This window comes from Loxodonta africana, chromosome 4 (genome assembly GCF_030014295.1).
Source record: "Loxodonta africana isolate mLoxAfr1 chromosome 4, mLoxAfr1.hap2, whole genome shotgun sequence".
NCBI lineage: Eukaryota > Metazoa > Chordata > Mammalia > Proboscidea > Elephantidae > Loxodonta > Loxodonta africana.
In genome coordinates this window covers 181962792-182034880 of record NC_087345.1, presented here as the reverse complement: position 1 = coordinate 182034880, position 72089 = coordinate 181962792, and the positions used below count along the sequence as shown (strand labels likewise).

At 38.4% G+C, this 72089-nt stretch overlaps 1 pseudogene; it reads left to right on the top strand.

Annotated features, from left to right (window-relative positions):
• Positions 1 to 12794: 12794 nt before the first annotated feature.
• Positions 12795 to 62211, top strand: LOC100661431 (acylglycerol kinase, mitochondrial-like; annotated as a pseudogene).
• Positions 62212 to 72089: the final 9878 nt, after the last annotated feature.

Here is a 72089-nt window from a genome sequence, read left to right as displayed (position 1 = left end):
GACAATTTCAATAACTGTTATACAATTTTGGAACAAAAGTAATAACAACCAAAAAATATCTGCGTGGTTACAAAAGTAGACATGTATGCATACACGTGTATAGGAAGGCATTTGTGAGTATATTAATATGCACGTACAGGTGTATCCATAGCTGTAAGTGTATACATGTTTATGTGCACCATGTATATTCATATATGTAATAAACCACATAGTGGGCACAGATGCAGATACTGTCTAGACACAGCCAAACGCCTCACAGGACAGGTTTACTGGGTTGGAAGGCTTGGGACCATAGTCCCATGTGATAACTTGGTCAGTTGGCATAACATAGTTCATAAAGATAATGTTCTCCATCCTAGTTTGGTGAGTAGTGTCTGGTGATTTAAAAGCTTTTGAGCAGCCATCTAAGATACAACTATTGGTCCCTACTCGTCTAGAACAAAAGAGAGTGAAGGAAACCAAAGACTCAAGGAAGAAACTAGTCCACAGGAAACAGCCTCATTTAGCTTAGGACCAGAAGTACTGGATGGTACCTCGCTATCGCCACTGACTGTTCTGACGAGGGACACAATAGAGGGGCCCGAACAGAAAATGAGAAAAATTTAGAACAAAACTCAAATTCCTAATCAGACATATTTGACCAATAGAGAATAGAGGAACCCCTGAGACTACCACCCTAATATACCCTTTGAACTTGGTACTAAAGCTACTCCCGGTGGTCACCTTTCATCCAGTAATAGATTGGATTATAAGATAAATAATACCACCCACCTGTGAATACTTTTTCCTTAAATAATCGACTACATCAGACCAAATGGCCAACATTTACCCTAAAACAAAGATGAGAAGCTAAAAAGGGGCAGGCAAGTTAGATTAATGGCAACAGCAAAAGGAATGAAAATAATGAGAATGTTGACATATTAAGAAAAATGTAACCAATGTCACGGAACAAGTTGTATAGAAATTGTAAAATGGGACCTTAATCTGCTTTGTAAATTTTCACCTAAAACACAGTAAAATATTTCAAAAAAACAGTACCAGTTGTGCACTATTGTGTGCTCTGACTCTTAGATTTATTGTGTTTTCCCCAAACCTGCAAAGGAGGGCAGATGACTACTCTTATTTCACAGATGAGTCAACAGTTCAGAGGCTGATTAACTTGCTTGAAGCTAGAAAGTTGCAGGAATAGAATTCAAATCCAGACCAGTGTGACTCTAAATCTGAGCTTTTTCCTACTGTTTCCTTTCTTGCTCTTTTTTTTTTTTTCTGTTTAATATCAGAAGCAAAATTTCCGATATGACTCACTCAAAACAATATAAAGGAGGAGTTCTCCGCTCCATAGTAGTAAATGCAATGATTAACATAATAAAATTATTCATCTTTGTCATCATTGTCCAGGTTAAATAGCCATATGAACACTGAAACAGCACTTTTATGATTAGGTTGATTGGTATTTATGATCCTTAATGAGACACAATACAGTCATTTGTGCAAACAGTAAGCATATCCTCTACCCTCTTTGTCAAGGAGCCAAGTGAAAACGACATGGTCTAGAGATGGAATTACAGCAGCCCTCATCTCATCTTGTAGTGGCAGAATTTAAATAGCTTCAGATACCTAATGGATTCATTCATAATTTTCATTGATTCCTATTTGAGATCTTTAAGTCTATATAAAATATTTTTCAAAATGTCCACTTAATTAAACTTTTTACTGTGAGGTAATCATAGATTCGCATGTGCATGAAATAAATAACACAAAGAGATCCTGTGTGTCCTTTAGATTCCTTCAGGGATATTATTGGGCAAAACTGTACTACAACATCACAGCCGGTATATTGACATTAATGCAATCCACCAATCTTGTTCAGATTTCCTAATTTACTGTACTCCTTATGTGTATATTCAGTTCTATGCAATTTTCTCACACGTATAGGTTTGTATATTCACCACCTCAGGACGCAGGACAGTTCCATCACCACAAGGACCCCTCGTGTTGCCATTTTAGAAACACACCCACTTTTCTCCTTCCCTTTCTCCTCTATTTTCCCCTCCATGCACCCCCCAAGGACTCTTTAACACTGACAACTACTGAAGTGCTTTCCATTTCTATATTTTGTCATTTCAAGAGTGTTATGTCAATGGAACTAGGCAACATGCCACTTTTTGAGATTGGCTTTTTTCACGCAGTATAATCTCTGGGTATTTATCCAAGCCATTGCACATATCAACAGTTCATTCCTTTTTATTGCTGAGTAGTATTCTATGGCATGAATGTACCAGATTTTGTTTAACTATTTACCCACCAAAGGACATTTGAGTTGTTTCCAGTTTTTGTCTATTATGAATAAAGCTGATATAAACATTCATGTACAGGTGTTTTGTGAATGTAAATTTCAATTTTCTTCTTGGCATAAATGCTTAACAGTATAATTGCTGAGTCATATGGTAGTCCAATCCTTGACTTTATAAAAAACTGCTGGATTTTTTTTCCAGAGTGGATGTACCATTATACATTCCACCATCAATGTTAAGACTGACCGAGTTTCTTCTCCCTTTTACAGCACTTGGTGTTGTCACTATTACTTTTTTAGGCATTCTGATAGGTGTGTGGTGTAGTAATAGCTCGTTGTGGTTTTAGTATGCATTTTCCTAATGACTAATAAACTTGAACAGCTTTTCCTGTGCTCATTTGTCATCTGTTTATCTTCTCCTGTGAGACATCTCTTCATATCTTTTGCCATTTCCTAATTGGATCATTTGTTTTTTAATGCTGAGTTTTCAGTTATTTATCTAGTTTAGATATTAGCCCTTTTTCTATATTTGGTTTGATAATATTTTCTCCCAGTCTGCAGCTTGTCTTTTTGTCATCTTAACAGAGTCTTTGGCAGGACAAAAGGTTTTAATTTTGATTCAGTCCAATTTATCAGCTTTTTCCTCTTACCGATTGTGATTTTTGGTGTTAAGTCTCAGCCCTAGATCTAAAATTTCTTCCCTAAAATACTATATTTTGCATTTAAGTTGTGATCCAACTTACATTAACTTTTCTTTAAGGCATAAGATAGGTTGGGGCTCATTTTTTTTCTTACCTATAGTTGTCCAATTGTTCCAACACGATTTATTGAAAAGACTAGCTCTTCTCTATTGAATTGCTTTTGCATTGTTGTTGAAAATCAATCTGATATATTTTTGTGGGTCTGTTTCTGGGTTCTCTATGCTATTTTATTGATTTCTGCATCTATTCCTCCACCAGTACCACACAGTCTTGATTATTATACCAACATAATGATCCTTAATATTGGGTAGAGTGGTTCTTAAAGATCGTTTCAGTTATTCAAAAGATTGTGTTTTTCCATGCAAATTTTAGAATAACCTTGTCTATGTCTACAAAAAACCTTGAAGGAACTTTATAGATTAATTTGGGGAATTGTCATCTTTGCTATGTCAAGCCTACCAATCCATGAACTCATTTATACCTCTCATTTATGTAGATTTTCTTTGCTTTCTCTAATCAGCATTTTATAATTTTCAGCATACATATCCTGTACATTTTTTTTTTTTTAGTTTACACTGAAGTGTTTTATTCTCTTTGCAGTGACTGAAAATGATACTTTGTGTCTCACATAGATTTTTATATGCTCATTGTTTGTGTATAGAAAAGGGATTGCTTTTTGCATTGACCTGGAAAGCTGCAAACTTTCTAACCTGATTTATTGGTTTTAGGAGTGTTTTTTTTGTTTATTTCCTTGCTTTATTTTGTTTTGGTAGATTCCTTGGGCTATTTTATGTAGACAACATGCCATATGTACATAGGGATGGTTTTATTTTGCCCTTTCTTATCTGTACGCATTTTAGTTCTCTTTCTTACCTTGTGACGTGGCTAGAACTTCCGGTATTATGTTGAATAACAGTGGTGAGAGTGGGTATACTTAACTCATCCCTAGATATACCAAAAAAAAAAAAAGAAAGAAAAAACCAAACCCCTTGCTGTTGAGTCAGTTCCAACTCTTAGCAACCCTATTTGTCCTAATAATAAAAAAAAATAATAATAGGAATAGAGAATTCAGTCTTTCATTAAGTATGATGTTAGTCATAGGTATTTTGTACATACTCCTTATTGGGTTGAAGTAGTTCTCTATTTCTAACTTTCTAAGAGTTTTTTTTTTTTTTTTACTATGAATGGGTGCTAGATTTTGTCAAAAATCTTTTTTGCATCAGTTCATATAATCATGGAGCTCTAGTGGCACAATGGTTAACAGCTCGGATGCTAACCAAAACGTTAGCAATGCAAATCCACCAGCTACCCCTTGGAAACTTTATGAGGCAGTTCCACTCTGTCCTATAGAGTCATTATGGGTTGGAATCAACTCTTGGGCAAAAGGTTTGATTTTTGGTTTTTGATATAATCATGTAATTTTTCTTCTTCAGCCTGTTGAAATGGTGGGTTATATTGATGGATTTTTAAATGTTAAACTAGCCTTACATTCCTGGAATAAGTCTCGTTTGGTCATGGTGTATAACTGTTTTTATACATTGCTGGATTCTATTTGCTAATATTTTGTTGAGGGCTTTTGTGTTTAAGTTTATGAAAAATGTTGGCTTTATTATTTTTTATACTGTCTTTTTTTTGGTTTTGGTAACCAGGTAATATTAGTCTTATAAAATAAGCTATTAAGTGTTTCGTCCTTTCTACTGCCAGAAGAATGAACAAATCTGTCTTAGAGAAGTACAGTGAGAATGATCCTTAGAAGTGAGAATGATGAGGTTTTGTCTCACCTACTCTGGACTCTGGACAGGTTATCAAGCAGGACTAATCCCTTGAAAATGACATCATGCTTTGTAAAGCAGAGGGTCAGAAAAAAAGAGGAAAGCCCATAATGAGATGAATTGACACAGCAGCTGGAACAATGGGCTCAAACATAGCAATGATTGCGAGAATGGTGGAGGACTGGACTGTGTTTTGTTCTGTTGTACATGACTTGCAACCAGCTCAATGGCATTTAACAACAACAGTATCTAGAAAAATTCTATGTAATGGGTGGTAATCCTTCCTTAAATGTTTGGTAAATTTCTCCAGTGAACCCATCTGGGCCTGGGAATTTATTTTCTGGGTGTCTTATAATTTCAATTTTTTTAAATGATTATAGGACTACTCACATTGGTATTTCTTCTTGGTTGAGTTTTGATAATCTGTGGTTTTCAAGAATTGGTTCCTTCTTTTATTTTTTATTTCATTGTGTTTTAGGTAAAAGTTTATAGCACAAATTAGTTTCTCAATAAAAAATTTATACACAGATTGTTTTGTGACATTGGTTGCAATCCCCACAATGTGTCAGCACTCTCCCACTTTTCCTTTACACCCCAGTTTCCCTGTGTCTGTTTGTCCAAGTTTCTTGTCTCTTCCTGCCTTCTTGTTTTCCCTTTTGTAAAGGTGTTGTCCGATTGGTCTTATATACTTGATTGAACTAGGAAGCACATTCTTCAGGTGTGTTATTGTTTGTATTAAAGGCCTGTGTAATCTTTGGCTGAAAGGCAGACTTTGTGAGTGGCTAAGGCCTGAGTTAGCAGGGTGTCCAGGGTCCACAGTTTCAGGGGTTCCTCCAGTTTCTGTCAGACGAGTAAGTCTGGTCTTTTTTTGGTGAATTTGAATTTTGTTCTCCATTTTTTTCCCACTCTGTCTGGAATCCTGTATTGTGATCCCTGTCAGAGAGGTCAGTGGTGGTAACCAGGTGCCATCTAGTTCTTCTGGGCTTAGTCTGGTGAAGACTGTGGTTCATGTGGTCCATTAGGCCTTTGGACTAGTATTTTTCCTGTATCATTGAATTTCTTCATTCTCCTTTTTTCTGAATTTGATAGGACCAGTAGATGTATTTTAAATGGCCACTTGCAAGCTTTTAGGACCCCAGATGCTACTCTTCAACATAGGATGTACAATATTTTTTAATGAACTGTGTTATGCCAATTGACCCAGATGTCCCCTGAGACCATGGTCTCCAGCCCTCGGCCCCAGAAACTCAGTGCCTTAAGATGTTTGGATGTGTCTAGGAAGCTCCTATAACTCTGCCTTTGTCACGTAGTGCTGAATTCCCCTATATTGTGTGTTGTCTTTCCCTTCACCAAAGTTAACACTTGTCTACTATCTAGCTAACTATTTCCTTGTAACCTACCTTCCTTGTAACCATCAAAGATTGTCTTTTCTGTGTGTAAACCTTTTCTTGGGTTTTTATGGTAATGATCTCATACAATATTTGTCCTTTCATGATTGACTTATTTCACTCAGTATAATGCACTCCAGATTCATCCAGTTTGGGAGATGTTTAGCAGATTCATCATTGTTCTTTATTGTTCTGTAGTATTCCATTGTGTATATGTATTATAATTTGTTTATCCATTCATCCGTTGATGGGCACTTACGTTGTTTCCATCTTTTGTGCTATTGTAAATAATGCTACAATGAATGTGGGTATGCTTATGTCTATTAGTGTGACAGCTCTTATTTCTCTAGGGTATATTCCTAGGAGTGGGATTGCTTGGTCATATGATATTTTATTTCTAGTTTTTCAAGGAGGCACCATACTATTTTCCATAGTGATCGTACTATTTTACACTCCCACCAGCAGTGCATAAGAATTCCAATCTCCCCGCAACCTCTCCAAAGTTTGTTATTTTCTTTTTTCTTGATTAGTGCCTGCATTGTTGGGGTGAAATGGTATCAGTGTAGTTTTGATTTGCGTTTCTCTAATGGCTAACGAAAATATGGCCTTGGTGATAGAAACAATGCCAGAGATCAAATGATAGGATTTTGCAAGACCAATGACTTCTTCATTGCAAATACCATCTTTCACCAACATAAATGGCAACTATACACATGGACCTCACCAGATGGAACACACAGAAATCAAATAGACTACATCTGTGGGAAGAGATGATGGAAAAGCTCGATATCATCAGTCAGAACAAGGTCAGGGGCCGAATGTGGAACAGACCATCAATTGCTCATATGCAAGTTCAAGCTGAAACTGAAGAAAATCAGAGAAATTCCACAAGAGCCAAAATATGACCTTGAGTATATCCCACCTGAATTTAGAGACCATCTGAAGAATAGATCTGACGCATTGAACACTAGTGACAGAAGACTAGACGAGTTGTGGAATGACATCAAGGACATCATCCATGAAGAAAGCAAGAGGTCATTGAAAAGACAGGAAAGAAAGAAAAGACCACGATGGATGTCAGAGGAGACTCTGAAACTTGCTCTCGAATGTAGAACAGCTAAAGCAAAAGGAAGAATTAATGAAGTAAAAGAACTGAACACAAGATTTCAAAGGGCGGCTCGAGAAGACAAAGTAAAGTATTACAATGATATGTGCAAAGAACTGGAGATGGAAAACCAAAAGGGAAGAACATGCTTGGAAGAACAAGCTGAAAGAACTGAAAAAAAAAATTCAAGCCTTGAGTTGCAATAGTGAAGGATTCTATGGGGAAAAAGTTAAACGATGCAGGAAGCAGCAAAAGAAGATGGAAGGAATACACGGAGTCATTATACCAAAAAGAATTAGTCGATGTTCAACCATTTCAAGAGGTGGCATATGATCAGGAACTGTTGTTACTGAAGGAAGAATCCAAGCTGCTCTGAAGGCATTGGCAAAAACAAGGCTCCAGGAATTGATGGAATATCAGTTGAGATGGTTCAACAAACAGATGTAGCGGTGGAGGTGCTCACTCATCTATGCCAAGAAATATGGATGATAGCTTCCTGGTCAACTGACTGGCAGAGATCCATATTTATGCCTATTCCCAAGAAAAGTGATCCAACCAAATGTGGAAATTACAGAACAATGTCATTAATATCCCACGCAAGCAAAATTTTGCTGAAGATCATTCAAAAATTCAGGCCAGTTTCAGAAGAGGATGTGGAACCAGGGATATCATTGCTGATGTCAGATGGATTCTGGCTGAAAGCAGAGAATACCAGAAGGATGTTTACCTGTGTTTTATTGACTATGCAAAGGCATTCAACTGTGTGGATCATAACAAATTACGGATAACATTGGGAAGAATGGGCATTCCAGAATACTTAATTATGCTGATAAGGAACCTTTACATAGATCAAGAGGGAGTTGTTCAGACAGAACAAGTGAATACTGATTGGTTTAAAGTCAGGAAAGGTGTGCGTCAGGGTTGTATTCTTCCACCATACCTATTCAATCTGTATGCTGAGCAAATAATGTGAGAAGCTGGACTATATGAAGGAAAAAGGGGCATCAGGATTAGAGGAAGACTCATTAACAACCTGCATTATGCAGATGACACAACCTTGCTTGCTGAAAATGAAGAGGACTTGAAGCACTTACTGATGAAGATCAAAGACCACAGCCTTCAGATTGCACCTCAACATAAAGAAAACAGAAATCCTCACAACTGGACCAGTGAGCAACATCACGACAAATGGAGAAAAGATTGAAGTTGTCAAGGATTTCATTTTCCTTGAATCCACAATCAAAAGCCATGGAAGCAGCAGTCAGGAAATCAAAAGACGCATCGTATTGGGTAAATCTGCTGCAAAGGACCTCTTTAAAGTGTTGAAGAGCAAAGATGTCACCTTGAAGACTAAGGTGCGCCTGACCCAAGCCACGGTATTTTCAATCGCATTATATGCATGTGAAAGCTGGACAATGAATAAGGAAGACCAGAGAATTGACACCTTTGAATCGTGGTGTTGGCGAAGAATATTGAATATGCCATGGACTGCCAAAAGAACGAACAAATCTGTCTTGGGAGAAGTGCGGCCAGAATGCTCCTTAGAAACAAGGATGGCAAGACTGTGTCTTGCATACTTTGGACATGCTGTCAGGAGGGATCAGTCCCCGGAGAAGGACATCATGCTTGGCAGAGTACAGGGTCAGCGGAAAAAAGGAAGACCCTCAAAGAGATGTATTGGCACAGTGGCTGCAACAATGAGCTCAAGCATAACAACGATTGTAAGGATGGCTCAGGACTGGGCAGTGTTTCATTCTGTTCTGCATAGGGTTGCTACGAGTCAGAACCGACTCGACAGCACCTAACAACAACAACAACAATGGCTAAAGATCATGAGCATTTCTTCTTGTGTCTATTAGGTGCCTGAACATATTCTCTGGTGACAGTTCTGTTCATAACCTTTGCCTATGTTTTACTTTCCTTCGTTCTAAGTTGTCAGACTTATGAGTGTGAAGTCGTTCATAGTATTCTCTTGTTACCTTTTTAATGGCTGCATGGACCATAGTGATATCCCTCATTTTATTCCTGATATTGATGATTTGTGTCTCCTCTCTTGTATGTTCATCAGTTTTGCTAGAGTTTTATCAATTTTATTTATTTAAGGAAAACCTTGCTTTTGCTTTCATTGAATTTCTCTATTATTTTCCTGATTTCTATTTCAGTGATTTCTGCTTGTATTTTTATTATCTCCTTCCTTCTGCTAGCTTTGGGTTTTTTTGCTCTCCTGTTTTTTCGAACTCTTTAAATTTGAATCCGGCAACAGTAACCAATCTCTTTATATATGAGATAAAACAAATTGTCAAGTTCCCAATTAAGTATGTGACAATCCCTATTTACATTAGAAATTTGATCAGTTAGCTATCATGCATTCATTGAGCAACGACTAGTTGTTCAGCACAGTTCTTATTACAGATTTTTGTCAACTAGATTCACATTTATAGAATAAACAATGTTTATGGTAGCACTAGTTAAAACTCTCATTAGTGATTTGAACGTACATTTATAATAGGTTAAATTGACTTTACGGCTTTCTGGTTATTTTTTAACAATTTAATTCAATTTAATGTTCATACTCAAAATAATGTGACATTAGAGAATTTCTGGATTTTACCATTTATAAGTTATTTCCTCCAGTATAGAACTAACCTCAATTTAAAAACCATATAAATGTATGACTTGAACTTTTCAGCATCTTCTTTGATTCTTTCCATATCACCAAACTATTCTGATGGAATTAATCTACAAGTAAAATAGATATGTTAATTTGAAAGGACATATGCGATTATCTTTTAGTAACTGGGATGCTTTCTCTAGTTTGAGTTCCCTCTCACAAATATTATAATAAAACAAAAATATAGGTGCAAACAGATTTCAAACCATATGGGATTATTTTTTTAATGAAGAATTTTCCTTATGATTTATCTAAATACCTGACTCCACTCAAATTTGCTGAAAAATCTAATATTTAAAAGGCCATGATCACTTACCCTATTTTGAAGCAGCATTAGAGCATAGATGGGTTTTATCAATTATACTTTAATTTCTCCAATACAGAAATAATCTGAATCAGAAAACCATATAAAGATATGACGGGCCTACCCTTTGAAAATATTATTCCTTATTCAACATATTCATTTATTTACCCTTATTTAACAAATAAATGAGATAAGAAATAGGAAAATGCAATTTACAAACAGACACATCACAGCTTTCATGAAATTTACAGTCTAGTGTGGAAAGTAATGTCTGGGTAGTGTGGAAAGTAATGAATGAGCAATTATTAGGTTTTTATTGTGTTCCAGGCACTGTTATAATTTCCCAGTACATATTAACTCATTTTTAATTTTACAGCAACCATATGAAGTTTATATTGTTATTATTTGAAATATTGGAAAACGGAGTCACTTTGTGACCAGAACTATCTGCTTAATGGGCTGTGTTATCCTTCTCATTGGTCCTGCACAAAAATGCAAATATATGCATATGTGCGTATATACAGACACACCTCATTTCATTGCACCTCACTTTACTGCCCTTCATAGATCCTGCATTTCTTACATAGTGAAGGTCTGTGGCAATCTGCATTGAGCGAGTCCGTATGCATCATTTTTCCAACAGTATGTGCTCATTTCGTGTCTCTGTGTCACATTTTGATAACTCTCACAATAGTTCAGCTTTTTCTTTATTATTATATCTGTTATGGTGACCTGTTGATCAGGGATCTTTGATGTTACTATTGTAATTGTTTTGGGGCGCCATGAACTGCACCCATATAAGATGACAAATTTGATCTATAAATGTTGTGTGTGTTCTGACTACTTCACTGACTGACTGTTCCCCCATCTGTCTCCCTCTCCTCTGAGACCCAACAGTATTAGAATTAGGCCAATTAATAACCCTGTGATGGCCTCTAAATGTCTAAGTAAAAGGAAGGGTTGCACGTCTCTCACTTCAAATTAAAAGCTACAAAAGATTATGTTTAGTGAGGAAGGCATGTTGAAAGCCAGGATAGGCCGAAAGCTAGGCCTTTTTGACCAAACAGCCGAGTTGTGAATGCAAAGGAAAAGTTTTTGAAGGAAATTAAAAGTGATACTCAGTGAACACATGAATGGTAGGAAAGCGAAACAGCCTTATTTTCAATATGAAGAAAGATTTAATGGTCTGGACAGAAGATCAAGCCAGCCACAACATTTCCTTAAGCCAAAGCCTAATCCGGAGTGAGGCTCTATCTCTCTTCAATTCTGTGAAGGCCGAGAGAGGTGAGAAAGCTGCAGAAGGAAAGTTATAAGCTAGCAGAGATTGGTTCATGAGGTTTAGGGAAAGAAGCCACCTTCATCGCATAAAAGGGCAAGGTGAAGCAGCAAATGTTGATGCAGAAAGTGCAGCCAGTTATCCAAAAGATGTTGCTAAAATAATCGATAGAGGCGGCCACACTAAACAGGTTTTCAGTGTGGACGGAACAGACTTGTGTTGGAAGAAGATGCCGTCTAGGACTTCCATCGCTAGAGAGGAGAAGTCAACGCCTGGCTTCAAAGGACAGGCCGACTCTCTAGTTAGGGGCTAATGCAGTTGGTGACTTTAAGTTGAAGCCAACGTTCAGTTACTATTCCAAATATCCTAGGGCCCATAAGACATGCTAAATTTATTCTGCCTGTGCTTTGTGAATGGAACGACAAAGGCTGGATGATAGCACATCTGTGAACAACATGGTTCACTGAATATTTTAGGCCCACAGTTGAGATATACAGCTCAGAAAAAAAAGATTCCTTTCAAAATAATTACTGCTCATTGACAATTCACCTGGTCACCCAAGAGCTCTGATAGAGATGTACAAGGGGATTAATGCTGTTTACATGCCTGCTAACACAATATCCAACTGGACAATGAATAAGGAAGACCAAAGAAGAATTAACGCCTATGAATTGTGATGTTGGTGAAGAATATTGAATATACCATGGGCTGCCAAAAGAACAGCCAAATCTGTCCAGGAAGAAGTACAACCAGAATGCTCCTTGGAAGCAAGGATGGCTAGAATGCATCTCACATACTTTGGACATGTCAGGAGGGATCAGTCGCTGGAGAAGGACATCATGCTTGGTAAAGTGAAGGGTCAGTGAAAAACAAGAAGACTCTCAATGAGATGGATTGACACAGCGGCTCCAACAATGGGCATAGCAACAACAGTGAGGGTGGCGCAGGACTGGACGGTGTTTCATTCTGTCGTGCATGGGGTTACTATGAGTTGGAACTGACTCAACAGCACCTAACAACAAAAACACCAACAGATTATCCATTCTGCAGCCCATGGATCAAGGAGCAATTTCACCTTTCAAGTCTTGTTACTGGAGAAATACATTTTGTAAAGTCATAGCTGCCATGGATAGTTGTTTCTCTGACAGATCTGGGCAAATTAAATTGAAAACTTGCTAGAAAGGAGTCACCATTCTAGATGCTATTAAGAACATTCATGATTTATGAGAGGAGGTCAAAATATCAACATTAACAGGAGTTTGGAAGAAGCTGATTCCAACCCTCATGGATGACTTTGAAGGATTCAAGGCTTCAGTGGAGGAAGTAACTGCAGATGTGGTGCAAATAGCAAGAGAACTAGAATTAGAAGTGGAGCCTGAAGATGTGACTGAATTGCTGCAGTCTCATGATAAAACATTAACGGATGAGGAGTTGCTTTTTATGGATTAGTAAAGAAAGTTGTCTCTTGAGACGGAATCTACTCCTGGCAAAGATGCTGTGAACGTTGTTGAAATTACAACAAAAGATTGAGAATATTATGTAAACTTAGTTGATAAAGGGTTTGGGAGAATTGATTCCAACTTTGAAAGAACTTCTAGTGTGGGTAAAATGCTGTCAAACAGCAACATACGCTACAGAGAAATCTATCATGAAAGGAAGAGTCAATTAATGTGACAAACTTCACTGTTGCCTTATTTTAAGGAGTTGCCACAGCCACCCCAACCTTCAGCAACCACCACCCTGATCAGTCAGCAGCCATCAACATCAAGGCAAAACCTTCTGCTAGCAAAAAGATTATGACTCGATGAAGGCTCAGATTATGGTTAGCATTTTTTAGCAGTGATGTATTTTTAAATTAAGGTACGTACATTGGTTTTTTAGACATAATGCTATTTCACACTTAATATACTGCAGTATAATCATAACTTTTATATGCACTGGGAAACCAAAAAATTTGTGTGACCTGATTTATTGTGGTGGTCTGACCAAACCTGCAATATCTCTGAGGTATGCCTGTATGCACACAGGTCAACTTCAAAGCATCTTAAATTTAATGCTATTTAGACAAAAGCACAAACGTATACTTTCTAAAAAAAAAAATTAATTACTTGCATAACTTAAAGGAAATGAGAAAATGATGAAAGGACCGTGCATATTTATCAGTGTCATTTTTTAGAAAAGTCCCATAATTTTTGTGCAAGATATGAAAGAGCGGAGGAAGAGTTTGCCATTTCATTAAGAAATAATACTACAGTAATTTCTTGTTTACTCAAGTTATCTGCAAAAATAAATAAACAAATGCAATTCATTTTGAAGAATGATGATTCAAAGGAGCCAGGAAAGCTCTTGATTTCATGGTAGGTTTGAGAAAAGGTGAAACTATTTTCTTTCTAACCCACATGAAAGGCTTTTATGAATAAGCAAACAGAACATCATTAGAAGAATTATGTTAAAATTACCAGTATGGCTTAAAGGACTTAATGACAGAATTGGAAACTGACTGCATTTAATTTGCTTCAATTTAGTAGTAATTTACTAAATGTCTTTTAAGTTCAGGACACTACCAGATGTATTTTATATATATATATATATGTTTATATATATATATGTTTATATATATATACATATATATAAAACATAAGGCAAAATACGAACACCAAATTAGGCTATACTTTCATTGGAAAGAATTAAGCAGTTGCCAAATATTTTTGATCTGAAAATCATCGGATAGATTTCTCCATTTTTGTCAGTTTCTCTGGGCCACAGACCCAGAATAACTGTCTACTTTTTACCACTATTCTGGCGGGTTGGGATTTAACACTGGCCCCCTGCTCCATGACATTGTTATTGTAATAGGAAATCTGCCATCACATGCTTTCCTATCCAGTCTACAGTCTGCTCTTTCCTCTGTATCTGTTCCCTTCTTTGTTTTATCCAAGTACATGCATAGTTCACCCACAAGAAAATGATTTGAAACCCTTTGAAGATGGCATTGTGTTATTTATTTTTTATTTCATTAGAGTTTTGTACCTCTTCACTTGCCACAGCCTCCGTTCATAGCCAAGTGCTGGGCACTCAATAAGCGTTCGTTGGTATCAAGTTCTAATTTTATAGATGGGAAATGTTTGGATTTTCAATAAAGGAGAAATCTAATTAAGCTTAACCTTTGTATAGATGCAAATCAAATCATGAAACAACTTGAGAATTAGTGATAGAAAGTCAAGGAGTTTTACATATTTTATATATGTATACTTACACACACATCTTAAGGAAACCCTGGTGGCATAGTGGTTAAGTGCTATGGCTGCTAACCAAAAGGTCAGCAGTTTGAATCCGCCAGGCTCTCCTTGGAAACTCTATGGGGCAGTTCTACCCTGTCCTATAGGTTCACTATGAGTCAGAATTGACTCGATGGGCACTGGGTTTGGTTTGGTTTTGGTTTATACACCCTAAAAGAAGTTGTGAGTTCAGGTATCTTAAACTCATAGTTTTATAAGTAGGGAATATGACAGGGTGACAAGGAAAGGGGGAGCCCCGGCATAAACTTCATCTTCACAGAACTTTTGAGAATCTAATAAAATAAAATCAATATGAGCACCTTATATAATAGAACATAACACTTTAAAAATTCTAAAGCTGGTAAAATGAGATTTCATATAGATTTAATGTTTATGAAAGATTCTTCAGGATTTCCCCTTAGATACCTGGTACCATTGATGGCAATTTCTTTGATGATGAGGTTGAATGCCTTAAAACCCAAACCAAACCCAGTGCCGTCGAGTCGACTCTGACTCATAGCGACCCTATAGGACGAGTAGAACTGCCCCATAGAGTTTTCAAGGAGCTCCTGGTGGATTTGAACTGCTGACCCTTTGGTTAGCAGCTGTAGCACTTAACCACTACACCACCAGAGTTTCAGTTGAATGCCTTAGGGGGCCAATAAATAAACAGTCAAGTAGAATGACCCACAGTTACCCTACAGTGCCCTCTGGTATCCCATAGAAATCAAGGACCTAAGGTTAATTTGGAGTAAAAACGCAAGGCAGCATGTGATTAACCCATACAGGCAATTGCTCTCGACTTTCAAATTTTAATTTATTACACGTCAATATTGTTAAGTAGTAAACAGTGACAGAAACCCTGTGCAGTGGAAACCCTGGTGGTGTAGTGGTTAAATGTTATGGGTGCTAACCAAAAGGTCAGCTGTTGGAATTCACCAGGCGCTCCCTGGAAACGTTATAAGTCAGTTCTGCTCTGTCCTACAGGGTCACTATGCGTCAGAATCTACTTGACAGCAGCTGGTTTGGTGGTGCAGTGGTTAAACAACCAGCTGCTAACCAGAAGATCACCAGTTTAAACCCTTTGGGTGATCTTTGAGAGAAATATGTGGCAGTCTGCTTCCGTAAAGATTACAGCTTTGGAAACCCTATGAGGCAGTTCTACTCTGTCCTATTAGGGCTGTTATGAGTTTAATTTTTCAAAAGTAGATTGCCAAGCTTTTCTTTCAAGGCATTTCTGGGAACACTTCAACCCCCAACATTTTGATTAGCAGCTGAGTATCTTGAGTGTTGCACAACCCAGACATAAGGATAAATAAAAAAAAAGTCATAAAAAGAATAAGTATACAGCTTACTAAATTCTCACAAAATAACCTTACTTGTGTAACTATGACCCAAATAAAAAAGCAGGACATTACTGGCCCACATCCCAGGGCTCCTCCCTGTCACTAGCCCCTCGGAGGAAGCCACTACCTGACTTCCATGAACGGCAGTTAGTTGTGCCTATGATTTTTATATCAACGGAATGATAAAATGTGTACATTATAGTTGTGAGGTTCATGGATGTGACTTGTCAGATTTATTTAATAAAAGATTTTGCTTCCAAAATAAGTAAATTGAATGTCTTTTTAAAGAGGGAGGTATCTATTTGTATAACCTTCTTCATTCAGCAGCATGTTTTCTAACAACGATGTGGGAGGAAAAGAACAAACCAAACCAAAACAAAACCCTCCCTTCCTTCTCTGATTTCAGCAGATTGTTGAAGCAATGAAACAAGTTGTTCCTTGTCAGAAACAATTTTAAGTTCATCACAGCATTCTTACCAGATAATATGTTACCATGGAACCCATGAGGTGAAAGCCATTTTCTATTCTTTTATAAAATGTAGAGGAACTCAACTTTGAAGTTTCTATTGTAATGTGTTGTCCCATTCAACAAAGGTAAGAAATAGATTGATTTTGATATTTCATTTTTACAAAAATAAGCTGTTTATTTCCCTATTAATGCTAAAGATTAGTTTTGTTGCCCAATTAGGGTTTATGCCCCGGAGAAGTGAAGCCAATGAAACACACTCCAAGTCAGAAAAACAGAAAGTTTATTAGGAGGTGACAGCAACGGGTAGTCTGACAGCAACACTGGCTGTCTTCATGGAGTCCCAAAAGGCAATTTCTACATCACAGCTTATATGTCATTTTTGCAAGGGTTACACAGTGTCTTCAGGCATGTAGCCCACAGATGGTCAGATGAGCATACATAACAAGACAATTACAAGAAACTATTAGACTAAAGATATGCATCCCAGACAAATGGGCTCTAATCTTTATGTTTATAACAGGCAAAAAACTTATATAAAAATCTGTTGCTAGTGGAACCGGCCTGCCAAGTTTACTCTGACCAAGATAAGGAGCAAGAAAGAAAGAAAGTTGAAGCCCGAAAGAGTCAGGCATCCTTCCTAGTTGCCGCCTTGCAGGCTGAAGGCTTCCTCCAAGAGAACAAAGAAAAAGAGGGAGACCGAGGCTGCAAGGGTTGAGAAGGCCCTGTACCCCTTTGGAAATAGACCAGTGGAGCTGGTGTAATAATAAAAAAAAAAGACATTGAAAGTGAGAGTGTACAAAATACCAAGCAAAAAACTTACAGCTTACTTAGAATATCATTATGATATTAGTTATGTCAAGCTCTCAACTGCTCAGTTTGAAAAGGAGAAAACATGCTGAGAGGTATTAGGGTCACAGTTTTGCAGTTTAAATTTACTCTTCTTAGTGGTTTCTAATACTCATCTTAGTGATTCTTCTTTAGTAAATTTGTCCATAGATAAAATGTGCTAAAAAACAAAACAAAAATAAAAACCATTGCTGTCGACTTATAGAGACCCTATAGGACAGAATAGACTATAGTGGTTAAGAACTCGGCTGCTAACCAAAAGGTCTGCTGTTCAATCCATCAGCCACTCCTTGGAAACCCTATGGGGCAGTTCTACTCTGTCCTATGAGTAGGAATCCATTCTAAGGCAACCAATGGGTACAGGGTTTCCAAGGAGTGTCTGGTGGATTTGAACTGTCTACATTTCAGTTTATGGTTGAGCTCCTAACCACTGTGCCACTAAACCCGTTGCCATCCAGTCGATTCCGATTCACAGCAACCCTATAGGTCAGAGTAGAACTTTCTGAGAAGCGGCTGGTGGATTTGAACTGCTGACCTTTTGGTTAGCAGCTGTAGCTCTTAACCACTATGGCACCAGGGTTTCCAGGGGTCCCTGGATCTCCCAAAATAAGCCCAAACAGTGTAAACTTAACCCCTTGATCACTTTTTATCAGTTTTATTAAGTTGTTCAACTTTATAAGTAAGGTTCTTTCAGTACTTTTATTTAAGAAATTATAAATATAGACTTTTTCTCTATGTGATTCATTGTATTATGATCTAGTGAGAGCTTTACTTTTTTTGATCATATTAATTGGGGTCACCAAAGTAAAGTTGAGCTGTGAAAGTGCCTGCTGTTTTTAGAGTCCAAGAAGGTAATTATCTGTGTAGTCAGATTATTTAGTTATATATTTTATTAAGCAAACACTTACTGTATGCCAGGCACAGTTATAAGCTCTTTAATAATGTATATGTCTTCATAAACAACCCTATGCAATAGGGGCTTTTATTGTCATTACTTTCCATAAGATGAGCTGGGCCATAGAATGGTTAAGTAATTGTCCAAGATTACACAGCTACTATGTGGTGAAGGCAGGATTTGAAACCAGGTTGTCTGGCTCCTGTAGCTATGATCTTAGCTGTTATGCTATGTTCCTGACATGCCTATCCTAAAATGGAAACTGATGATCTAAATTAGTTTTCCCATTCCCATTCCCATTGCCGTCTAGTGGACTCCATAATAGGTAAAACTACATCTTTTCCCCCAATCGTTCCCTGAAAAATCCTAGATGTTTTAGGAGAAAATGTTATCTAGTTGGGCAGAGTATATTTACAAGGCAAGGGGAGGCATTATACATGAATAACCTGTTCTGGTTTTCTTTCTCTTTTCTTTTTTTGTAACTAGAAAAGATTTTCAAAGAAGTTCTCAATATTTCAAAATACTTTCCAAGCTTTTCAGCAGTTATTGAAAGTAAGAAAAAATGAAATTGATGAAATTATGTTGATTGCATTAAAGTCAGCTCCTCAATGCTAGTCTTCAATAGTACGGAAAAGCTGTAACACATATTGCCTAACAAGTGAAAAAGACATGAGTAGTCCAGAATTCGTTACGTGATAGACTTCATTGATAGCCAGTAGTCTTTTTCTGTAAAGAAAATAATATCTTTACTCTTCCTTTGTCATGGAATCTGTAGGAAAATATATTGAAATAGTGACATATGTCATTTCACTTTTTTTCTTGAAAAATGATCTAAGTAAAGTTCAGAGGAACTTTGCTTAGGGATGACTGACTTGCTGGTAAAAAAGTATGAATGAAATATTTCAGATGATTAAATGTAACTTCTGAAATCGTTATACATTTGAAACTGTACAGTTGCACTTATTTAATTTCCTGGGCAAAGAATTGGCATTTGTTTGAGAGTCAAGTTTTCCAATGGGTTGTATAAAGTATAAGCAGAAAACAGGGATGCAGGAAGGCAGAGTACCTTCCCACTGGCAAGTTATTTCCTTCGTCAAGCAATACTGTGACTTTTTCTCAGATTACTGCTAATCTTATTATTCTTAAATTCTGTTTGAAGTATATATAAAACTTTTGGATTTTTTAAAAATAATCTGTGGTTCTAGTGAGTCTGCATGTCCTTAGTAACCTTGGTCAAGATGTGAAGTCAGATATTTGATTCATTGTTTTATATTTAAATTGTTTTCTAATGTTAAGGAACATTTCAGATATGTCAGATTTCCGTATCATGAGAATTCCTATCTCCCAGGAAGAGAAGGAGCTTCCTGTAGATGTGCATTCGTAGGTATGAGGAAAGGTTTTAGGGAGAAAAACACTGAATTCTCGGTCGGAGATCTTTGTTGAAATTTGAAGTTAGCAATTTGGCAGCTCATATACTAGTCACATTATTTATTCCTGGTTGGATTAATTTTACATGATTGACTTTTAAAGGAGCCCTGGTGGTGCAGTAGTTACGTGTTTGGCTGCTAACCCAAAAGTTGGCAGTTCAAATCCACCAGCCGCTGCTTGGAAACCCTATGGGGCAGTTCTACTCTGTCCTATAAGGTCCCTATGAGTCGGAATTGACTCGATCGCATGAGGTTTGGTTTGGTTTTTTGTTTGACTTTTAAAAGTATATCATACTACACACCCAATCTATCTTGTGGGGTTATTGTGTAAAATAAATGAAACTGCGTATGTGAGGGTGCCATATAACCAGATGACAAAAAAATATATGAGTAGTCATTTATGTATAGCACATGAGTACACTCATTGGCTTCCTGGGTCTACTGTAACAAAGTACCACAAAATAGGAGATTTTAAAAAGCAGAAATTGATTGTCTCACATTTCTGGGAGCCAGCAGTCCAAATTCAGAGTGTCAGCGGGCTATGTTCTCTCTGAAGGCTGTAGGGGAAGACCCTTTCTTGCCTCTCCAAGCTCCTGGTGGTCCCAAGTTTCCCTTGGCTTGAAGTTGCAGCAAAACTCTGTCTCTGACTCTGTTATCACATAGTCATGAGCACGCCCTACTCATGTTAACTGAGAACTTCTTCAAAGACTCTATCTCCAAACCAGGGTGTGTTCACAGGCACTGGGGGCTAAGACTTCAACATATCTTTTTAAGGACGTAATTCATTCCTTAGCAGTAGTTATATATATATTTTAATGACCCAGAAAGGATTCAAAGAGGCCTACAAGAATGCATAAAATGTGATGAGAACATTAATCAGACAAGTATGATAGAAACAGGAAGTGGGACCAGGGTAAGCGAAGAATGAGGTTAGGAAGCATATCTTCATGATCTGCATTCCCGCTTGGTTCTGTCGATGGAACAGGTGTGCTAATTTCCTCTCAAACTTCAATTTCTACTTTTTTCCATCTTATGGAGCCTGAATTTTGTTTGAGTGTCTCTTGCTTGTAACTCAGGGTGAACAAACCTTGCCTATTTCTAGGGATAAGTCCTGACTGGCCTAAGCCAAGAATAGTGACACTATTTACCTTGACAGTGACTGGCCAATGGGACCAGAGCAGAGGAAGGCCTCCTAGAAGCTTCTGGGAAAATGTTCCTTGGTCCTAAGATGGAAGTACTGAAAGACACGTAAGCCACGTTCTCTGGATTTTGTGTTGCCTGGATGTGATCCCTGGAACTACCACATCCATTTTGTTACCAACTTGAGGATGCAACCTACCAACACAGGAGGAGGAGCAAGTGCCTGGTTTTAGAGTCACCCTACTCCAGACTCTTGTAAAAATAACCTTATTATTTAAGATGATTTGAACTGGGGTTTTCGTTTACTGTAGCCAAAGGAATACGTCTGATTCAGTAGTAATCATCATCCTTTTGGCTAAAAGTCCATGACATAAAAATTACAAACTCATTAACGCATAACTCCAAAGAGATGCAGCTATTGACTGGACAGAAATTTCTCCTGTGGGCTGTCATGAAGAACTGCTTATGGCATGTCATGAAAATATTTGTGACTAAAAAAAAATCCTTGCTATCCAGTCGATTCCTACTCACAGGACAGAGTAGAACTGCATCATGAGGTTTCCAAGGAGCAGCTGGTAGATTCAAACTGCTGACCTTTTGATTAGCAGCCAAGCTTTTGACCACGGTGCCCCTCCTTCCTAACAATGGATGCAATGATGAGGGTCCTTTCTTAAAATGAACTTCCCTGTAGACTGATGGTGCCATACCAAAGGGAAAAGCACTGAAATCAACTGCCCAGAGCCCAATCTAAGCTCTCTAGACCAGACCCAGACAAGTCTTTTAAGTGTTAGTAAATGTAAAGCAACAGTATGCTCAAGATCGTTTTCTCCATCAAAAACTCAGTGTAACTATTCTATGTTGCTAGTTTTGTAGATATCCACATACCCTGGTGGGTAGTGGTTAAATGCTGTGGCCACTAACCAAAAGGTCGGCATTTCAAATCCACCAGACACTGGTTGGAAGCTCTATGGGGCAATTCTACTTTGTCCTATACGGTTGCTATGAGACCGACTCGACTGTAGTGTTTTTTTATGTATATATATACCTTAATATTTAGTCATTTTTACATAGTGTCAATATCTATTTCGGGAAGCTGAGGAAATTGATCATGATATGGGCTAGAATACAAGACTGAATCTTAGGAAAATAGCAATAGAAGGTGATCCTAAGTCTGTTTTGAGGTAAACACAGGCTTTTCTGATGGTTTCAGTTTTCTTCTTGGTACTTTTTTGGTATTGTTTGAATTTTTGTAATGAATACATGCCACTTTTGTAAAATAAAAATCCTTTTAAAAATTGTATAACCTGTTAAGACCAAATTTTCTGGGTTTAGGCTTTTTGTCTAGAGCCTTCTTTCTGATAATAAATTTGATAAAATAATCAGTGGGCTGTGCAGGATATTCATAATATTCATAGTTTGAAATAATAAAACCACACAATTTAGTTACATAAGAACTTTTGTCTTTTTTTTAATATCACAGGGGGAGGTGCATGGATCTAATTAAGTCCAAAGCAATATCGTATTATGAGGACAAGTCAGAATTTATTAATGATCCGAACACAATACAAAAATCCATCTCATTGACCTTAAATATCTAGACGACTGAAATGAAATTCAATTTATTTGCTAAATCAAGAGATTGGTTGTCTTACAGCAACATTTTGTCTATGTACCCTGAGCCTAGCATCTATGATAATTTTATTTTTAAAAGATAGCACATAAATATGTCAAGTTTTTTTGTCGATAGCCCAGTTATCCTGATACACTTTCGCTTGAGTCCTGAACACAGGTGTGCTGTAAATTCAGACAGCATCTTTGAAAAATTCTAATTATGATGGGAAATAACATACACAGAAGTCTCTCATCCTCTGATCTGTTTAGTCCAAGATTATTGACGAAAACTGCAATCTCTAAGTTATGACATTTTCTATTTCAGTGCTCTGCTCATCTGCATTTTGTAGAAAAATAATTATTTTGGAGAAAGGCAGATCTGGTTTATACACCAACTCCATTATTTACCATCCCAGTAACCTTGGGCAACCCATTTAATCTCTTTGAGCCTTCCTGTAAAATGTTGATAACGGCACCATTATAAGACTGATAATAATGTATATATTTTGTCTGCAACAGTGTATGTGATCGATAAATGAGAGCTATTATTCCTCCAAAAAAAATTTATCCTATGATGGGATATTGGATTAAAAATCAAGGAACAATACTTAAATAAATAGTTCATTTTTAGACAATGAAGAAATGTCATGTAGGTCACAAACACCCATCTTCGTAGAAGCAGGAGTGATATCTCTGCTAACCACCTAAACACAAGTGGAGCGTGTGGAAAAAATGAGATAGATGGTGGTGGGAGCTGCATATTCTGGTGTGAGAAAGATGATCTTTTCACGGGGTTTGTTGATAACAATGCTTTTTAAAAATTCCTCTATTGATAAAATTTCTGGGTTTTATATCATTTCTAGAACAAACGGAACTTTGATGTGTCCCACAATTTATGTGGCAGATTTCATGGTCTATTGTATTTTGGACAATTGTATCCTTTTTTTTTTTTAAATCTGTTGGGGTATCGGTATCGGATGTAACCCTATGACTTTGGAAGGTATTTTGTGTGGGAAGATATTTTATGATGAGCCTGGGTAGGTTTTAATCTTGGGGTGTGTACCCCGCTTGGTGGTGCTCCTTTGATACTACACCAGTGCCTTTGAGGCAGGTGTCTCCACCTTTGTATTCCTCTTTTTGATACTGGCTCTTATTTTCCTTCAATTCATCCAGAATCAACCAGGGCTCCCATTGAACAATACAGTGTAGGCATAATTTGTAGCTTTGTCTATCAAGGGATGGAAATGAGCTAAACAATTATCTAATTGGTATTAGTGTCAAGAAGCTGAAGAACTATACAGTTTCCTCCAAGGTTACAAAATCAATTGATAGCTATCTGCTACTTACATGGGGCCATGCCGTACTAACTCTTTCCCATCTCAGGAGCTCCCTCCTCCAAGAGACCTCCTCAATGTTCCTTATTCCATTCTTCTTTTGCTTTTCTTTATTTGCACATCACTCCATGACTATCTTCATAGCACTCTAATGCTCTGCTGTAGCCTGTCTATAACATGATCATGAGTTCCTTGAGGGTAAAGACTGTGTTTGCCTTACTAATCTTTGTGTTTCCAATGTCTAGTGGGTTGCCTGGCACATTGAATAAGCAACTAAATCTATCAAAATTTAAGTATATATCTTATTGTAAGAAATCATAAAATATGTGAGTTAGAAGGTAACTCAAGACTACTTTGTTAATCCTCCTACTTATAGAGGATGAAACGGTTGCCCAGGAGGTTGTCATGTTACCGGAACCAGAACATGACCCATCTGTCGTGCCTCTGAGACTAGTGTGCTGTTTATTACACCATGCTGAGTCTATAAAAGAATTTTTAAAAAAACAGAATTTAAATGTTGTATATTCTTTTGTTTTCTGTAAGAGAAAATTGTATGCAATCCAGAATAGTAGGGATGTAAATTGGAACATATTTAAATCAATGGAAATCGAATAACTAATATTTAAAAGCTTCTAAAGGATCAGAAAATTATCATACAAGAGATAAAATATCTTTTACAAATATGTAACAGTTCAACCTAAAAAAATAGATATTTAGAGAGATAACAATGTATGGGTTATGTATGACTAAGATGACTATATGATATAAAGCTTCTGGATACAACCTTCTTTACATTCATGTAAAGAAGCCCAAATGGATTGCTCTTAAGAAGCCTAATTTTAGCAAAACCAGGACATTATTGAAGTATTAAAATCAACTACATATATTTTTTATTTCAAAAATGATTTTTTTTGTTTGTGTGTGTGTATATCATCAGTGGATTTTATTTCAGAAAAAATATGTTAAGTTTAACTGTACAAATGGCAAGTAAAAATTATGTACATTTCCTTTGTTTTTCTTGTGCTTTTTGTTTTTAAAGAGGAAAATAATCTTCATGGAAATATATGAATTGACATTATAGTCTCAACATAGTTTATCATGTAAATGCACACTGGTAAAATTTTAAAAGGATGGATTATGTAAATCTTTTTAAGGACATGCAAAAAAATGTAGATTATTTACCAGCCAGAAATTAGGCACTTAGAAACATGTTGAAAATCTTATTTTTCAAGTGAAAGACAGTAAGTGCTCATTCTAAGGAAGCCTGGTGGTGCAATGTTTAAAGAGCTAGGCTACAGGAGGAAGATGTGGCAGTCTGCTTCCGTAAAGATTGGTCTTGAAAACCCTAATGGGCAGTTCTACTCTGTCCTGCAGGATCACAATGAGTTGGAATCGACTCGACTGCAATGGATTTTTTGGGGGAAGTGCTCATCCTAGTTAGAGTGCTTTGTTTAGACAAAATATGCAGTGGAAATTTTGATGCAATGAGAATCTAAATGTGCATAACAGCAGCCAATATCTACTGTTAAATGTGATCATTATTTTAAATACCCTTAATTATTTTCTTTAAAATAATCCGCTCTATTCTTAGTGACTTTTCTAGGATTTTTTCCCCTCAAAATTTGGAAAAAATATACAGGGATAAACTACATCCACTGAACTCTGCCCCAGTGTTTCCGCTCATAAAAGCATTCAGCTTTCCTTTACTCCTTACACCTTCTTTCCTCATACCCAAGTACCCACTGGGAGGGCTGGGAAGGCAGAGATGTGGCTAACTGTGGGGATCTATTCCTCAATCATGCTCTCCAATGTGCTGACATTTCCCTATTAGGATTGGTTGTGCTGCCTTTAAAATTAATGGCATTAGCTGAAACAGGAGTCCCTGGGTGGTACAAACGGTTAATGAACTCAGCTGCTAAGTGAAATATTGTAGGTTTGAGTCTACCTGGAGACACTTTGTAAGAAAGACCTGGTGATCTACTTCTGAAAAATTAGCCACTGAAAACCCTGTGGATCACAGTTCTACTCTGGCACTCATGGCGCAGGAATTGACTCAACAACAACTGGTTTTGGTACCTGAAAGGTACCATGGGAGGAGAGGTGGGAGAGATTGGATATTGGGCAGAGGCAGTTAGCCTGATGGAATTCCTTTCAAGAATGAGGAGAAACGTCATGGCTGAAGAACCCCCCCTTCCAGGCCTATGAAGAAACTTCCTACCTTGAACTTTCAGAAAACTGACCGAGCCTTTTCCAAGAGTTTCTGTTCTTATTGTCCCAAGCAGTCAAAGATTATCTTCATTCCTCCCCTCCTTGCTGGAAGGGAGGCAAAAACAAACAAGCAAACAAAACCCTATTGCCATGGTGTTGATCTTAACTCATGGCAACTCCATGTGCTACAGAGTAAAATTGCTCCATAGGGTATTCTTTGCCGTAATCTTTATAAATGCAGATTGTCAGGCCTTTCTTCCACAGAGCCACTGAGTGGGTTGGAACCACCAACCTTTGGGTTAGTGGTACAAATAGTTTGCACCACCCAGGGAAGTGAAGCAAGTGTTTCAATGCTCTAGGGGGCTGTGCTCTGTGTGGCTGAGGAAAGACTGCTGTCTTCAGCAGCCTGGGCACCCCGATGGATCTAAGACTGTGGTGTGGTTATGGAAAGATAGCAATGGCAAGAAGAGCTGACCTGGGTTACAGTGCAGCCAAAGGAGTCAGGCAGATTTAGAACAAAGGATCGTTGTTATACTCTTAAAGCTATGGAAGAACAGGACTTGTTAACCAAGTGGGCACTTCATCTTTCCCCTCCAACTTAGGAAGACTTCTCATAAAATCACAATAAACTGGCTATATTAAACAAGTTTCCTTTGGGTTCTGCTCCTAAAAATCGTGTTATAAAGGAGCAAAGCCAAATATGTGTTTCCAGAGTTAGAGAAGAAGGGGCAGTGTTGATTTTGCAAAACTTCTTGGTGCAGATTCATCAGTCAGATAACCTAGTAAATAAGAAGTGCAGGGGGTCTCTTATGGGGTATTCTTATGGAGGTTCTTCCTCTTGGAAAAAAGGCGCAAAAGAAAGGAAGTTCATTCCACAAAGACTTATCTTTGACAATGGAAAAACGCATGACCGTAGTCATGTGTTTGTGTGGGGAGATTAATCTCTGTTCACAGACGTGTGATAAAAGCTAAGGGCAATGAAGTTACAAAAGAAATGCAAGTCTCTGATTTCCAGGAGGTTACAATCTAGCTGGAGTGATACGGTGTACTTAAACAGTTTAAATAACAATCTGAAACAATGTATTATTAATTGCCCCAATGAAAGAAATTAATTTCTCAGAGGTTTATGAACTCACAAAATGAGATAATAGTACACTAAAGCAGAAACCCTGGTGGCACACTGGTTAAGTGCTGCATTTGTTACCAAAAGTCAGCAGTTAGGATCCATCAGCTGCTCCTTGGAAACCCTACGGGGCAGTTCTACTCTGTCCTGTAGGGTCACTATGAGTCAGAATCAACTTGACAGCAGTGAGTTTTTTTTTTTTTTTTTAAGGCAGTAAAACAGAGCATCATGGAACAGGAGCTTTTCAAAATAGACCTGAGGGAGGAAGTAGACCGGAAAGGATGGGTAGTGTTTGAAAAAAGGAAGTAGGGGATGAAGGTATTCTTTGTGTGTGTGTGTCTGTGTGTGTGTAGAGGTTGCAACAGTGTGATGAAGATATGGAACAGGAATGAGCACAGTGTATCTAGAGGATTGTGAAGAACTGGACGACTGTACTGGAGAATCCTAGTTGCAGAGGACTTGTGTTGCTTAGTGTACTTCCTGCCATGCATTATGTGTTCAATGCCATGGACTGATTGATTGGTTGGACTTGTCCTTTCTCTACCTTGTCTCCTTGGCTGAAACATTTCCATAACCTTAATTAATTTATTTGTCTTCTAAATACTTCTTGTTTTTTCATGTTTTTACTGAAGTATCAGACTGTAAAACATACTACACCCTGACGCATCATGATTTCAACAAGAGAATAAGCAAACCAGGTGGGATATCCAGCTACTGTGAGCAGGGCTGGCTAAATTCTGTGTCTTTGTGATTGTTAGTGTAATTGTGCTGAAAGACAAGCTAATGGGGCACAGTGATTGGGGTAGTCCTGGCAAGAAATGGAAGTGAGTCTGCCTGGAATGGAGGTAATATTGGAAAATTCCATGTGTCTAGACTTTCAAGGGATATTTGATGTAGCCTGGGATTGTGTGAGAGTCTCTTATGCACACTTCATGTGTAAAGTTTATCTCTTTCATATTACTTAAACTTTTTGCAAACTTCTGTTGAGTGCTTGTCACATGAACACATCTACATAGATGTAGATATAGAACTAGATATTTAAAAAACCATTGCTGGGGAGTTGATTCTGACTCATAGCACACTTATGGGACAGAAGAGAACTGGCCTGTAGAGTTTCCAAGAAGCACCTCGTGGATTTGAACTGCAGGCCCTTTGGTTAGCAGACATAGCTCTTAACCACTGTACACAAGGGTTTCCAGAACTAGATACAGTCATAGATATATAGCGATTCATTTGTATTTTTATCATTCTCTTTGATTCAGTGATTCCATTTGGGAAATAAATTTTAGAGAAAGTAAATGTTAATGCAGAAAAAAAGAAAAAAAAAAACAATTTTTTGAACCATCTGGAATATCAGGGAATATTATAGTAAATCACCTATAGTTATTTGAAGACATTAAGGAGCCCTGGTAGTAAATGCTTGGCTGCTAACCGAAAGGTCAGCAGTTTGAACCCACCAGCAGCTCTGCAGGAAAAAGATGTGGCAGCCTGCTTTTGTGAAGATTGTTGTTGTTGTGTGCCATGGGGTCAATTCCAACGCACAGAGACCCTAAGAGACAAAGTAGAACTTGCCCATAGGGTTTCCAAGGCTGTAACCTTTACGGAAGAAGCCCTGGTGGCACAGTAGTTAAAAGAAAGACGTGGCAGTCTGCTTCTGTAAAAATTTACAGCCTTGAAACCCCTATGGGGCAATTCTACTCTGTCCTACAGGGTCACTGAGAGTAGAAATCAACTCAACAAAATGAGTTTTGAGTAAACTTTATGGAAGCCGACTGCCACATCCTTCTTCCATGGAGCAGCTGGTAGGTTAGAACTACCAAACTTTCAGTTAATGGCCAATCTTTTAACCACTGCACCACCTCGGGAACCCTATGGGGCAGTTCTACTCTGTCCTATAGGGTCACTATAAGTTGGAATTGACTCAGTGGCTATGGGTTTTGATGATATTAATGAAACTAAGAAATTAATTTATACCTCTATATATTAAAAAAAAAATTATATATTAAGTGCCTGTTAATGTCAAGCATGACTTGTATGAAATAACATGAAAAATGCTTATGCATAATATGAAAAATAAGACAGAATTATATGTGAAGTATGCTTCTGACAACGTAATATTCTTGCCTTGAGGCTAAGTAAAACTTGAAAGGAATACATTAAGAACACGTTTCAGTTGTGGGTTTACATGCAATATTATTTACTTCCCCTTCATATTTTTTAACATTTTTCAAATTTCTTTAATGAAGAAAACATATTAAACTAAATTAGCTTCTTATCTAGAGCTCAGGGCTACCAGCATTCAAAGGGAATTTAAGCTGTTCTAAATCAACTTATCAACTGGACCTATTATTTAAGGATTAAGCCAAGATGAGGGTTTCAGATCTGTTTTCCATTTTGTTTTACTTTATTCCAGATGATGTCAAGGAGTGTGTGCATATGTGTGTATGTGTGTATAGGTTCAACTTACTTGTCCTACATACAGGCTGACTGAAACACAACTTCGTGGCATCTAACATCACTTGTATGCATGCAGACTGACTCCCAGGATCCTGTACTTGGCAACTGTCCTTAGCATTTGATGTGAACTATATCATGCGGATGATGTTGTTTTTATTGTTTTAGGAGCTGAAAGTGTTCTCTGTAAAACGTATGATGCTTATGATGAAAATATATATATATATATGTAGCATTAAGATATAGAGCATTTTTTTACATTTTTAAGAACTTTTTGTCTTGCTTCACTCTAAGCCTCTTGGCCCTAAAAACAATTACTGCACACCAGCTTTATTCTAAATCCTGCTAAGGAAAATATACAACTCCTTGAAAACATCTGATTAGAGTTGAGTTGTGCTGATCTAGATTTGGGCATTCAAAGTACACATTTTGACGAGGTCTGAGTGGAGCTATAGATGATGAGTGACACAGTGTATACAAAAGGAAGTTTCTGTCACTTATGATTCGATAGTTTAGGAATTTTGAAGGTTGAAGGACTATCAAAGTAGATGTGCCTTGAGTTTTTATAATCTACAATGTTAGGAAATATAAAAGTAATAAGATCACAAAAGAGAGCTCAATATGGTCGATATTTGTTTATCAAGGAGGAGAATCATGGGACCTGAGGTTAGAGAGGTGGATAGCAATAAGGTAGTGTAGTGTGGGCCAGGGTAAGAATTTGGGGTTATTCTGAGTGCTTAGTCTAGACACTCCGCTGAAACCTGTTCAGTATCACAGCAACACTCAAGCTTCCACTGACAGATGGGTGGTGGCTCTGCCTGCAATGTATTGGCCTGAATTGAACCCTGTTCAATCTCAGCATGAAAGTTGAGAATTCTACCAATGAACCAACCACCAGTGTCCCCGGGCTGACACGGAGTAGGAAGAAAGGCTTGGTAATCTTCTGAAAATCAGCCAGTGAAAACCCTATGGATTACAACAGTCCAATACACAACCCATCATGGGGATGGCACAGGACTGGGTGGTGTTTTGTTCCATTGTGTATGAGGTCACCATAAGTTGGGGTTGACTCAATGGCAGCTAACAAAAACAACATTCTGGGTGCAGTGGTGTGCCATTGGAAGATATTAAGTGGGAGAGTAGCCTGATATAATTTTCATTTTAAACAACATGATGAACATAATTAATGTCACCCAGATGTACATGTGAAGATTGTTGAAATGGTAAATGTTTTTTGCATATATATTTACCACAATAAAAATAAATACTATTATGGTTCCTCTGGGGAAAATAAGTTGTAAGGAGGATAAGAGTGGAGCAACAGATTCAGTTTGGAGGCTTTTGCAAAGAGTATGGAGAGAAGGGGTCAAACAGTGTATTGTTTTTAAGGTAGAGGCAGCAGAGTACACTGATAAACTGGATGGTATAGGCGAAAGAAGAATCAATGATGACTCCAAGGGTTTGATCTGAGCACCTGGACAGACGGTGTCTTAGTCACCTAGTGCTGCTATAACAGAAATACCACAGATGGATGGCTTTAACAGAGAGAAATTTATTCTCTCTCTGTCTAGTAGGCCACAAGTCTAAGTTCAGGGCATCAGCTCCAGGCGAGGGCTTTCTCTCTCTGTCAGCTCTGGAAGAAGGTCCTTGTCATCAGTCTTCCCTTGTTTTGGGAGCATCTCAGCACAGGAATCTCAGGTCCAAAGGATGTGTTCTGCTCCCAGGGCTGCTTTCTTGGTGGTATGAAGTCCCCATGTCTCCCTGCTCACTTCTTTTTTATATCTCAAAAGAGATTGTCTTAAGACACTATCTAATCTTGTAGATCTCATCGATATAATTGCTGATAATCCATTTTATTACCTCATACTGATAGGATTTACAACACATAGGGAAATCACACCCAAGATGACAAAATGGTAGACAATCATACAAGCATACAAGGGAATCATGGCCTAGCCAAGTTGACAGATATTTTGGGGGGACACATATCAATCCATGACAGATGGAGTTGCCATTTATTGAGTTGGAAGAAACCTGAGCGGAGCCAGTTGATGGTGGGAAAGGGAATCAGAAGTTTGTTTGGTCTTGTTAAGTTTGAAATACCTATTAAACGTACAAGTGGAAATGTCAAGTAGGTAGTTGCTTGTATGAGTCCGAAGTTTAGGGGAAAGGTCAGGATGAGAGATACAAATTTGTCACTGGTGTATACATGGCTTTAGCACTGACTATATCACTCATGCGGCACAGTGCAAAATTAAAATTTGTTAACTTTGCTCAAAAGTTATTAAGAATTTACAGAAGGCAATAGTAGAGCATCAAACCAAGCATGTGGCCCTCCTGAAGGTCAGACCTTGTGTAAATGCACAGGCCACATGCCCATGGAGCTGGCCCCAAGTGGTAGTTAAACCATGGGACTGATAATGAAAGGAAGTGTGTTTTGAAGAAAGAAAGAGAATATGTTCCAAACAATGGTGTCGATCAACATTTTAAAGTCCAGCAGAGGGGGGAGAAGAACCAGGAACAATATTGAGTAAATTGGCTATCATCATAGAAAGAAAAGCAGGATAATTTTGGATCCTGGAAGCTAAAGGAAGAATTTCAAGAAGGAAGGAGTGGCTGTTTGTATCAAATAGTATTGATGGGTATTGAATTTGGCAACATGATGTGATTACTTACCTTGACAATGCATTTTTGGTGGCCAAATGGGGACAAATGCTTGATTGATACAGTTTGGGTAGAAACAGAAAGGCAAGAAGTAGGTAGAGTAACCATAGAGAACACTTTCCATAACTTGTGCTATACAGAGGATTTAGGCTATCAGTGGGTAGCTGGAGAAGAGTGTGCAGCCACCAAAAGCCTCTTGTTGTTGCTGTTTTTAAGAAGGAAAAGGTTAGCCATATTGTTATGCTGGTGAGAATAATCCAAATAGAGAGAAAAACTGATAATGCAGGTGAGAAAAGACTAGACCCAGAGAACATTTGGAGGTACAGAAAGTGGTTAATGTATTTCATTGATTTCTAACAGGGAATTCAGTATATGTATATACACATCATATATGTGTGTATATGCATCACATACATGTATATAAACATATACACACACATATGTATATACACATCACATATATATGTATATACACACCACACATATATGTATATACGCATCACACATATAGATGTATATACACATCACATATATGTATATAAACATCACATATATGTATATACACATCTTATCTATATGTATATACACTTCGCATACATATGTATATAACCCCAGTGCCGTTGAGTACACATCATATATATGTATATACACAACATGTATATATATGTATATGCACATATACATATATAAAACCCACTGCTCTTGAGTCAATTCTGACTCATAGCGACCCTATAGGACAGAGTAGAATTGTCACGTAGAGTTTCCAGGGAGCGACTGGTGGATTTGAACTGCCGACCTTTTGGTTAGCAGCTGTAGCACTTAATCACTACACCAAGGTTATACATATATATGACCTCTATTATAACCCTACGGGAGCATGGATGTATATGTGGCTGGAGGGTGCCCGAACGGATGTTATGTGGTGCATGATTTTATACTTCTTTCATGTAACGGAACTTCAAGAATTGCCAGAGACAGAATGCCCATGAGGAGAGGAGGCTGGCTTGTCTTAACCAGTTGGAAGTTGTTATCTATTCTCTACGTCTATTTTGGTAGAAGGAAAGAATTAGAGTTGCCAGCCCAGAGAGAGAGCTCACCAGTAAAACATTTCGAATTCCTTCCAAATGGTGAATTTCTAGAAGGTCAAGTAGACATTTAGGTAGATAGTGAGCATGTTGGAACTCACCTGGGGTGACTGGATTTTGTGCTAGGGGACCTAATAAGCCAGAAGCTGTGAGGTCGATTACTATGGGCAGGGGCTGAGGGGCATTATGAAAAGGTCAAAGTGGAGTGGATCATCATGTTAGGTAAAGGACATATACAACAGTCAGCACAGGATGCCTGACACGGTGAGGACATTAGAGAAGCAGCATAACTGGAAGAGGGCTATTTGTAATGGTGTTGCTGTTGTTAGGTGCCATGGAGTCGGTTTTGACACATAGCGACCCGAACTACAACACAACTCAGCACTGGTAAGGCGCGTGGAGTGAAAGTAGATGATGCGTCCTCCCTGTGGTCACCATGGCCAAAACCAAGCTTGGGTGAAAGTATGAGCTGATTGAAAATTTAAATTGGAACTTACTGCACTGGGATTGGCCTTTTTACACCTGAAAATGACCAGAGAACTCTTGGATCTGCCCAAAATGTTAAAAGGAATTTCACCCAACCAGGTTGAAAGCAGTAATTTATGAAAAATAAAACCATTACACATTTTCTTAGTATTCGATCAAGTTCAGCCTAGAAGCAAAAAGCTTAGGGGTACAAATGAAAGTAGGTGGTTAGGATTAGTGACAGGAAGATGAGGGAGCTTCCATGAGAATGCTTCTTGGGAATACCTTAAAAACTCTGATTTTCAGTAATCATTTAATAACTCTTGGCTTCGGATCTGGTACTGCGCCTAATGCTAGGATTAAATCATGGGCCAATTTTCACAAGAAAGGTGGATAAACTGGTTTCCGAAGCATTTGACACTTTTACATAATGCATGCTGACACTGTATCCCCATCAGTTTGGCACAACAGTGTTTAGTTCTCAGTTCCTCATGTCAACGGGAAATAAAATCACTTTACAATTAGCTTGCAATTTATGCTATCTTGCATAAGGGAGGCCACGTACTAGTACCTCATGGGTGTAGCTTATTGACAATAGCTGAATACAGCTGTCACACAAATTGATTAAAAAAAAAAAAAGCATAATTTGAAAATGAATCTCCCATTAACTATTTTTCTCCCGCAAGCTTACCTGGAATACCAAATAAAAGCTCTAGAGATAAGTGCATAAATTAATACAGACACCAGGAAATTCAGGCTTTGAGCCTCTACTGCATTTCTGAAGTTGTAAAGAGTTCAAAAAAAACTTCAAACTTCCTGGCATCAGTGCCAGAGAGCTCGTATGTTAAAGACAAGAAGGCTCTCATGAGCACTTCAGGTATGTCTTGTCGCTCTTGTAGCTTCTGGGACTAACCTTGTTTAATTGTTGGCAGCATTGGGAATGCTTTTGTGGGATCCTATTTCCATTTCATTGGGTATTTCCTCCCAATATCTTCCCTTGATATTTAGGAATCTGAGAATTAGATACAATAACTGTTGCATTTCAATTAGCTTCTTAATTTATCATAGGCTTTAGCGTCTTATAAGACTATTAGAGGCCAAATGTGACAACTCCTTACTTTTTACAAGTGATGAGGAGTTCAAGAGAAAAAACCAAATTGTCTAAAAATCACTGAATTCACCATTAGCAGAGCCAAGACTACAGCCTAGCACTCCTGATCCCCAGTCCAGTTGTCAACTTGTATACAAATTATCCCTGAATTTGTGACATTTTACATGAGTTCTACCTGTTCTTTTAATCAGTGGAGATGCAGTCCAGTGTCTTCTTATCAATTTAGGCAAGTGGTAGCATGGACCATACTGATATCGTGAAAGTTACGCTGTTTATCCTACACTTCAGTTCCAAGAATAATATCAGCTAGGTAAACAGTACCCACAGCCCCTTACCTGAAACTCATGGGGCCAAGTCTATTCCAGAATTTGAAAATTAAAAAAAAAAAATTTTTTTTTTTTTTTAGAAAGGCTTATGTTGTAAAGTAAGCTGCCCCCAGCAGAGTTTGCTGCAGCATTCAGGAATCGAATACATTAGTATTTACTCCAAGAAAATATGAATATTCACACTGAATTGTAGCCTCACATCATCCGTTCAGGTCAGGTTTTGCCATTAATTTAGTTCAGCTTAAGCCAAGAGTGCCATCAAAATGAGTTAAAAAGAAAAAAAAAAAAAATTGGTTTTCAGAGCTTCCTGGATTTTGGAATTTCACATAAGGGACTATGATACTTTGTTAACAGGTATGAGTCACTGCGTGCTCTACTTAATAAAATAGCGTGGTTAATTAGCTTAGTATGCTTTAGGCATCTCATTATTATTTATATTACTTCTTTCTTGAGGTTTTAAATTGCTTAAAAATCTTAAAATTGTCTACAGTCTTATTTAAAATTTTTTTAAACCATATAAAACTAAATTTCAATTGAACACTTGTTGAATTATCATAAATGCTGAGATAGTAAAGCACAAATCATAGAAGAGTTATTAAAACCAGTTCTCGTTTTCCCACATTAATGTGAAGGCGACAAAGCATGGGCAACTGAAATCAACAGACACTTTCAGAGCCCAACTCAATTAACAATTACAACTTCCCTTTCCGTCAGATCTTTCATCAGAGCAACTAATAAGGAGCAAACTGGTTGACTTGAGTTGTACTTCTGTCTCTTTCCTTGCTCTCCCTTGGGGACAGTGCTAATGAGAAATGAAATGACCAAAGATGGGCAGCAGAACAGGAAAGATTGCAGCAGGCCAGGATTTGGATAACTGGACTCTGACATGGTTATTCGTTGTCTATAAAAGAGAAGAGAAAGTTGAGGATACATTTTTAAAAAAAGACAAAGTTTGATTTTCTGCTCAAATATTAGGTTTATTTTGTTAATAAATACGTATTTTCAAATTAAAAATAAATGTAGGTAATAAATGTTTATTTGGAAGCTAAGACCTAACACTACAAGTTTAACAGGAATTAACTATCCTTATGCATTAATTCCTTGATTGTTTCAGGGCTTTTATGAGTGAGAATCTCTTCTTCAGAAATTTAGAAGCCACTCAAGGGCAACTTAGAGGTTTTTCCTGTTTTGTGCCTTTTGGATGAGATTGTGCTAATCTTAATTTAATATAGCATTATATACAGATGTTATCTAAGTACATACACACATAATTATGTATATGTTCATGTGTATATATACATGTATATATGTAAATATATATACAGCATATGTATGCATGCGTATATACATACATAAAAAAAAAACATGTATTTAGAGAGAGAAACCCTGGTGGCGTAGTGGTTAAGTGCTACAGCTGCTAACCAAAATGTCAGCAGTTTGAATCCACCAGGCACTCCTTGGAAACCTTGTGGGGCAGTTCTACTCTGTCCTATAGGGTCTCTATGAGTCGAAATCGACTCAATGGCAATGTGTATATATATATATATATATATATATATATATATATATATATATAGTTGTGATTGGTTGGTGCTGGCAAGTCAGTTCTGATCAATAGCAACCCATGCACAACAGAACTAAAGAGTGCCCAGTCCTGAACTATCCTGACAATCGTTGCTATGCTGCAGCCATTGTATCAATTCATCTTATTGACGGCCTTCCTCTTTTTCACTGATCCTCTACTTTACCAAGCATGATGTCCTTTTCCAGGGACTGGTCCTTCCTGATAACATGTCCAAAGTATGTGAGATGAAGTCTGGACATCCTTGCTTCTAAGGAGTAGTCTGGCTATACTTCTTCCCAGACAGATTTTTTTCATTCTTCTGGCACCATAATCAAATGCATCAAATCTTTGGTCTTCCTTATTTGTTGTCCAGCTTTCACATGATTATGAGTAATTGAAAGTATCATGGCTTCGGTCAGGTGCACTTTAGTTCTCTTTTTTTTTTCAACACTTTAAAGAGGTCTTTGGCAGCAGATTTGCCCAATGCAATGCATCTTTTGATTTCTTGACTGCTGCTTTTATGGGCATTGATTGTGGATCTAAGTAAAATGAAATCCTTGACAACTTCAATCTTCTGTCCATTTACATGATACTGCTCATTGGTCCAGTTGTGAGGATTTGTGTTTTCTTTATGATGAGGTGTAACCCATAATGAAGGCTGTAGTCTTTGATCTTCATAAGTAAATGCTTCAAATACTCTTTGCTTTCAGCAAGCACGGTTGTGTCATCTGCATAACACAAGTTGTTAGTAAGCCTTCCTCCAGTCCTGATGTCCTGTTCTTCTTCATATAGTCCACCTTCTCGGATTATTTGTTTAGCATACAGATTGGATAAATATGGTGAAATGATACAACCCTGACACACACCTTTCCTGATTTTAAACCATGCAATATCCCCTTGTTCTGTTTGGGTAATTGCCTTTTGTTCTATGTACAGGTTCCATATGAGCACAATTAAGTGTTCTGGAATTCCCATTCTTTGCAATGTTACCTATGCTTTGTTATGATCCACACAGTCTAATGCCCCTGCATAGTTAACAAACATAGGTAAACATCTTTCTGGTATTCTCTACTTTCAGCCAAGTTCCATCTGACGTTAACAATGATATCTATCCCTTGTTCCACGTCCTCTTCTGAATCTGGCTTGAGTTTTTGCCAATTCTATGTCAATATACTGCTGTAAATATTTTTGAATTATCTTCAGTAAAATTTTACTTGCATGTGATATTGATGATACTGTTCAATAATTTCCACATTCCGTTGAATCAGCTTTGGAAGGGCATGAATATGGATCTCTTCCAGCTGGTTGGCCAGGTAGTTATCTTCCAAATTTCTTGGCATAGACAAGTGAGAACTTCCATTGTTGTGTCCATTTGTTGAAACATCTCTGTTGGTGTTGTCAGTTCCTGGATCCTTGTTTTTTGTCATGGCATTCAGTGCAGCTTGCACTTCTTCCTTTAGTACCATCAGTTCCTGGTCATATGCTACCTCCTGAAATGGTTGAAAGTCAACCAATTCTTTTTGGTACAGAGACTCTGTATTCTTTCCATCTTCTTTTGATGCTTCCTGTATTTTTCAACATTTTCCCCATAGAATCCTCCAATATTGCAACTCGAGGCTTGAATTTTTTCTTCCGTTCTTTCAGCTTGAGAAATGCCAAGCGTATTCTTCTCTTTTGGTTTTCTAACTCCAGGTCTTTGCACATTTTATTATAATACTTTATCTACTCGAGCCTCCCTTTGAAATCTTCTCTTCGGCTCTTTTACTTCATCCTTTCTTCCATTTACTTTAGCTACTCGTCTTTCAAGAGCAAGTTTCAGAGTCTCTTCTCTCTCTCTCTCTTTTTTTTTTCTAATATTTTACTGCGTTTTAGGTGAAAGTTTACATATCAGTTTCGGATTCAAGAATTCATACAAAATTGTTCCATGGCATTGGTTGCTATCCCTGCAATGTGTCAGCACTCTCCCCATTTCGACCCTACCTTCCCCGTTTCCATCCCTACAGTTTCCCTATCCCTCTTAGCCTTCTTATCTTTGCTTTTGGACAAATGTTTCTCCTGTTTGGTCTCGTATAGCTGATTGTTCTAAAGAGTGCATATCTCATGGGTGTTATTATTTTTTTTTATAGTTTATGTAATTATTATTTTTTAATAATAAAAAATATGTTATTTGGTAGGAAGGTGACCTCCAGGAGTGGTTTCAGATCCAGGTTAAAAAGGTGTCTTAGGGTGATAAACTCAGAGGTTCCTCCACAGTGGCATCGCTAGGGGTGTCTAGGGGGTTTGGACAGCACTGGATGACACTGTCAGAGAGGGTGAAACCAAAATGACTATATCTATAAAATTTTTGCCAGTGTTTCTGCAGAAATTTATTATGTTTTATAAAATATCCCTGTAGTTAGTTATAATGACAAAACATTTTTTTGTAAACCCAGCTTACAAGTATCCATATACTTACAAGGCTAAAACTCTGTGCTGATTTACTTTTTGAACCTTCTAATGCACTCTGGTCAGAGCTGCCATTATTACCCAAATATAATGGGGCTTCAAATCACATGGTTTCTTCTGCATGCGCTGCAAGCACAAGTCGTTTTTGTTTCTCAGGTGTTTTTATAGTCATGATTTTGTCACATTTTCTGATGTTTTAGCTACAATATTGTGGTAATTAGCATGGGGGGGTGACACCATGACCTACCGCCACCAACCCTAGCTACTCCACTGCTCCTCCAGTCTCTATCAGTCCAGTGAAACTGGTCTTTTTTTCTTTTATTTGTGAATTTGAGTTGTGTTCTACATTTTTCTCCCATTCTAATTGGGACCTTCTGTTGTGTCCCTGGTCAGACCAGTCAGTAGTGATGGCTGGGCACCAACTAGTTCTGCTTGGCTCAGGCTAGAGGAGGCTGTGATTTGTACGGGTCATTAGTCCTGTGGATTCTGCTTCCTTGAGTCTTTGATTTCCTTCACTCTCCTTTGTTCCAGAGAGAAGAGACCAATAGTCATATCTTAGATGGCCACTCAAAAGCTTTTAAGACTCCAGGCGCTACTCACCAAACTAGGGTGTAGAACATTATCTTCATGAACTATGTTATACCAAATGAACTAGATGTCCCGTGAGACTATGATCCTTAGGCTTAAAGCCAAGTAACCAGTCCCATGAGGTGTTTGGATATGTCTAAGAAGTTTTCATAACTGTGCTCCCTATGTGCTCTACTATATATATGAATATATATACCTATATGTGCACACATGTGTACTCCCATACACTGTCCCACAACCATATAATAGCATTATATCTGCTTATGTAACCAATCACAAGTTTTTGGTTGTTATTACTATTGTTTCAGAATTGTATGCTATAGCATTTACCATTGTTGTTGTTGTTAGGTGCTATAGAGTCAGTTTTAACCCATAACGACCTTATGAACAACAGAACAAAACATTGCCCAGTCCTGTACAATTATTATACTTGAGCCCATTGTTGCAGCCACTGTGTCAGTCCATCTCATTGAGGGTCTTCCTCATTTTTGCTGATCCTCTACTTTACTAAGCAAGATGTCCTTCTCCAGGGACGGAGCCCTTCTGATTACATATCCAAAGTATGTGAAACAAAATCATGCCCTCCTTACTTCTAAGGAGCATTCTGAATGCACTTATTCCAAAACAAATTTGTTCATTCTTTCAGCAATCCATTGTGTATTCAATATTCTTCACCAACACCATAATTCAAAGGCTTCAATTCTTCTTCTGTCTTCTTTATTTACCATCCAGCTTTCACATGCATAAGAGGCAATTGAAAACACTGTGGCCTGAGTTAGGGACACCTTATCCCTTTTGCTGCATATTTACCCTGTGCAATGCATTGTTTGATTTCTCGACTGCTGAATCTATGGGTGTTGATGTGAATGTGAGTAAAATGAAATCCTTGACAACTTCAATCTTTTCTGCATTTATCATGATGTTGCTTATTGGTCCAGTAGTGGGGATCTTTGATTTCATGTTGAGATGTAATCCATACTGAAGGGTATAGTCTTTGATCTTTATCAGTAAGTGCTTCAAGTCCTCTTCACTTTCAGCAAGTTACGGTTGTGTCATCTGCATAACACAGGTTGTTAATGAGTCTTCCTCCAAATCTGATGTCCTGTTCTTCTTCATACAGTCCAGGTTCTTGGATTATTTGCTCATCGTACAGACTAAGTATGGCAGAAGGATACAACCCTGAAACACACCTTTCCTGACTTTAAACCACAAAGTATCCCCTTTTTCTGTTTAGACAGCTGCCTTTTGGTCGATGTACAGGTTCCTCATGAGCACAATTAAGTGTTCTAGAATTCCCATTCTTCCCAGTGTTATCCATAATTTGTTATGGTTCACACAAATACCTTAGCGTAGTCAATAACACTGGTATTCTCTGCTTTCAGATCCATGTGGCATCTGCAATGATTTTCCTGGTTCCACACTCTTTTCTGAATCCAGTTTGAATTTCTGGCTGTTCCCGTCACTCTACTGCTGCAGCCACTTTTGAATGATCTTCAGCAAAATTTTATTTGCCTGTGATATTAATGATATTGTTTGGTAATTTCCATGTTTGATTGGGTCACCTTTCTTTGGTATAGGCATAAATATAGAGCTCTTCCAGTTGGTTGACCAGGTAGCTGTCTTCCAAATTTCTTGGCACAGATGAGTGAGCACTTCCAGTGCTGCATCCATTTGTTGAAACATCTCAGTTGGTATTCTGTCAATTCCTGGAGCCTTGTTTTTTGCCAATGCCTTCAGTGCAGCTTGGATCTCTTCCTTCGGTACCATCAGTTCCTGATCATATGCTGCCTCCTGAAATGGATGAACATTGATGAATCCTTTTTTGGTATAATGTCTCTGTGTATTCCTTCCATCTTCTTTTTTTGTGTGTTTTCATTTTTTTATCGAACTTTAGATAAAAAAAAAAAAATTTTTTTTTTAGAAGAAGGTTTATAGAACAAACTAGTTTCCCAGCAAATAGTTACCATACGCATTGTTGTATGACATTGATTAACAACCCCAAGACATGTTAACACTCCCTTCTCAACCTTGGGTTCCCTATTATCAGCTCCTTCCATCTTCTTTTGATGCTTGCTCTGTCCTTTAATATTTTCCCCATAGAATCCTTCAATAAAGCAACTCAAGGCTTGAATTTTTCCTTCAGTTCTTTTAGCTTGAGAAATGCTAGAGGTTTCAATTTTGTATCTCCAGGTCTTTGCATGTGTCATTATTATACTTTACTTTTTCTTCTCTAGTTACCCTTTGAAATTTTCTGTTCAGTTCTCTTACTTCATCATTTCATTCTTTTGCTTTAGCTACTGGACATTCAAGAGTAACTTTCAGAGTCTTTTCTGACATCCATTTTGGTCATTTTTTCCTCTTTTGTCTTTTTAAATGAACTCTTGCTTTCTTCATGCATGATGTCCTTGATGTCAGTTCACAACTCATCTAGTCTTCCATCGTAAGTGTTCAACTGTTCAAGTCTATTCTTGAGATGGTCTCTAAATTCAGGTGGAATATACTCAAGGTCTTACTTTGGCACTCTCGGACATGTTCTAATTTTCTTCAGCTTTGACTTGAACTTGTATATGAACAATTGATGGTCTGTTCTGTAGTTGGCCCCTTGCCTTGTTCTGATTGATGATATTGAGCTTTCATGGTCTCTTTTCACAGATGTAGTCTATTTGATCGCTCTGTATTTCATCTAGCAAGGTCCATATGTATAGTTGTAAAAGGGAATTTGCTATGAAGAAGTCATTGGCCTTGTAAAATTCTATCAAGCAATTTCTGCCATCATTTCTATCGCCAAGGACATGTTTTCCAACTGGATCCTTCCTCTGTTTCCAATTTCTGCATTCCAATCACCAGTAATTATCAATGCATCCTGATTGCATGTTCTATCAATTTCAGACTGCAAAAGTTGGTAAAAATCTTCAATTTCTTCATTAATGCTTGGTGCATAAATTTGAATAATAGTTGTATTAACTGTTTTTTTCTTTTTTAACTGGTCTTCCTGTGGGCTTATGGATATTATTCTATTACTGACAGCATTGCACTTCAGGATAGATCTTGAAATGTTCTTTTTAATGATTAATGCAACACCATTCCTCTTCAAGTTGTTATTCCCAGTGTAGTAGACCATATGATTGTCCAATTCAAAATGGCCAATACTAGTCCATTTCAGCTCATTAATACCTAGGATATCAATTTTTGTGTGTTCCATTTCATTTCTGACAATTTCCAATTTTCCTAGATTCATACTTTATACATTCCACATTCCAGTTACCAATGGAAGTTTGTAGAATAAGTCATTGGCCTCACAAAATTCTATCACTTGACCTCTGGAGTCACTTCCATCCCCAAGGCCGTATTATCCAACTACCGATCCTCCTTCTTTGTTTCCAACTTTCTCATTGCAATCACCAGTAATTATCAATGCATCTTGATTTCATGTTTGATCAATATCAGACAGCAGAAGCTGGTAAAAATCTTCAATTTCTTAAACTTTGGCATTAATAGTTGGTACATATATTTGAGTAATAGCCGTATTAACTGTCTTCCTTTTAGACATATGGGTTGTCTTAGTTATCCAGTGCTGCTGTTACAGAAATACCACAAGTGTATGGCTTTAACAAAGGGAAGTTTATTTCCTCACAGTAAAGTAGGCTGAAAGTCCAAATTGAGGGCATAAGCTCCAGGGGAATGCTTTTTCTCTCTGTCAGCTCTGGAGGGAGGTCCTTGTCTTCAATCTTCCCCTGGTCAAGAAGATTCTCAGGCCTAGGTACCCCAGGTCCAAAGGATGCACTCTGCTCCTGGTGCTGCTTTCTTGGTGGTATGAAGTCCCCCTGTCTCTCTGCTCGCTTCTTTCTTTTATATCTCAAGAGATTGCCTCAAGACACAATCCAATCTTGTAGACTGAGTCCTGCCTCACTAGCATAACTGCCGCCCATTCCCCCTCATTAACATAATAGAGGCAGGATTTACAACATACAGGAAAATCACACAACACCGGAAATCACGGCCCAGCCAATGTGATACACACATTTTTGGGGGGATATAATTCACGACTTAAAATGAGAAGAAACAGCTGCAAACATCCATTAGTAACTGGAATATTGAATGTACAAAGCATGAATCTAGGAAAATTGTAAATCATCAAAAACGAAATGGAATGCATAAAGATCCTAGGCATTAGTGAACTGAAATGGACTGGTATTGGCCATTTTGAATTGGGCAATTATACAGTCTACTATGCTGGGAAGGACAACTTGAAGAGGAATGGTGTTGCATTCATCGCCAAAAAGGAAGTTTCAAGATCTATCCTGAAGTACAATGCTGTCAGTGATAGGATAATATCTATATGCCTACAAGGAAGACCAGTTAATACGACTACTATTCAAATTTATGCACCAACCACTAGGGACAAAGAGGAAGAAACGGAAGATTGTTATCAGCTGCTGCAGTCTGAAACCGATCGAACATGCAATCAAGATGCATTGATAATTACTGACGATTGGAATGTGAAAGATGAAAACAAAGAAGGATCAGTAGTTGGAAAATATGGCCTTGGTGACAGAAACAATGCCGGAGGTTGAATGATAGAATTTTGCAAGACCAACGACTTCCTCATTGCAAATACCTTCTACACATGGACTTTGCCAGATGGAACACACAGAAGTCAAACTGACTACATCTGTGGAAAGAGATGATGGAAAAGCTCAGTATCATCAGTCAGAACAAGGCTAGGGGCCGACTGTGAAGCAGACCATCAATTGCTCATATGCAAGTTCAAGCTGAAACTGAAGAAAATCAGAGCAAGTCCACGAGAGCCAAAATATGACCTTGAGTATATCCCACCTGAATTTAGAGATCATCTGAAGAATAGATTTGATGCATTGAACACTAGTGACCGGAGACCAGATGAGTTGTGGAATGACATCAAGACATCATCCATGAAGAAAGCAAGAGGTCACTGAAAAGACAGGAAAGAAAGAAAAGACCAAGATGGATGTCAGAGGAGACTCTGAAACTTGCTCTGGAATGTAGAACAGCTAAAGGAAAAGGAAGAATTGATGAAGTAAAAGAACTGAACAGAAGATTTCAAGGGCTTCTCGAGAAGACAAAGTAAAGTATTATAATGACATGTGCAAAGAGTTGGAGATGGAAAACCAAAAGGGAAGAACACGCTTGGAGTTTCTCAAGCTGAAAGAACTGAAGAGAAAATTCAAGCCTCGAATTACAACAGTGAAGGATTCTATGGGGAAAATATTAAACGATGCAGGAAGCATCAAAAGAAGATGAAAGGAATACATACAGTCATACCAAAAAGAATTAATTGATGTTCAACCATTTCAAGAGGTGGCATATAATCAGGAACCAATGGTACTGAAGGAAGAAGTCCAAGCTGCTCTGAAGGCATTGGTGAAAAACAAGGTTCCAGAAACTGAGTGAATATCAATTGAGATGTTTCAACAAACAGATGCAGCACTGGAGGTGCACACTCAACTAATCCAAGAAATATGGAAGACAGCTTCCTGGCCAACTGACTGGAAGAGATCCATATTTATGCCTATTCCCAAGAAAGGTGATCCAACCAAATGTGGAAACTATAGAACAATATCATTAATATCTCACGCAAGCAAAATTTTGCTGAAGATCATTCAAAAACGGCTGCAACAGTATATCGACAGAGAACTGCAGAAATTCAGGCCAATTTCAGAAGAGGATGTGGAACCAGGTATATCATTGCTGATGTTAGATGGATCCTGGCTGAAAGCAGAGAATACCAGAAGGATGTTTACCTGTGTTTTAGTGACTATGCAAAGACATTTCACTGTGTGGATCATAACAAATTTTGGATAACATTGCCCAGAATGGGGATTCCAAAACACTTAATTGTGCTCATGAGGAGCCTTTATATAGATCAAGAGGCAGTTGTTAGGACAGAACAAGGGGATACTGATTGGCTTAAAAACAGAGAAGGTGTGCATCAGGATTGTATTCTTTCACCATGCCTATTCAATCTGTACACTGAGCAAATAATACGAGAAGCTGAACTATATGAAGAGCAGGGCATCAAGATTGGAGGAAGAGTCATTAACAACCTGCATTATGCAGATGACACATCTTTGCTTGCTGAAAGTGAAGAGGACTTGAAGCACTTACTAATGAAGATCAAAGACCACAGCCTTCAGTATGGATTGCACCTCAACATAAAAAAAACAAAAATCCTCACACCTGGACCAATGAGCAACATCATGATAAATGGAGAAAAGGTTGAAGTTGTCAAGGATTTCATTTTACTTGGATCCACAGTCAACAGCCATGGAAGTAGCAGTCAAGAAATCAAAAGACTCATTGCATTGGGTAAATCTGCTGTAAAGGACCTCTTTATAGTGTTGAAGAGCAAAGATGTCATCTTGATGCCTAAGGTGCGCCTGACCCAAGCCACGGTGTTTTCAATCGCATCATACACATGTGAAAGCTGGACAATGAATAAAGAAGACCAAGGAAGAATTGAAGCCTTTGAATTGTGGTGTTGGCAAAGAATATTGAATATACCATGGACTGCCAAAAGAATGAACAAATGTGTCTTGGAAGAAGTACAACCAGAATGCTCCTTGGAAGCAACAATGGCGAGACTGGGTCTTACATACTTTGGACATGTCAGGAAGGATCAGTCCCTGGAGAAGGACATAATGCTTGGCAGAGTACAGTGTCAGCAGAAAAGAGGAAGACCTCCAATGAGCTGGATTGACACAGTGGCTGCAAGAATGAGCTCAAGCATAGCAATTGTAAGGATGGCTCAGGACTGGGCAGTGTTTCGTTCTGTTGTACATGGGGTTGCTGTGAGTTGGAACCAACTGAATGGCACCTAATAGCGACAACAATTCAGTCCATGACATTCCACCCTTTGTCCTCCAAAAAATCATGTCCTTGCAGCATGCAAAACATATTCACCCCATCATATCACAGCAAAAGTTTTAACTTCAAGTACAAAATCCAAAAATTCCTCTTTATCTGTGAAATCTAGAATACAAGTTATCTGCTTCCAATGGTACAATGGCAGAATAGGCACAAGCCAGATATTTGCATTACAAATGGGAGAAACTGGAGGAAAAGAAGAGATACAGGTACCAAGCAAGTCAGCAAAACAGAATACATTAGCCCTCAAAGCTTTGAAAATAATCTTCGCTTCTCTGAGACAATTTACGCAGTGACCCTGCACTCCAGATTCTAGGTATTGGCCACACTCTCCGGATTCTGAGTGGAGGCCCTTGGCCCTGACCTTCAGTTCTGCCTTCTAGGCCCAGTGGGAGAGCAACTCTGCTTCCTTGGCTTTAGGCGTACCATTCTCCTCATCCATCTGAGTGGCAACTCTACCCTTAGAAGAACCAGAGGCCATGGCTCCACCCTTTGAAACCCCTGAGGTCATGGCCGTACCTTTTTAGACTGAGACAGCTCAGCTTCTTGTTTTCTTTGTCTCTTCAGCTTCTGCTTCCTGTTTTCTTGGCCTCTCAGCTCCTAGGGCCTTACGTCCACGTTAGCCCCGCTGGGGCATGTGTTCCAAAGCTCTGTAGTTCCACCAGTAAGTGTCTAGAGATACCCCACTTTGCCAGGAAGCCTCCTGAGCACAGGCAGTCAGCTCTCTCACTCCGTGGGTTGGTTGCGGTGCCTTCTTCACTAGTCTCCTGGACCTGCTGCTGCTGCTCCTCTACCTGCTGCAGGTTCTCTGCTTCGCTGGTCGTCTGCCGCTGTCACTTCTCTATCCATTCACAGTTTCAAAACTGCTTTTATATTTTAGGTATCTGTTAGAGCAGCACTCCTCCACTCCTGGTACCAAATTCTGTCTTAGTTGTCCAGTGCTGGTATAACAGAAAGACCACAAGTGGATGGCTTTAAAAAAAGCGTTTATTTTGTCAGCTCCAGTGGAATGCTTTCTCTGTTGGCCTTCTCATTAATCTTCCCACAGACTAGGGGCTTCTCAGGGCAGGGACTCCAGGTCTAAAGGTTGTGCTCTTCTCCTGGAACCGCTTTTTTGGTAGTATGAGGTACTGCCTGTCTCTCCACTAGTTTCCATCTTTTATATTTCAAGAGATTGCCTCAAGACACAAACCTGCCTCACTAACACAACTGTCATCCATCCTCATTAACATCATAGGGGTGGGATTTACAACATACAGGAAAATCACACAATACCTGGAATTATGGCCCAGTAAAATTGATACACACATTTTTGGGGGGAGATAATTCAATCTATGACATGAATGTTATCCTATCACTGTCAGCATTGCACTTCAGCACAGATCTTGAAATGTTCTTTTTGACAATGGATATGATGCCATCCCTCTTCAATTTGTCATTCTCAGTGTAGTAAACAATATGATTTCCCTTATTTAAAATAGCCAATAGCCGTCCATTTCAGCTCACTAATGCCTAGGATGTATTGATTTTCAAGCATTCCATTTCATATTTGACATTTTTCCTTGATTCATACTTTTACATTCCATATTACAATTGTTAGTGGATGTTTACAGTTGTTTCTTGTTTTTATACATGCTTTGTTGTTGCCATAGAGTTGGTTTCAACTCATAGCAACCCTACATACAAAAGAACGAAGCACCGCCCATTCCTGAGCCACTCTCACGATCGTTATCATGCTTGAGCCCATCGTTGCAGCCACGTTGTCAATCCATCTCTTTGAGGGTCTTCCTCTTTTTCGCTGACCCTCTATTTTACCAAGTACAATGTCCTTCTCCAGGGACTGATTCCTTCTGATATCTTCTTCTATCTTCCTTGTTCATTGTCCAGCTTTTGCATGCATATGAGGTGATTGAAAACACCAGAGCTTGGGTCAGGTACACCTTAGTTTCAAGGTGACATCTTTGCTTTTTAATGTTTTTGCAGCAGATTCGCCTAATGCAATGTATCTTTTGATTTCTTGACTGTTGCTTCCGTGGGTGTTGATTGTGGATCCAAGTAAAATGAAATCCTTGATAACTTCAATCTTTTCTCTATTTATCACGACAATGCTTATTGGTTCAGTTGTAAGGATTTTTATTATCTTTATAGTGAGATGTAATCCATACTGAATGCTGCGGTCTTTGATCTTCATCAGTAAGTGCTTCAAGTCCTCTTCACTTTCAGTGAGCAAGGTTGTGTCATCTGCATATCGCAGGTTGTTAACGAATCTTCCTACAATCCTGATGCCGTGTTCTTCATATAGTCCAGCTTCCTAGATTATTTCCTCAGTATATAGACTGAATAGTATGGTGAAAGGATACAACCCTGACGCGTACCTTTCCTGACTTTAAACTACACAGTGTCCCCTTGTTCTGTTCAAACAGCTGCCTCTTCATCCATGTACAGATTCCTCATGAACTCAATTAAGTGTTCTAGAATTCTCATTCTCTGCAATATTGTCCAGAATTTATGATTCACAAGTCGAATTCCTTCGCATAGTCCATAAAACACAGGTTAACATCTTTCTGGTATTCTTTCCTTTCCGCCAGAATCCATCTGACATCAGCAATGATATCCCTGGTTCCACATCCTCTTCTAAAGCCCACTTGAATTTCTGGAAGTTCCCTGTCAAGGTACTGCTGCAACGGCTTTTGAAAGATCTTCAGCAAAATTTTGCTTGCATATGATATTAATGATATAGTTCGATAATTTCCGTATTTGGTTGGATCACCTTTCTTGAGAATAGGCATCAATATGGATCTCTTCCATTTGGTTGGCTACGTAGCTATCTTCCAGATTTCTTGGCATAGATAAGCAAAGACTTCTAGCACTGCATCCACTTGTTGAAACACCTCAGTTGGTACTCGGTCAATCTCTTTAGCTACTGGAAAACACAGAAGTTTTGGGAAGAATTAAGAATCCTTTTGTATAATTTGTTGATAGATTTTATTATTTCTAGTTTAAAAAACATAGGTACGGTGGTAAAGTCTTTGGATGAGCAAAAGTTTTTAATTTTTATGAGGTCCCATTTATTTACTTTGTCTTTTGCTGTTATGCTTTTGTTATATTAGATAATCCATTGTTAAAAGCTTAGGCTTGATAGCATTGCCCGTGGCTTTTCTCCTAAGAATTTTATGGTTTTTGTTTGCGGATTTAGTTCCTTAATCCATTATGAAATTGTTTTTCGTATGGTCTGAGGCATGGACCCTGTTTCATTTTTCTGTATGTGCACATCCAGTTTTCCCTACACCATTTTTGAAGAGACTCTTCTTTCCCCATTGAGTGGACCAAGCGTCCTTGTCAAAAATCAGTTGAGCATATACATATGGGTTTATTTATGGACTCTCAATTCTATTCCATTGATTTTTGTGTCTATTGTTATGCCAGTACCAGGCTGCTTTGATTCCTGTAGCCGTACAATATGTTTCAAACTCAGGAAGTGTGAGTGTTCCAACATTGTTTTTCTATTTCAGTTTTGCTTTAGCTATTCAGGGCCTCTAGTCATTCCACATGAAGTTGAGGATTATTTTTTCCATTTCTATAAAGTAGGTTGTTGGAATTTGATTGGGATTGTGTTGAATCTATAGATAGCTTTGTGTAGCATTGACATCTTAACAATGTTAAATCTCCCAACCCAAGAACATGCAACAGCTTTTCATTTAAGTCTTCTTTAATATCTTTCAACAGTGTTTCCTAATTTTCATTGCAGTAAGTCCTTCATGTCCTTGGTTAAATTTAATCCTAGGTATTTTATTCTCTTAGACACTATTGTAAATGGAATTGTTTCCCTAATTTTCATTTCAGATTTCTTATTGCTGTTGTGTAGAAACCCAATTGAATTTTCTTTGTTGACTTTTTACCCTGTAACTTTACTAAATTCTTCTATTAGCTCTAGAAATTTTCTTGTGGAAGCTTTGGAGTTTTCTATATATAGGATCATATCATCTGCAAATAGGGATAATTTTACTTCTTTTCCAATCTGGATAGCTTTTATTTCTTTTTCTTGTCTGATTGCTCTGGCTGGGACTTCTAATACAATATTGAACTGACGTGCTGAGAATGGGCATTCTTGGACCAGATTTTAAGGGGAAAGCTTTGTCTTTCTCCATTAAATGTAATGTTGGCTTTTGGCTTTTCATGTCTGTTCTGAATCATATCAAGGTATTTCCCTTCTATTAAAATCTTTTTTAGGATTTTCATCAAGAAAGGGTGTTGAATTTTAACAAACACTTTTTCTGCTTCCATTCAGATAGTCATGTGGCTCTTTTCCTTTTTTTCTATGGTTGTGGTGCATTATGTGGGCTGATTTTCTTATGTTGGGCCATCCCTACGTCCCTGGAATAAATCCCATTTGGTCATGGTGTATGACTCTTAATGTGCTGTTGGATTCTGTTCATTAGTGTTTTGTTGAGAATTTTTTGCATCTATACTAATAAGAGATATTGATCTGTAGTTTTCTTGTGGTGTCTTATTCTGGTTTGGACATCAGGGTTATGCTGACTTCATAGAACGATTAGGGAGTAGTCCTTCCTTCTCTATATCTTGGGAGAGTTTAAACAATATCATGTCAGTTCTCTAAATGTTTGGTAGAACTCCCCAGTGAAGCCATCTGACATGGGACTTTTTTTGGAGGCTATTTAACACTGAGTCAATCTCTTCACTTGTTATGGGTTAGTTGAGACTTTCTCTTTCCTCTTGAGTCTGTTTGACTAGGTTGTGTGATTCTAAGAATTTGTCCGTTTCATCTGGTTGCCCCTTTCACCTAAGTTTTTGCTGTACTGTTGTCCATAATATTCTGTCATAATTCTCTTTATTTTATTGGGTTAGTTGTAATGTCCCCTCTTTCATTTTTTATTTTGGTTGTTTGCATCTCTTCTTTTATCTGTAAGTCTAGCTATAAGTTTGTCAATTTTATTTATCTTTTCAAAGAACCAGCTTCTGGTTTTATTTATTCTATTATTTTTCTGTTTTCAATTTTCATTTATTTCTGCTCAAATCTTTGTTATTTCCTTTCTTCTCTGGTTGGTTTAGGCTTAGTTTGCTATTCTATTTCTAGTTCCTGGAATTGTTGAGTTAGGTTGTTGATTTTAGATCTTTCTTCTTTCCTTATGTAGGCATTTACTGCTATGAGTTTCCCTCTGAGTACTGCCTTCACTGCATCCCGTAAGTTTTGATATGCTGTGCTTTCATTTTAATTTGACTGTAGAAAATTTGTGACCCATTGATAGTTTAAGCATGTGTTGTTTAATTTCCATATGTTTGTGTATTTTTCTGGTTTTATTCTCTGTTAGGTATTTTTAACTTCACACTGTTGTGGTCAGAGAGAATACTTTGTATGATTTCAATCTTTAAATTTATCGAGACTTGCCTTGCCACCTAACATGCGTTCTATCTTGGGGAATGATCCATGCACACTGGAGTAGAGTGTATGTTGTACTGTTGTTGGTGGATTGTTTCATATAGATCTGTTAAGTGTAATTAGTCTATAATGTCATTCAAGTCTTCTGTTTCCTTGCTGACCTTCTTCCTAGATATTTTTTCCAATATTGAAAATGGTATATTGAACCCTCTATTATTGTATTGTTATCTATTTGTACCTTCAATTCTATCAGTGTTTGCTTTACATATTTAGGGGCTGATGTTGGGTGCTTATACATTTATGATTGTTAAATATTCTTAATTAATTGTCCCTTTCATCACAATGTAATGTCCACCTTTATCTCTTCTGACAGAGTTTGTCTTAAAGTCTACTACTGTCTGATTTTAAAATTGCCACCCCAGATCTCTTTTGGTTATTATTTGCATAGAATATTTTTTCCATTCTTTCACTTTCAACCTATTTGTGCCCTTGGATCAAAGGTGTGCCTTTTGTAAACAGCATACAGTTGGATCTTTTTTTTTTTTTTTTAATCCATTCAGCCACTATCTGCCTTTGACTGGAGCATTTAGTCAATTCACATTTACTATAATTTCCAATAATAAGTGAGTTACTTCAGCCATTTTGTTATTTCTATATGCATGTTTTAAGCCTTCTTTGTCTCTGTATTTTAATACAGCCTACTTTTTTTTTTTTTTATTGGAGTGATCTAGCTTTGTTTCCTTCTCCTTTCCTTTTTTGTATGTTTTTAAAATATTTTCTTAGTGGTTACCAAAAGTATTACATTTAACAACTTTTATTTATAACATTCGAGGATAATTTGGCAGCGACATAACTTCAATAACATACAAGGAATTACATACACATAACATTCCTGTTGTTCCCTCCCCATTTTGTTGTTAACACTAATAACATCGTTATATTTCATGTGCCCTGTAACAGAATTTTATCACTGCTTTTTATACATTTATCATTAAAAAGCATGAAGAACAAAACAATAAGAATCACCAAGCATCAAACCAAACCAAACCAAACAAAACAAATACATTGCTGTCAAGTCAATTCCTACTCATAGCAACCCTATAGGACAGAGTAGAACTGCCCCATAAGGGTTTCTAAGGAGTGTCTGGTGGATTCGAACTGCCAAACTTTTGGTTAGCAGACATAGTTCTTAACTACTATGCCACCAGGGTTTGCATCAAGTGTGAATATCTTATTATTTGTACTTGTACTTCCTCATACAGTTTTTTAATTGGGGATCTTTCTTTATGTGTGTCTTTGAACTACTTTCTAGTGCCTTTTCCCTCCCACCTGTGGAACTCTCGTTAGTGTTTTTTGTAGGGCTGGACTGGTGGTTATGAACTCTCTCAGCTTCCATTTACCTGGGAATGTTTTAATTTCATGCTTATTCTAAAAGGACAGTTTTGATGGGGATCCAAACCCAAAAACCAAACCCACTGCTGTCAAGTCGATTCCAACTATAGTATTCTAGTATTCTTGTTTGACAGTTTTTTTTTCTTTCTTTCAGCATTTTAAATATTTCATTCTATGGCCTCAAATGTTTCTGAGGAGAAATCAGCACTTAATCTTATTGGGGATGGTTTGTATGGGACTGTTTGCTTCTCTCTCACTGTTTTCAGGATTCTCTCTTTATCTTTACATTTTGAGAACATAACTATGATGTGTCTTGTAGATATATCTTTGGATTTATCCTGCCTAGGGTTCTTTGTGATTCTTGGAATTTTAGACTCATGCCCTTTATTATATTGGAGAAATTTTCTGTCATTATTTCTTCAAATATTCTTTCCGTCCCTTGCTCTCTCTCATCTCCTTCTGAAATTCCTGTGAGTTGTACTTTAGGTCTCTTGTCGTTGTCTCATAATTCCATTAACCTGTTCTCAGCCTTTTGAGCATTCATTCTTGTTGCTCTTAAGCCTCTGTAATTTTAACTATCTTATCATTTGATTTGCTGATTCTTTCTTCTGTATGATTAAATCTGTTGGTAAAAGTGAAAATGCAAGCTACCAGCTGGAAGAATATCTTCAGAAACCACATATCTGATAAGAATCTAATAACCAAAATACATATAAAACTTGAACAACTTAGCAACGAAAAGACAAATAACCCATTCACCACCTGGGCAAAGAACTGTAATAAACATTTCACCAAAGAGAACATTCAAATGGCCACCAAACACATGAAAAGATGCTCAACTTTATTATACATCAGAGAGAAAGAAATCAAAACCACAACAAAATACCATTTCACTTCCACTAGAAAAGCTAAGATTAAAAACAAAACAAATAGAAAATAACAATTGTTAGTGAGGATATGGAGAAATTGGAACCCTTATCCATTGCTGGTGGCAATGCAAAATGGTACAGTCATTTTGGAAAACAATGTGGTGGTTCCTCAAAAAACAAAAATAGAGCTACCGGATGGCTCAGCAATGCCACTCCTAGGTCTATACCGAAAGAGTTAAAGCAGAGACTCAAAGAAAAAAAAAAAGACTTGTACACCCATGTTCAGTGCAATAGTATTCACAATAGCTAAAAGGGTGGAAATAACCTAAATGTCCATCAACAGATGAATGGATAAACAAAATGTGGTGCAATGGAATACTACTGACCCAGTAAAAGAAAAGAAAAGAAGTCTTAATACATGCTACTGCATGGATGGAGTTGAAGACATTATGCCAAGTGAAATAAGTCAATCACAAAAGAACAAATATTGCATGGCCTCTTATAAAAAGATAAGAAAAGGCAAAAGTCTATAGACCAAAGTTTCTTAGTGGTTACCACGGACAGAAAGGAGTAGGAAGGGTTGGGGGGCTTAAAGATTATTATAAGTTATGTCGATAAGTTGTAAACCTGTAAACAGTTGAATTGACAAAAGGTGTGATAGATATATTTACAATGAAAAAAAAAGAGCAGTTGCTGAACTGATTATGTAATCCAAAAACCTCATGGGATTTGGTTCCTTGGTTTGGGGGTTTAGTGTCATGCCTCCTTTGTCATGAGACCAGAAGGACTGGATGGTCCTCAGTGACCATTACTGAACATTTTGATCAAAGCTTCCATAGAAGACTCCTTATCAAAAGAGGAAAATGCAGAACAGAATTTCAATTTTTTTGGTCTCCAGACTTCCTGGAACCAGGAAGGTTGAATGAACCCCTGAAACTATTGCTCTTAGATAATCTTCAAATCTTGAACCAAAAATATTCCCTGTAGCCTTCTTAAAACCAATCAACGTTGTTGTTCTAGTTGGTTCCAGCTCACAGCGACCCTACATACAACAAAATGAAACACTGTCCAGTCCTGTGCCATCCTTACAATCCTTGCTGTGTCTGAGCCCATTATTGCAGCCATTGTGTTAATCCACCTTGTTGGGGGTCCTCCTCTTTTTCTCTGACCCTTGGCTTTACCAAGCATGGTGTCCTTCTCCAGGGGCTGGTCCCTCCTGATAACATGTGCAAAGTATGCAAGATAACGTCTCACCATCCTTGCTTCTAAAGATCATTTTGACTGTACTTCTTCCAAGACATGTATTCACTCTTCTAGCAGTCCATGGTCTATTCAATATTCTTCACCAACACCATAATTCAAAGGCATCAATTCTTCTTCACGCTTCCTTATTCATTGTCCAGCTTTCACATGCATATGAGGTCGTTGAAAACACCATGGCTTGAGTCAGGCACACCTTAGCTCTTAAAGTAACATCTTTGCTTTTTTTTAACACTTGAAAGAGGTCTTTTGTAGCAGATTTGCCCAATGCAATGCACCTTTTGATTTCTTGACTGCTGATTCCACCGGGTTTGATTGCGGATCCAAGTAATATGAAATCCCTGACTACTTCAATCTTTTCTCTATTTATCATGGTGTTGCTTATTGGTCCAGTTGTAAAGCTTTTTTTTCCCTCTGTGTTGAGGTGTAATCCATATTGAAGGCTCTAGTCTTTGATCTTCATCAGTAAGTATTTTGAGTCCTCTTCACTTTTTCAGCAAGCAAGGTTGTGTCATCTGCATATTGCAGGTTGTTAATGAGACTTCCTCCAATCCTGATGTCCCGTTCTTCTTCATATAGTTCAGCTTCTAGGATTATTTGCTCAGTACACAGATTGGATAAGTATGTTGAAAGGATATAACTCTGATGCACACCTTTCCTGACTATAAACCACGCGATATCCCTTTTTCTGTTCAAATGACTGTCTCTTGATCTATGTGCAGGTTCCATATGAGCACACCTAAAAAAGTGGTATGAAATTCCCATTCTTCCCAATGTTGTCCATAATTTGTTATGATCCACACAGCTGAATGAATTGGCATAGTTAAAAAACCTAACAAAAAAAAAAAAATAGTTTGCCTTAAATACTAAAAAACATCGGCCTTGAGCCTTATGTTCTTTTAAGAACTATCTGTGTGGGATCAGAGTGACAAGTGCAACTCAAAAGATTTGATAGAAACTTTTGGGAGGCAGTGAATTTATGTTAATGAGAGAGGAAGAACTCAGAAAAGAAGGGTGAGAATGGCTACACAACTCTAGAATAGAATCAATGTCACCGAATTGTACATGTAGAAATGGTTGAACTTGTGTATAATTTGCTGTATATATTCTTAACAACAACAATAAAATAAATTATAAAATCAGAAAATTGGAAAAATATAGCTATTATGACAATTATTAGAAAAATCATTATACCTGGAAAATTATTTGAAATAGCTTTTTTAATTTTTGAATGTGTTTAATACATGTTAAGTACACCTCTCATTTCCTGTTTAATCTTTACTAAATCATATCATCAGCTAATAGTCAATCTTAAATACAAGAAGGTATAATAACCAGAATTTGGTTTTTGCAAGGGTACACAAATAAATTTTGACATATATTTATTTTTCATTGTATTTTCTAAAAGTATCTTTTTTTCCTTTTAACTTGGGGTGAGCAGTATGACTATCAAGAACATATGAAATGACTGATTTTGAACACAGTTCAGTATTTATTCAGACTTTGAAGGAGAAAACCCAAATTGTCATGGACATAATGGTACACGAGCTGAGAAAAATGGGAGAAGGATGGAAGAATACAAAATTTGTCATTTTTTGCCTAAAAAAAGCACTCCTGTGTTCTCTGTAAGGGAAAACATCCTGAATATCAGTGATCTTGTAAATAATGTTACTATAAATCTCCAGCTTTCCCAAGGTAACACTGGCAGTAATTCTGACAGGCCTGCTGGCTCCCTACTATTATGACAGTATCTGCACACTGACTAGACACAGTGGTGAGAAAAGGGGCTTTTAGCACTTTTCTGTGTCATAGTTATTGCTGCTTACATAAAAGCCCTTTTATAGTCAGTATCCCTCTTTCTCAGCTTCCTTGACTTTAAAGCAATGGAAGTTATATTTCTTACACTTTAAAAAATAAAGTGACTTTGACTAGCTAGTAGCCAATGCCAGAATAGGATAATGCTGCTTGGTCTGAGTTCTAGCCCACACTTAAAACTCCAGTTAGCATTTAAAAAATTAAGATTTCAGAAAAGCTGATGAGAACATCAAATAATTACCCAACTATTAAATGTTGTTGTTCTTATTAGGTGCCATCAAGTCGGTTCTGACTCATAGCGATCCTATAGAAAAAGTAGAAATGCCACATAGTGTTTTCAAGGAGCTGCTGGTGGATTCAAACAGCCGTCCTTTTGGTTAGCAGCCATAGCTCTTAACCACTGCACCACCAGGGGTCCAACTTCCAACTATTAAATAGGTAGCTGAAAGCTTGTAAATTTTCTAAGACATATTCCTGTTTGGAGGGAATTATACATGTTCTATGAGATGAGATGAGAGTTGATTTTCTCTTCTATGATCCTCTATGAACTTCATGCTTCCTGAGAGGGTGCTTTTGATGTGTGGTATGCAATGGATGGGGTAACAGGGGTAAGATACAGTGATTACTACACCCCTTCTTTTTTCCAATTATCTATGATTTATCAGTTTTTTTTTCTATGTAAATTGAACAATAATATTATCATCTTCAGCTTGTCGACTCCTCTTACTGATTTGAAGAATTGTATTACTAGACTGGGTTAAAACATACTGTGGTGTAGTTTATGCTTATTTACATTGTTTGTGTTCTCTACTCTGTCAGAGGACTATGTATCCCCATTCTTTCCACCACTCCTCTGTCAGTTTGTTGTTCTGTGTGACTCGCGTGTTGTGATGTAGGAAGCTATGCCATCTGTATTTCAAATACCAGCAGGGTCACCCATGGTGTACAAGTTTCAGTGGAGCTTCCAGACTCAGACAGACTAGGAAGAAGGACCTGGAAGTCTATTTCTAAAAAAACTGGCCAGTGAAAATCTTATGAATAGCAACAGAATATTGTGTGATACAGTGCCAAAAGATGAGCCTCTCAGGTTAGAAGGCACTCAAAATAAGAGTGGAGAAGAGTTGCAAACACCCATTAATAATTGGAACATGGAATGTATAAAGTATGAATCTAGGAAAATTGAAAGTCATCAAAAATGAAATGGAATGCATAAAGATCCATATTCTAGACATTAGTGAGCTGAAATGGACTGGCATTGGCCATTTTGAATTGGACAATCATATGGTCTACTATGCAGGGAATGACAAATTGAAGAGGGATGGCATCACATCCATTACCAAAAAGAACTTTTCAAGATCTATCCTGAAGTACAATGCTGTCAGTGACAGGATAATATCCATACCCCTACAAGGAACACCAATTAATTAAACTGTTTTTCAGATTTGTACACCAACCACTAATGACAGAAATGAAGACATTAAAGATTTTCACCAACTTCTGCAGGTTGAAATTGATCAAATATGCAATCAAGGTACATTGATAATTACTGGTGATTGGAACACGAAAGTTGGAAACAAACAGTGGTTGGAAAATAAGGCCTTGGTGTTAGAAATGCCTCCGAGACCACATGGTAGAACTTTTCCAGACCAATAATTTATTCATTAGAAATACCTTTTCTGAACAACATAAACAGCTACTATACACAGGGACCTCATGTGATGGAATACACAGGAATCAAAATGACTACATTTGTACAAAAAGATGATGGAGAAGCTCAATATCATCAGTCAGAACAAGCCCAGGGACCCAGGTCATCAATTACTCATGTGCAAGTTCAAGTTGAAACTGAAGAAAATTAAAAACAAGTCCACAAAAGCCAAAATTTGACCTTCACAATATCCCAAATGAATTTAGAGACCATCTCAAGAATAGATTTGATGCCTTGAACACTAATGATCAAAGGCCAGAGGAGTTGTGGAATGACATCAAGGACATCATACTTGAAGAAAACAAAAGGTCATTAAAAAGACAGGAAAGAAAGAAAAGGCCAACATGCATGTCAGAAGAGACTCTGTAATTTGCTCTTGAACATAGAGCAGCTAAAGCCAAAGGAAGAAATGATGTAAAAGAACTGAACAGGAGATTTTAAAGGGAAGCTTGAGAAGACAAAGTAAAGTGTTATAATGAAATGAACAAAAGCCAAAATGGAAGAACACGCTCAACACTTCTCAAGCTGAAAGAACTGAAGAAATAATTCAAGCATTGAGTTGCAATATCAAAGGACTCTATGGTCAAAATATTGAACAACGCTGGAAGCATCAAAAGAAGATGGAAGGAAAACACAAGAGTCCCTGTACCAAGAACTGGTCAATGTTTAACCATTTAAGGAGGTAGCATAAGATCAAGAACTGATGGTTTTGAAGAAAGAAGTCCGTGCTGCACTGAAGGCATTGACAAAAAACAAGGCTCTAGGAACTGACAGAATACCTACTGAGATGTTTCAACAAACAGATGCAACGCTGGAAAGGCATACTTGTCTATGCCAAGACACTTGGAAGACAGCTACCTGGCCAACCGACTGGAAGAAATCCATATCTGTGACCATTTCAAAGAAAGTTGATCCAACAGAATGTGGAAATTATCCAATAATATCATTAATATCACATACAAGTAAAATTTTACTGAAAATAATTAAAAAATGTTTGCAGCAGTACATTGACAGGGAACTGCCAGAAATTCAAGCCGGATTCAAAAGAGGATGTGGAATGGGGGATATCATCGCTGATATCTTATGGACCTTGGCTGAAAGCAGAGAACACCAGGAAGAGGTTTACCTGTTTTATTGAACTATCCAATGGCATTTGACTATGTGGATCACAGTAAATTATAGATAACGATTCAAAGATTGGAAATTCCAGAACACTTAATTGTGCTGGTGGGGAGGCTGTACACAGACCAAGAGGCAGTCAGTTAAACAGAACAAGTGAATACTGCGTGGTTTAAAATTAGGAAAGGTGAGCGTCAAGGTTATATCTTTTCACCATGCTTATCCAATCTGTGTGCTGAGCAAATAATCTGAGAAGCTGAACTACATAAAGAAGAACAGGGCATCAGGGTTCAAGGAAGACTCATGAACTCCCTGTGATATGCAGATAACACAACCTTGCTTGCTGAAAGTGAAGAGGACTTGAAGCATTTACTGATGAAGATCAAAGACTACAAATCCTCACAACTGCACCGATAAACAACATCCTGATAAAGAAAAGATTGAAGTTGTCAAGGATTTCGAATTACTTGGATCCGTAATCAACACCCGTGAAAGCAGCAGTCAAAAAAGTCAAGGAAAGACCCTCGCTGTGCATCCTGGCAGATAATCCGAAGAAGTGACACCTAGCCCTTTCCAGATTCATACCTTTATTCAGGGAAACTTACTGACATGGGCAAGGAGCTGCTCTCCAGTGGCTGCAGGCTGGAGTGTTTTCCACAACCACCTAGCAAGGGACCCAAACTTATATACCATTCCAGTTGGGACCAAGGCTCATAGTTTTCTCCCACGTCTTTGGGCAGTCAGTGTTCCCAGGGACTTCGCGTCCAAGCCCAGGTGTTTTCCTTCTTGTTGCTATGGCATTCCTCAGCCTTGGCCGCTGGCCCAGTCATGCCACTCCCGGCCTTGTTCCTTAGTCCCCCATCCGAATTCATCCCCAGCATGCTTCGTGGAAGAGCAAAGCTGATTCCATTAGAGAGGGGATGCATATAGCTGAATAGCATTACCCTACACAGTCGTACCCTCTTTGCCAAAAGTGGAAACAAAATCCAACATATTACAGATACTACCCTAGCCACTGCGAAAGGACAGACGATTCCACTTGATGTCTTGCAGATTAAGCGTGAAAAAGAGCAGCCCCTGTTTGCAATGACCGGCCTTCGATGGGGGTTCTTCCGGGAAGCCAGCGTCAAAGTCAGCAAGTACTGCTATCTTTGGCCTCTAAAAACCAAAGCAGCCCAGTGTTTCAACACTCTTAAGGAGTGGCCGCATTCTCACCAGGCCTCCATCTCCTATAAGGGACCCACAGGGAGACCCTCTGAGGAGCCTTGGAGAGGCCCCTCCGCGCCCAAGTCTGTATTGGAAGATTCTGCGGAGGCTGGCGTCCTACTGAGCAAAGTGGCAGGCACCCCCTCTCGAGAGGTGTGCCCCAAGGATTGAGAGGTGCAGTGGTCCACCACTGAGCTGTCCATCACAACAGGCAACGAGGGGCTCGACCTGGCGAGCACCAAGGACTCCATGAACTTCTGCAACGAACCCAACAGGGTCTGCAAAGGAGACTTCACAATTATTGGTAGCAAGAGGCTGCCCGACCCTGCCCTGTGTCTCGCAGCACCGACTGTCTGTAAGCTGCACGTGCAAGCTGCTGCTGCCCAAGGTAGCAGGGGGCTCCTTCAGTATCCACAGCGAAGGCTCGGAGGTGAGGCCAGTGGAGGTGATGCTGCTCCACCACAAGATGCGCTTCTTCTGTGACCTGAGAAAGCCAGAGCAGGTGCTTGCGGGCCGGTTCAGGAGAGAATGGAGCTGGAGGGGCCATAGGGCAGACCCCAGGGAAGAGGCTGGCTGTCCCCTCGGTGTCGCCAGCGCCCCCTTCCCTGCCCTGTCATCAGCCCTGCACGCCCTGTGCCCTCATCTCGTGTGACAGCTGACCCTCCTCCACACTGGCCTCCGGGCCTCCTTCCAGAGGGTCTCCCGCTCTGTGGGTGAGAAGGGCCAGGCCTCTGTCAGCCTGGGGAGCCCAGCTGCAGTAGGAAGTGGCCCAGGTTGTCCAAGCTCCAGGGCTGCTCTCCTTCCAGGACAACTCCTGCCTCTCCCTGGTGCTGCTGTTGGTGAGCTCCTGGCAGTCAGCTCTTGTTTCCCTTCTGACCTCAGTCAAAAAACTTCCTTGAAGTGGGTTCCCTCTTCAGCTGTAACCAAAATACTAGTTTTTTGGTTTTTTTTTTATTTTTATTTTGCTTTAACTGAAAGTTTACAAATCAAATCAGTCTTTCATACAAAAATTTATATACACCTTGTTATATGCTCCTAATTGTTCTCCCCCTAATGAGACAGCTCACTCCTTCCCTCCACTCTCTCTTTTCCTGTCCATTGGGCCAGTTTCTGACCCCCTCTGCCCTCTCACCTAACCTCTAGACAGGAGATGCTAACATAGTCTTATGTGTCTACTTGATCCAAGAAGCTCACTCCTCACCAGTATCATTTGCTACCCCATTGTCCAGTCCAATCCCTGTCTGAAGAGTTGGCTTCAGGAATGGTTCCTGTCCTGGGCCAACAGAAGGCCTGGGGACCAGGACCACTGGGGTCCTTCTAGTCTCAGTCAGACCGTTTAGTCTGGTCTTTTTATGAGAATTTGGGGTCTGCATCCAACTGCTCCCCCTGCTTCCTCAGGGATTCTCTGTTGTGTTCCCTGTCAGGGCAGTCATCAGTTATAGCCAAGCACCATCCAGTTCTTCTGGTCTCAGGGTGATGTAGTCTCTGGTTTATGTGGACTTTCCTGTTTCTTGGGCTCATAATTACCTTGTGTCCCTGGTGTTCTTTATATATTGTCTTTTCCTCATATTCGTTGTTGATTTTGTTTCTGCTGAGTCTTTATTTTTTTCTTGTATTTTATTTTGTGGTTACCTTAATATATATATATTTTTTAATATTTACCCCTATTTTTTCTAAATTTAAACCTATCTTTTATTTCTTTGTATTGCCTTGTCTTCCTCGCCGTATGAAAGACCTATGACTACATTCCTCAATCCCTCTTTATTGTTTTAATGTTGTCTTCTTTTACATAATAATATCGTTGTTTCCCTATTTTGAGCAGTTTTTTAATCTTGATTTATTGTGATTTCCCTGTCTGGGTTGACATCTGATTGTTCTGTCCAGTGTTCTAGTCTTGGATTGATATTACCTTGAATTACCTGATATTATTGATTTTCTAACCAAAGAACTCCCTTTTGTATTTCTTGCAGTTTTGGTTTTGTTTTTACAAATTCTGTTTACCTGGAAATGTCCTAATTTCAGCTTCATATTTGAGAGACACTTTTACTGGATATATGATTCTTGGCTGGCAATTTTTTTGCCTGCATGGTTTCTGCCGAGTCCAAGCTTATTCTTATTGTCTCTCTTTTGTAGGTGGCTTTTTTTTTTTTTTTTTTTTCATTTATCCCTAACTGCTCTTAAAATTCTCTCTTTATCTTTGGTTTTGGCAAGTTTGATTATAATATGTCTTGGTGACTTTCTTCTAAAGTCTACCTTATGTGGAGTTCGATGAGCATCTTGGGTAAATATCTTCTCATCTTTCATAATATCAGGGAAGTTTTCTGCCAATAAATCTTCAACAATTCTCTGTATTTTCGGTTATCCCTCCCTGTTCTGGTACTCCAATCAGTCATAGGTTATTTCTCTTGATAGAGTCCCACATAATTCTTAAAGTTTCTTCATTTTTTAAAATTCTTTTATCTGATTTTTCTTCAAATATGTTGGTGCCAAGTGCTTTATCTTCAAGTTCAGAAATTCTGCCTTCCACTTGCTCAGTTCTGCTCCTCTGACTTTCTATTGAGTTGTCTACTTCCATAATTTTATTGTTAATCTTCTGAATTCTGATTGCTGTCTCTCTATGGATTCTTGCAGCTTATTAAACTTTTCATTATGTTCTTGAATAACCTTTTTAATTTCTTCAACTACTTTATCTGTGTGTTCCTTGGCTTGTTCTGTGTATTGCCTGATCTCCTTCCTAATTTTGTTCCTGATGTCTTGAAGAATTCTGTATATTAATCTTGTGAATTTTGCATCTGGTAATTCCAGGAAGGCACCTTCATCCAGCAGACCTGTCGATTCTTTGTTGTGAGAGCTTATTGAGGTGATCATGGTGTGTTTCTTTATGTGACTTGATATTGACTGTTGTCTCTGAGCCAGCTATAAATTATTGTATTAGTTTATTTTATGTTTGCTTCTTGCTTTGTTTTGTTTTGATATGCCCAAATGGGTTGCTTGAGTGAGCTAGCTTCATTATTTTTGCCTTTGGCACTCTGGTGTCCTGTCCCCAGATGGCTAGAGCTGTTATCAGGTATATCAGTCTAAGAGTCCATTCACCTTTCTTGTATGAATTCAGCTCAGGTGTCCAGGTAGCTGATCATCAAACGTGTGGTACAGGATCTGTCCTACAGTCTCGGGGGGGCAGCGTTGATTGGTGTAGGTACTGGTATCTCGTTGCAACAGGGGTTCACCCTCTGAACAAGGCAGGGGGCTAAGAATCATCCCCCAAGTGCCTCTGAGGAAAGCGTGTCCCTCTTCCCTACAGCATACAGGTGGGTAGGTTCTGCAGATAGACCATGGGCACCAAATGTTTTTGGTTGTAAGGACTGGGAGGTACCAGTTATCCTTGGACCCCTGTCACAGGTGGCTGGATGACCTGAGTGGAGCCACCAGTCCTTAGGCCCCTGATATGGGTAGGTGAGGACCCCATTTAATAGGCAAAGCAATGTCAAACATCAAACCTCCACCTCTCGACAGCACAGCTGAAACAGTTGGAGTCTGCCAACAAGGGCCTATTCTCCTGAAATAGTCCCACACAGGTCCATGCAGAGGGGAAAGTTATTCAAAGTCCACAGACCGTTTATGCCTGGACAAGAGCTGCTTCTGTCCTGAGCTCCCCAGGTTAGTGGAGCTGGCAAATTATCTTTTCCCCCAGTTGCAAATTTTATTCCTTCTCCAAGGCTGGGAGAATAGCTCCAGGCACTCAACAGGGCCTATCTCAGGCCCAGGGAAATCAACAACCACTGAAGCCAGCTTGGGGTCGGGGGACGCAGTAAAATTTTTGCAAGTACTTAGATTTTGCTGAGAGCACCATTGTTCTCAGGTTTCAGAGATGTGAGTTTCCCTGAGGAAACTGCAGCTGAACGCTACTACCAGCCCACTGCAGCTTCTCCTGGGAATGGTACCTGATTGATCTGGCTATTCAGGTCCAGCAACTCCTCTCCTTTTCTGAACCATGTCTCTCTCCCCCTACTGCTCAGTCCATTTTCTAACTTTGTCTTTGATGTTCAGGGCTCCAAGCTCATCATAAATGTAATTGTTTCCCTTTTTGGGGGAGGTCTTTGTTGTAAGAGGGTTTGCAGGAAACTCCTGGCTATTGTGCCATCTAGGCCCCGCCTCCCTCTAGTTACTTCTTTTTTAAGCAGTGGTTCTTAAGTGTGTGTTTGGATGAAAATCACCTGGGTTTATGTTGAAAATTGACTTACCTGGGGCCTACCCCAAACCTAATAACTCAGTGTGGGGTGGGCCCCAGGAATCTGCATTTTTTAAAAGTGCACCCCTCCCCAGGTGATTCTACAAGTGCTCCCTCACCCTTACTTGAAGAAATAGTGTTTGAGTGCAGTGGTCCAGAAACTTCTGCTCCTGTGCTCCCAAAAGCATTTTGAAGACTCAGGTATCCTCTTGACATTTAAGCTGGCATCTAACATTTTTCATCGTAAGTTAAATAGTTGCCAAAGTACGTACTTTCTGGTGTCCTATAATTATTGACATTTTAAAGTGAAGTTGTTACACTACTCTCTTAAATACATCCAATGCAATTTCAACACTGTAGCTATTTAACATTCATCATCCATTTAAAAAATAAATGAACAAGTTATTAAGTATTTGAACATTTTAAATTGGTTTTCCTCTTTGGATGTTTCCTTGCCACTTTATGCAGAGTGTTATCATGATGTCATCTGTCTTTATACTTGAAATTATTTGTTCATTGCCCCATCATCTTCTCACCAACACATCACATAAATGGAAATATATTTTTTTAGTTCCTGCTTTAAATATTAATTCGGTACAGAAAATGTTTTATCCTAATTATTGGTGCACATGTGATAAGAACAATATTAATGTAAATGTTTCGTGACTAAGCATTAACATTTTACTAGAAATATTTTCGTCTCAATTAGTTCATTTATCCAAGAATGCATAAAGGTTACTCACAGCTGCAGTGTAATGGAACATCCACCCAAGTGATTTGCCCACCAAGGGGGATTGGTCAGCTTTGCCATCCCAGGGGGCTTAAAAATGAGCCATCTTAGAGGTGGGAGGAGAGGATCTCACCATCACCAAGAAAGAAGAGCTAGGACTGGAGAGTGTCCTTTGGACCCAGAATTCCTGTGCTGAGAAATTCCTAGATCCAGGAGACAGAGAGAAAGAGCTATAACACTGGAGACAGTGAGAGACAGTGAGAAGCAGCGACAAAGAAACTGCGACAGCAGAACCAGGAGACTGTCAGGAGATGGCACGATGAGCTTCCCAGACCATGGAGTAATAAAGCTGAGTGACTTCAGGCAGGGCGCTTCCTGGCAGAGTGGGGTGCCTCCAGACAACTATTGGCAGAACTAAAAGAGCTTTGTAACACTCACCAAGCAGAATAGAGGCTAAGGGGCCAGAGAGAGGCATGGCTGAGAAGAAGCTGTCCTGATTGAAGGACTGTATCCTGAGCACTCCTGAACTTGAATTGCAACCTGTTACTTCCCCAATAAGCTCCATAATTGTGGGCGGGGGGGGGGGAATCAAGCAACATATTGCATTGAGCAAATTTGCTGCAAAAGACCTCTTTAAGTGTTAGAAAAGCAAATATATCACTTTGAGGACTAATGTATACCTGATTCAAGCCATGGTATTTTCAGTTGTCTCATATGTATGCAAAAGCTGGACAATGAATAAGGAAGACCAAAGAAGAATTGATGCCTTTGAATTATGGTGTTGGTGAAGAATATTGAATAGCCTATGGACTGTCAGAGAATGAATTGGTGTGTCTTGGAGGAAGGATAGCCAGAATGTTCCTTAGAAACAAGGATGATGAGATTTCGTCTTATATGCTTTGAACATATTATCAGGAGGGACCAGTCCCTGGAGAAGGACATCATGATTGGTAAAGTAGAGGGTTATGGAAAGAGAGGAAGACCCTCAATGAGATGGACTGACACAGTGGCCACAACAATGGGCTCAAGCATATCAATAATTGGGATGGTATGGGACCTGGAGCTGTTTTGTTCTGTTGTACATAGGGTAGCTATGGGTCAGAATTGACTTGATGGTACCTAACAACCACAACAACATCTATGCTATGGCTCCCTGGAGGAGGATTATATTTCCCTGCCCCAGTGGTGGGCTTGGCTATCTGACTTGCTTTGACCAAGAGAAGGTGAGTAAGTGTGCCCGTATTAATAAGAACTTTAACTGTGATTTCAAGGTGTGGTTCAACCCTTCGTGTTTCTTCTCTCCCTTACAAAGACAATATATCTTAGATAGGGTCTGATTTTTCTTTGTGGGTCCTAAAATGAGAAACCATGTAGTTCAGCCAACCTACAGTAGACCTATAACCTAGGACAGAGCCCAGCCAACTCAATTAATATGAAGAAGAAATCAATGTTTGGTATTGGGAGCCACTGAGATTTTGGGATTATTTATTACATTGCAAATGTGTCTGATTAACACACATTCTAAATGGAAGAAGAAAGAGCATCATACTAGATTAGATCAGAAACTTAAGAATGTGGAGTCAGAGAGCCAAACTAAGTACCTCAATTCTCTACTGCCTCAATAATGTTGTGTAACAAACCATACTAAAGCTCAGTATCTTCAAAGAGAGGCATTTATTTAGCTCATCAGTTTGTCTGTAGATAATATCAGTTGTTCTGCTTTAGGTAATTCTTTAGGTCTCAGCAGGGATTATTATTCATCTATCTGGCAGTAGGTTTAATGTTGACTGGGTCAATGAAGACCACTAGGGCCTCATTCTCCAGAAAGCTAGCCCAGGGATGTTCCGACGGCAATGGCAGAGCATAGTAGCAAAAGCAGACATGCACGGGGCTTTTTTAAGTCTTTGCAGGAGTCATATCTGCTAACATCTTACCAAAGCCAGCCAAACAACATCTTGACCATATGGGAGTATTCTATAGAATGACATAACAAAGGGTGGGAGTACTGGGAAGGGTGAAGATTTGAAGAAACTTTGCAATCTGTCACACCAAGATTAGGCATAGTGCAAGGATGGCAGTCACAGGTAGCTGGAGTGAAGGAAGCGCCTTGGCTCAGACTGCACATCTGAATGGGATTTAAAAAGAAGTATGAGATCTTATATACTTGGATCCTTCTGATGGCTTTTGTACACCACCCAATGCTTATTTGAAGATTCCAGCTTATCTTCTTCTTCATAGGGTCTAACCAAACTGTGTTCATGCTAAAGCTAGTTATTCTAACAGACAAAGGTTGCTGTGCTCTCTGATGCGTCTTCCATCTAACTGTGAGGCTGGGCGCACACGTGAAGAGGCTACAGGAGAAACAAGTCAGCGCATGCGCTAAGCCTTGATGCTGCTAACCGCAGCCTGTTGCGAGGTTCGGGAATCTGTTATTTAGGTATCTGACTTTGCTTTTGGATAAAGTGTGGTTTGCATGGGATGGGAAGAATAGAGGAAAAACTGCCAAGAAAATATGTCATTTCTTCTACTAGATGACAATTCTCTAGACGTTTGAGAGCAGAAGAGAGGCTAAGCGTCAAGATTTAAAAATGCTTCAAACTATTGGGGGGTTCTTATTACAGATTTTCTGATGGAGAGCTTTTGAGATGGTATCTGATATTTCACGTCAGTGATCCAAAAATGAATTGAATCTCTTTGGGTACATTCTATATTATTCTGAAATGAAATTCTGCAAATCTTATTTTCCCCGATAAGTTAAATTTTTTTCCCTGTTAGATAAAAAGAGGAAATTTGTGTAACAAAAAAATACATAGTTCTTAATTGAGTCATCTTTGCTATTTATGTTTTTCTTTGGATTAATGACTATTGAAATTAGGTTTTTATTTTACTAGGTTGAAATATTCCTAATACTGATGCGCACATTGAATTGAGTGTTAAGATAGTTGGGGAGAGAGAAACAAAACATAAAATGCTTTTGGACCTGAGAAGATGGTTAAGAAATTTCCTTGGCTTTACTTTTTCTTTGAAGTCTAGGTGGGGGTTGCCATCTCTGCACCCTCTTGGCTACACACAGGAGAACATCTTGGCAATAGTCCCATCCCCAGGAGTCCCTTCCTCAGCTGGACGCCTCAGTCTTCATGGTACTGTGGAAAATGTCCATGAGTAACTCAGCCTTAGGTACATTAAGTTGCAGCCCAGAGAGGAGATTCACTATAATCTTTGAGCAAAGGTAGGAAAGAGGTGTCCACAGGTTTTGGATGTGGCCAATCCTTTATCAGGTAAGTTTATTTACTCTTTAAATAGGTATATGAAAGGCACCTTCTATAAAAATAAAAAAAGCTAATAAATAATCATGTTTTAGTAGACGGATTTAAGAGCTATAGCTACTAAACAAAAAGTCAGCAGTTCGAATTCAACCACCACTTCTTGGAGACACTATGGAGCAGTTCTCTGTCCTAGAGGGTTACTATGAGTTGGAATTGACTCTACAGCAATGGGTTTAGTTTTTTTTTTTTTTGATATATATACGTACATATATGTGTATATGTATATGTATATGTGTGTGTGTGTGTGTGTATAGATATATATATACATATAAACAATCCCTGGGTAGTGCGAACTGTTAAAGCATTTGGCTGCTAACTAACACATTGGCAGTTGGAGTCCAGGCCTCATAAGAAAGGTCTGGCTATTTAAAAAAAATTTTTTTTTTTTTTTACTTAAGAAAAATCAGTTATTGAAAACCCATGGAAAACAGTTCTACTCTGACATACATGGGGTTGCCATGAGTCAGAATTGACTCAATGGCAATTGGTTTTTATACATACAAACACATGAATGCATAGATTTTATTCCTCTCTTCAACATTGCTATCTTTGAAATCTCCGAAAATCCTCCATATGCAACTTCTATTGGCAATATGGAATTTGGTTAATGTTGGAGAAGAAAATAATTTATGTGATCACGAGAAAAGCAGAACTTTGTTTTTGAACAATTGTGAGCTGTTTTCCTTTTCATTTGGTCCTGTAAACCTTAAGAGAGATATTGAAGAAACAGAAACCAGCACCCGGAACACTTAAAATACTTGAAGAACCAGACCTTGGAGGCAAAAGTAAAAATATTGGGATTATTCAGTCTGGAAGAGATCGGATTAATTCTCTTTAATTACATTATCAGCTGTGTACCCGTAGAGGCAGAAAAAAGATCTTACTGCAAAATGCGTAGTGCATTGTCTGGTACATGTTGGTCATCAATAAACCTTAGCAATGACAGTCACTATTTAGTCACAGTGCCTGGCATACAATGAATTGCCTGTATGGAGAAATCAGTTTCGAAAAGCATTAGGTGAACCACAAGGAGCCCTGGTGGTGCAATGGTTAAGCACTTGGCTGTTTACCAAAAAGTTGGCAGTTCGAACTCACCCAGCTGCACCATGAGAGAAAATACCTGGCAATTTGCACTCGTAAAGGTAACAGCCTAAATAATCCTATGGGATAGTTCTACTCTATTACATTAAAAAAAAAACAGTGCTATTGACTCTATTACATGGGACTGCTATAAGCAGGATTGGCTGGACTACACCTAACAACAACAACATGTAAAGCACACTGACCAAATATTCTTTCTTCTCTCCAGAAAATAGAACTTGAGGACATGGGATTACATTCGTACAGGTAGTTGAAGTTAATTATAAGAAATAACCCTTCTAGTAATCTTGGGAGAATTTTCTGGGAAACATCAAGCACTTTCTTTCCCGTCAGATAGTTAAGGTTGGGAAGATTTAATTTTAATCCTACTTGAAAGTGCTTAGGTCAACTATAAATTATAATATTTAAAAATCACTTCAAAAGGTTTTCCTTTTATGGAGATTATCCTACCCAATTTGAGAAAGAAACACATCTCTATTGGAGGAATTCTTTTATCATTATATTCACTTCATAGCTTTGCTAAAGCCCATTAACCTTGTCCCAGGGAGAATCTACTTATAACATTCACTGTTTCCTCTGGATCTTAGAGCAAGAGATGAGCAAATTCATTTTGTTTCTTTCTAATGGTTTCTTTTCAAAAAGAAAGCATATTTAGATTTGGGGATATCTTTTCCTTTAAATTACAAAAAAAAAAAAAAAGAAAATGCTAATAATGTGAACGTAAAGCAAAAGTCAGGGATCAGAATACATCCTGAGTGTCTAATAAAATGCTTCTAAAGTGGCTGAGTAATACAGTTCTCATAATTAACCAATAGATTTCCAGGTCCAGCTCCTACACTCTCAGACAAGTTAAAGTTAATCAAGTGCAAAACAGCTTCTATTTGTACATTTAACCCAAGTGACAGACGAAGGAGAAGAAGCCTATGGATGGTACTCCTCACCACCCTGCCCCACACACACCTCTCTTTCTTACCGCCCTGTGAGTTTTGGTGTGAGCTGTTTGCAATAGAATTGTGACTGAAGTATTTTACTCTTTGGGGACTTCACGCTTCAGTACTCCACCACCCATGCATATGGAGTTGCTAATGACAGAGAGGCTGGCCATCAGGGAAGGCAATTCCGCATAGACATTTTCACAAAAATGG